Genomic DNA, 72,089 nt, shown 5'->3' with positions numbered 1-72,089 from the left:
TTATTTTAAATTAAAATTCATCTGTACTTTATAGTCTCTAAATGTACTGCTGCATACTGTTTGATTGTATAAGCAGCTCAAAATCGATAAATCATTGATAAAATGACATCAAAAATAGTGATTTCTTCTAACCTAAAATCGAGAATAGCAGCAAGTTAGGTATCACAGTACCACAAGGAGTAAGAACCTAAAAACAACATTTCCTAGGCATCTGATGGGGTCATTGATAATTGAAACAAAGGCATTTTCAGTGGTACAAAATTTGGGACAAAATTTGACTGAAGCAGGTTGAAATTTAGAAATCTAGCTGTGAAAGTGAGCAGAGATTAGGAGAGGCTGCTAGGAAAAAATATATAAATGTTAATGTATTATAAATTCTATAACAGATACTTATTCATTTACTTATGTATACTTATGTATAGTTCACAAAAACACTATATAAAACACATATACAGATGTTTATATATTATATAAAAACACAAAAATGTTACGTAAATATAAATACAAATAACTAAGATTTTTATATGCAACATTTCATCAGGCTTTTAGGACTTTATTATGCTTAGTGAAATGGGATAATGTTCTCTTGATTTATTAGTTTATCTGAGTACTCATTTTAAATGTACAACTTTTCCTCATACTTAATAACATTAAATAAAAAATTGAGCTCCTTTATATACTCTAAACATTTGGCTTCTGTGTTTTTTCCATGCTAAAAGTGACAAAGCTTTTAATACATGAGAGCTGCTTACTAAAAGCTTAGAAATGCTTGTACTAATTGAGAATTTGTCAGTATGTTACCCTTGGATGCATGTGGATAAGTCACACTGGTATTAGGAGAATAACAAAAATGCAAAGCAATAAGGCTTTACAGTCTTTTATTTTTTAACACAATTCATGGCTCATGGATACGCTACCTCTTAAAATGTGAATTTAGAAAATCCTGTTCTGAGCATAGTGGAAGCAGCTTCTTTTTTCCTATATTAGAATTTATATCTGCAGTACTATCTAAAATAATTCCATAGGTCTTCATTCAACCAACAGCACAAGAGCCTATGCTAAACATCAGAGATATGAGCATCAAGAAGACATGCCTTGGAGTAAGTTTTTCAAACCAGAGCTTGAGAACAATTAGAGTTTCATTAAATCAGTATATTGGGTTGCACCAATGTTTCTAAAGAATGGAATGGAATGGAAGATATCAGAGTATATTTCCCTCAGCAAATATAAATATTGTTTGAAGAAATTTTAATTTCGGTTTTATAGGTAACTCACATAAAAGGTATTTCTTATGATACCTGAAGGCAAAAAGATTTGAAAGCTATAGTTATAGACTATTTCATAATCCAGGGTGGTGGCTGAGGGAAAAGGAAGCTGTTTGATGATAAAATGTAAAGAGAGCGTTTCAATGTAATAATATAAGTGCTATGGTAAAATGATATTCAGAGCTGTATGGAAGCTGGAGAAAAGGCATTTATTTAATCTAGCCTATAAGGTAATAGGTATTTTTAAGAAAAAAATAAATGCATATGTCTACCAATTATACTATTCAACAACACAAGGCTTTTTGTTAAATAAAGTTCTAAACCTGTTACATAAAAACAATTTGAAGTACTACTCTTAGAAATACTGTCATGCCTTATAAAATGCTGTACGATACCGCTTAGGTATTAAGCTACAATAACATGTCTTTAAATGGACTTAGGGGGAAAAAAAGTTATATAACTTTTATCCATGAATTTTTAGAGCTTACTTTTGAAGTTACAGTTATATAATATATGTTAAAACAAACATGATATTATTCACATTTGGATACATTTCAAATTGATTTTTAGCTTCATATTAAAGAAAAAAAAGTACAGGTCAAGAATGCAACATACATATTTAAAACAGCCTCTGAGGAGTAGAGTGTTTCAGGTTTCAGGAACCCCTTACACAGTAACGAGTCACAATTCCACCCTCAGTTCCAGACCTGCGTCTTCCAGTATTGAGTATTGTGGGAATTCCGAATTCCCACAAATACCTCAAATTCAACATATCACATAAACTTTTATTCAAAAATAAGATCCCCGTCATGGTGCCTGGCAGGCTTGGTTGGTGGAGCATGGCACTGTTGATATTGGAGCCGTGAGCTTGAGCCCCACATCACGTGTAGAGCTTACATTAAAATAATAATAAGAAGAAGATTCTCTATGTGCCTGACCTGGTTAATGACATTGTCATCTAACGAGTTACTTGAGCTAGGAACCTAGTAGTTACCTTAAATTCCTTCCTCTCCATCAAATATCATTTCCAATTAGTTAATGAAATTGGTGGGTTTTCCAAACTTAATTTACCCCTCCCTTTTCTTTCACCACCACTGCTTTAATTCATCTCTTACGAAAGCTCAGTAGCCTTCATACCTCCCATCTTGCCTCCTCAAATCCAACCTCTTTTCTGCTGTCAGAGAGACATTTCTGTAAAAAAAATCAAATGATGTTTTCCTCTCCTTAAAACTCTATGACAGCACCTTATTCTTGTAAAATAAGATCTTTAGAATCCAAGAGTTTTCTACTAGCTTGACCTCAAAGACAGTAATCTTATTGGGCCATTATTACTTCTCACCCCTCACCAACCCATCAGCGTGTTTAATGTCAGATGTCTGCTACTGGCTGTTACCTCCTTTACGTCTGCAACTTCCGTCATCCTTCCACCTCATGTGCACATTATTTTCTTAGGAATACTAAGCCGCTTGTTGACCCTGAGGGCACAGTTCTGTCCGAAGCTATGATTTTTCACAACCAAACCCTTTTTCCTGCAGTTGTAACTTTCCTTTTACCATCAACGCTTCAAGACTCAACACAAATGTTCCCACATGGTTTCATGCTTATCTTTTTTTTTTTTTAAGATTTTATTTATTTATTTGACAGAGAGAGATCACAAGTAGGCAGAGAGGAAGGCAGAGAGAGAGGAGGAAGCAGACTCCCCGCTGAGCAGAGAGCCTGATGCAGGCCTCGATCCCAGGATGCTGAGACCATGACCTGAGCCGAAGGCAGCGGCTTAACCCACTGAGCCACCCAGGCGCCCCTCATGCTTATCTTTTTATCTGAACTTTTTGATATTTTCTTTTCTAAAATCCTGGAATTATTAGTAGAGGCAAAGTTAATTATTACCTCTTCTGTATTCCAATTGACTCTTGTTTTATTCTATTTATCATATAACAATTTTATTAATATATGAATTATTATATTATGATACAATATTTCATAATTTTTGTTTTTATCTCCACCTAGATCATGAAACTTCAAGGTTTGGGACTTTATTTACCATTGTATCCTGAACTTGTAACATGGTCTAAAACCTAGGAAATGGATTTAGTAATAACGATTGTTGAGTAAATAAGTCAACATAAGACAAAAGCACAAATATCATTTTGATTGTTATTTTAAATACTGCCTTTCCTCCAAAGAGTCCATGATAATAATATGTAATCATTAGGCTACATCCAAATTAAACTTGAAGATGATTATCATTGTCACATGCTTATATATATACAAAACCTTACAGTTACCACGTTATTTCTGTTTTTTTTCAGTATTAGAGGGACCAATTTCAACTTTGTCAGGATCCTTTTATATCACTATGCATTTTGCATCATGGGATATCCTTTTTCAGTATGGAAAAGCAAGTGAGGGGAACAAAAAAAAAGACTAATTGGGCATGCATTGTTCTTGGCACAAATATGATTTCTCTTCCTGACTTGGTTAACTGTTTCTTCAGTATTTTGCTCAAAATCCATATACTAGACTATAATTTATAAGATTCACATTTTCCAGCCCTGAAAACCTAAATTGTTTGTCTTTAGTTGCTTATTTTAAAAAAAAAGCAAAGTTCTGGGTGCCTGGGTGGCTCAGTAGGTTAGACATCTGCCTTTGGCTCAGGTCATGATTCTAGTGTCCTGAGATCAAGCTCCTCATCAGGCTCCCTGCTCCACAGAGAGCATGCCTCTCCCTCTCCCTCTGCTGGTATGTCTCTCAAATTGATAAACAAAATCTTTTTTTAAAAAAAATCAAAGTCGGGGTGCCTGGGTGGTTCAGTGGGTTAAAGTCTCTGCCTTCCTCTCAGGTCATGATCCCAGGGTCCTGGGATGGAGCTCCACATCAGGCTCTCTGCTCAGTGGGGAGCCTGCTTCTCCCCTCCCTCTCTGTCTGCTGCTCTCCCTGCCTGTGATCTCTGTCTATCAAGTAAATAAATAAAATCTTTTCTAAAAAACTCAAATTTGGGGCACCTGGGTGGCTCAGTGGGTTAGGCCGCTGCCTTTGGCTCAGGTCTTGATCTCAAGGTCCTAGGATGGAGTCCCGCATTGGGCTCTCTGCTCAGCGGGCATCTGCTTCCCTCTCTCTCTCTCTGCCTGCCTCTCTGCCTACTTGTGATCTTTCTCTGTCAAATAAATAGATAAAATCTTTGAAAAAAAATCAAATTTGCTTATCTAGGCTTTCGTAACTTCTCACATTCTTCAGCATTCCTCAAAAGTTTTGGACAGTTCTTTAATCACATGTAAGAAAAGAAAAATTCATGCATTTTTAAAAATATAAGTCAATCAGCCCCAAAGTATGAATTCATTGAAGTGACTATACTTTTAATTTATTACCAATTTTCAATTTCCTCTTAGTTATGTTTGCTTCTTAATTTGGAAGACTTTCCCTTTTAATATGGAAAACAGGAGCAAAATACAGATTGAGTACTTGCACTTTTTCCTAACCTCTGTAAATACTACACCAACAACTCCAAATGGCAAACCTGTCTTTACTTCATGTTCCTTCTCCTTCTTGCTTCAAAATATGCTTTAATTCCATATTTTAATTATTTGTAGGATATTTCAGAAAGCGAATTTATTATAAACTTAATCTTCCTCATTACCACTTTATAAACCCCTAACCACTCTTGGTATTCATTTTCTTCCCATCTTCTATACAAAGCCTTTAAGTCTCCTTGTGACATGTTATTCACATTGGTTTCTTCCGTTGCAGTTCCCTATTCATTATCTGTGGAACACATTGTAGATACATTCTGCATTTCCTTTCAAACTTCCCAAACATCTCAAGCCACATTTTCAGTTAAGTCTCCAACCATGGTTTCGTGCAAAATTTTTTTCTGCAATTTTTGAAATTTTCTTTTCTAAAATCCACTCTCTATACTGGACTATGCTTAGCATTTTTCTCAAGGTGCACATCTATTCCTCATCATCAATCAAATCTTTCTTATTTAGAATTAATCATAAGCAATTCCCCTTAGTCTCTTTTGACCTTTCCAGAGATGAGATTATGAGAAAATGTGGCAAGAATTTATCAGAAGATCAGCTGTTACAGAATTTGATTTCTTCAAGAAACAGAGATGGGGGTGACAGTGATACATTCATAATAACTCTGAATTAGTTTCAGAAGCTTTTAGACAACGCTCTACTACTTGTTATTTGTGTGACTTTAAGAAAGTTATTTATCTTTGATCCTGTTTTCTCATCTGTAAAATTTAGTTATAAATACTTTCTACAGTTGTTATGAAGATCAAATGAAATAATATGAATTTAATTAGCATACGGCAGACAACATAATATGGATAATATACACTATAAAATGTTATGTTGTTGCAAATGGCAGGATTTCTTTCTTTTTAAGACTGAATACTATTTTTTTATTCTTTATCCATCCATCTATCGATGACCACTTAGGTGGTATTCTAAGCCCAATAAAAACAATCTGTGCTTATAGGCAGAATTCTAAAATGGCCATCGAATTGTATGTTAACTGATTGGAATTTAAATAAAAACTTTTTTAAAAAGTTCGGTAGAACTCACCTGTGGAAAATTTTTAAAGTAAAAAATAAAAATAAATTAAAAATAAAAAATGGCGGGGCGCCTGGGTGGCTCAGTGGGTTAAGCCGCTGCCTTCGGCTCAGGTCATGATCCCAGGGTCCTGGGATCGAGCCCCGCGTCAGGCTCTCTGCTCGGCAGGGAGCCTGCTTCCTCCTCTCTCTCTCTGCCTGCCTCTCTGCCTACTTGTGATCTCTGTCTGTCAAATAAAAAAATAAAATCTTTAAAATAAATAAATAAATAAATAAATAAATAAATAAATAAAAAATGGCATCGAGATTCACAGACCATCATGTACACACATACCTTCTCTCAAAATTTTTTTTTAAATATTTTATTTACTTTTTTCTTTTTTTTCCTCTTTTTTAGAGAGAGAGATCACAAGCAGGGGGAGTGGTAGAGACAGGAGGAAGCAGGCTCCCCACTGAGCAGAGATCCCAATGTGGGGCTCGATCCCAGGACCCTGAGATCATGACCTGAGCCAAAGGCAGAGGCTTTACCCACTGAGCCACCCAAGTGCCCCATTTTATTTATTTATTTGACAGAGAGAGATCACAAGTAGGCAGAGAGGCAGGCAGAGAGAGAGAGAGAGAGGGAAGCAGGCTCCCTGCTGAGCAGAGAGTCTGACTCAGGACTCGATGCCAGGACCCTGAGATCATGACCTGAGCTGAAGGCAGTGGCTTAACCCACTGAGCCACCCAGGCACCCCCTTCTCTCAATTATTTAATGAAACACTAATCTAGATGTGATGACATTTTATAGATATAATTAGACCCCAAGTCAGTTGACCTAAAAATTAGGAAATTACCCTCACTGAGTTTGGCCTACACAGATAAGTTTTTTTTTTTTTTTTTTTTTTTAAGATATTATTTATTTATTTGAGATAGAGCGACAGTGAGAGTGAGAGCACAGCAGAAAGAGAAGCAGGCTCTTCACTGAGTAGAGCTCAGTCCCAGGACTCCGGGATGATGATCTGAGCTGAAGGCAGACACTCAATGGACTGAGCCACCCTTGCACCACAAATCAGGTAAGCTTTTAAAAGGCACCAGTTTCCTCCTGGCAAGAGATGCAGAGCATCAGAAGGATTTGTGTGAGAGAGATTCTCTTTCACTGGGTTTGAGTATAGAGAGCCACATAGCAAGGAATTTGGGTCACCTATGAGAGTTGAGAGAAGCCCCTGAGTGACCATCAACACAAAAATGGGGGTCTCAGTCTTACAAGCAAAAGAAACTGAATCTTGCCACATCCACATGAGCTCCAGATGAGAACACAGCTGAGCCAACATCTTGAACTGGAAAATGAGTTGAGTTATGCCCAGCCTTCTGATTTACAGAACTATGAGTTCATCAATGGGTGTTTTTTAAGTTATTTAGTTTAAGGAAATTTGTTGCAAAGCATTAAAAAACTAATGCACTGATGTAAAGTGTTCCTTATTTGAATTTTGCAATTCAGAAAAGCAAAGTTTCCTAGGCCCATCGTTGTAATTGATCAAAGACCCAAAACAAGACAATGCCTTTCTTGACTCTGTTAAAATCCCATAACAAAACAGCTTTATATTATAAAAAATAATGTATTTATAGGGTAAAATTGCCTCTTAAAACAAATACATAAACAAAATCTTCACTGTACTGATCTTTTTCTTGCTTCATAAAGAATCTTTCTTACCTACCATAAAAATGGGTTAATTTTATTTATGAATTTAACAAAAAAGGTATATATTATTCAAAAGAACTCAACTTTCAGTTCTGACATACTTTCTAAATGACATATTAATATTTCATGTGTTTAATTTTAATACTGCTGAAATAATCACTAATATTACAATTTATTCTTTTTTTACGATTTTATTTATTTGAGAGAGAGAGCAGAAGCGTGTGGAGGGTCAGAGGGAGAAGCAGACTCCTCGCTGAGTGGGGATCCCGATGTGAGGCTTGATCTCCGGACCCTGGGATCATGACCTGAGCTGAAGGCAGACACTTAACTGACTGAGCCATCCAGGTGCCCCTACAATTTATTCTTTAATCCTACTTCTTTACAGGAAATTTTAGATTAATATTCTGACAGAAACCACTGCTCTGTAGGCAGAACTTAAAAAAGGGAAAGAGAAATCTATTCAGTTTGCCTTGTAAAATATTCTGAGGAATCTCTTTTAAACCCACTTAAACAATGAGATATCCACATTTAGAATTTCAGCAGTTTTTATTCTTTTAATGATTGTTTCAGTGTTGATGTTACTAAAATAAAGAAAAAACATTAAAATTACCATGACAAACTAGTAACATTATTTACTTTACAAAAGATGTTGGCTGCCATCTTTTGGACTATCTGAGCATTGTGCTTTCAAAAAGAACAAACAAATTAGGCCTTCAGCCTTCAAATTGCTAAAATTTCTTCAAGAAAGAAATAAGACAAGTTGTAAAAAGATTTTTATTTACATAATTATTTTACTAAAAAGCTGGCTTATGAAACATTTATGTATGTGATTAAATTTTCCTGGATGTGTTTAAAAAGGTTTATCCAAACAGAAAGGAAAAATGTATATATATAAAACCTTAAACTTTATGCTTTTATTTAAATTATTACTTGAGGGACACTAGAGGGGGGGCAGTTGGTTAAGTGTCAGACTCGGTTTCGGTGCAGGACCTGATCTCAGTGCATTGAGATAAAGCTTGCGTTGAGCTCCACGCTCCGGTGGCGTCCAGTTGAGGTTCTCTCTCCTTCTCCCTCTGCTCCTCCTGCTCATGTTTTCTCTCTCTCAAATAAATAAATAACTCGAACAACTCCACGTAGTGACTCTTCTGTCTTGTTATATAGTTATGGCAACACCATTGGCCACTTTTATCCTTAATAATTTTGTTAGTAAGATGCCAAGTTTGATTCAGTTCTTTTGAAACTAGTTGATAATGTGAATCAAGAGATGAATAATTATTGCTTCTCTATATATATATAATTAGAATCAGGGTTATTTTTATATTATGGACATCATACATCTAAGACTAATAGGACAAAGAGAAAGCTTAATTATTAGAATAAAACTACAGTGCAGGTAAATAAATTCATTTAAAGAAGTTTATGATAAAACTCACAGGTTTATCTTTTTGATACTCATGATTGCTTCTGATCATCTTCATGATCATACATTCATGATTGCATCTGTTTATATTTTTTAATTTTTTAATATTAATTGTATTAATATTAATTACTATTTTCTGAAGGTTAAGGAGAAAGTATTTGAGATGTCTCAATCTCTAAATACATAGTTTTACCTAGAAAATGTTGAAAGAACAAGACTCTAAAAATTAGAATAATGGAACATAAAAACAAAGCCATTTATCTCTCATTTAAAAAGGAATCTTATAAAAACCTACAAATAACTAAATTTAAATTCTTAAGTGATTCTGCTTTTCAAAGTAATAAGTGTTAATAAACTCAGACATCAAAATCCTTTTGAGCTCACTATATGTGTGAAAAGTAGAAATCTTTGTTGGTAATTAGTAAATAGCAGTAATGGTATGAAAATAAAAGAACATTTTGTGACTCTTTAAAACCTTGGTTTTCTATTTTTAATGTGTTCTATTAGACAATTTGAGAAAGTAAAAAGAACACCATTTAATTGCTTCTGAGGTTGTGAAAATTGCTTGGGCATTTGAAATGAACTAACTTTGAAGTAATTGTTATTATCTTGTTAAGGATTGCATGTACATGTAATTCATAATTATTAACTCTTTCACGAGTCAGATCATCTAGGATAAGATTATAGAAAAAGTAAGGAATTCTGGGTCTCATACACAAATAATTTGAATTTGGGCTCATTATTCAAGTAGTAAAATCCATATTGTTTGATTTCTTAATTCTCTAGACAAAAACCTCAAGGGAAATTATAAATATGCAGGAAGCATAAAATATGTTAATACAAATAGAATTCCAACAATTGTCACCAAGAGAGAAGAAATTTGTTGGTGCCTCTGGCTGAGTTGTAAACTCCTTATGACACCTGGTGGTTACTGTTGAAAAGGCAAGTAATATCCTTGTGCTTCCAAGAGAGCAGATGCCAGCCACCTGTGGCTGTAAAGCACTTGAAATGTGGGTAGCCCAAATTGAGATGTGATATTCAAAGACTTAATATGAAAAAAATGTATAATATCTCATTAATAATGTTATAAATTGATTACATGTGGATAATATTCTGATTATATTGGTTAAATAATATTATTATTAAAATTAACTTCTCTTGTTTCTAGTTGCTTTTTCTTTATGTGGCTATGAAAAGTTTTAAATTTATCCATGTGGTCCACATTTATGGTTTGGATTATAATTATTAGTACTATGATAGCATCTAAACCTTAGATATTACTATAAAGGTATTATAAAATTTCTTAGCTCATTTGTGAAAATAGAAAAAAATATTTGTAATTTAGGATTGATAGATATGGTAGGGAGAATTTTTTATTTTTATTATTTTTTATTTAAATTCAGTTTGCCAACATATAGCAAGTACATCATTAGTTTTTGATCTAGTGTTCAATGATTCATTAGTTGCATATAACACCCAGCGTTCACTGCCAATGATCCACATCCTTGTGTAACCCCCTCCGTCATTAGTGTAGGGACTGTAAAAATGATGAGACATCATTCTTTTGATTAAGGACAGTAGATGGCAAAAATAAAGGGATTTTACAGATGTAATTAAGGTCCTTAATTAGTTGACCTTCAGTTAATCAAAACGGAGATTATTCTGGTGAGCCTGCCCTAATCAGAAGAACCCTTAAAAGAGACTCAAGGTATCAGTAGACCCTATTCTATTGGCCTAGAAATAAACTGGCATGTTATGGAGAGAGCCACGTGGCAGGGAATGGCAGGAGTCTCTAGGGACTGGAGAACTCAGATCCTCAGCTGTAAAAAAGAGTTCTGCCAACAACCAGTGAGCTTGGAAGAGGACCCAAACCTCAGATGAGCTGCAGCTCTATCTGACTGCATCCTCACAGTCTTCTGAGACTTTGAGACAGAGGACCCTAGCTAAGCTATTCCTGGACTCCCAACACACAGAAACTGCAAGATCATAAATATTGTTGTTTTAACTACAAAGTTTGTGATAATTTATTATACAACATTAGACAACTAATATATTATACCTCAAGCCATGTTTTTACTTTACTTTCTGTGTTATGATCATATGAATAATAGCAATATTAGTAATAACAGCTTTTTTTCCCCTGAAGACATGCTCATCATAAGAAGTCAAAACCTGCAATGAAAACTGTAACTTTACCATAGCACACACTAAATTGTAATTTTATTGTTGCATGCATTTTATCAGAGCATATAAGTGGAAATAGAAATACAAGAAAATTATATAAAGTCTAATATAAACCTCTCAACAGAGTTGTGCTATGATGCAAATTATAGTAGCCCCAACCCAGAGCTATTTTAAATTTAAAGCAGTGACACATTCTTTTTTCTTCATCATTTAGTGCTGTTTTGGCACTCAAGGTCACTAGACTTTCAAAGTTAAGGAGACAAATGTGTGCTGGTAAAGAGAAATCCAGGGTACGTGTAGAGGTAAAACTAGTCCTAAGGAGCTCATACCTAAGCTAGGACCTCTAAACAGAAGTTTTAATGATTTGGAAGTTTATCTAGTATCAGAGACCTTTCACTCTGCTGCCTTGAATTCCCCAAATTTATAGCATAGTCTTGACCCACATTTCCTCAAGTTGTAGATTAGCTCAAAGAGTAGTGGCACCACGAAGACCTCTGCCCTGTAGCCTTGCCAATGATTCTGTGACTCCAGCTTCTCCAATCAGCTTACTATTCATCAAGATCACCACATTTTTCCTATGTTCTCAAGCCTTTGTGCACACAATTTGCTTTTCCTGGAATGAATTTACCATTGCTTCCATGCCTGGAAAAGGTCATCTCTCCTGTGAAGATTTCCCATCACCTTGAGTTGACTTCCTGAATAGCTTCTGTTTTTTTCCAGTTAGTTTCTTTTATTCCAGGAGGCCAAGTAGCAGAACAAGTATGGCAACATTGGGTGGCAATTTTGTGATTTATTAGCTACACTGATTTCATCAGAGTCAGTGAGTAAAGACACAAGTTTGCAAAAAAGTTCTCAAGTACATAGGTTTAGATACACAAACTTATACAAAAAATAAAAACTCCTTCTCTGTTTCCTTCTTTCATCACTTCCCTTGAGATTACACTGGACCCACTCCTTGGTTTCTCCCATTTGCATCTTATTAAAATATAGGACATTATCTGTCCTTTCTTGTTTTATCTCCCTCATGTCTGCCAGTATCTGGCCAATGGGTCTATTTTCTCACTATCCTTGTATTTTGGCTTCTAATTTTTATAAGAGGTTTTCTTTCTTAAATTACTTTTTACTATGTCAACACATTTCCAAATACAGTAACATCTACTTTTATATCATATTACATTTCTTGTCACCTTAAGATAGAGTTAATTGTTCTTAGCATTATAGTTTCAGAACACTTTGTAGACTTCTATTACAGAATTACCATATGGTATAGTATCTTCCTCATGTCTATATTGTGGGGGCCAATGGCAGGCTGACTCAAGATGGGCCACTTTGGCACGAAGACTATTTAAAGAGTAATCAAAACCTAGCATATTCAGGGAAGGCTCTTTATCTCCCTTCAACGGCCTTAATCTCTAAAAAGCAACAAAACAAAATAAAATACACTATGTAACAGCTTAATTAAAGCATTTAAGACAAACGTGTTATCACTAATAGTAAATTTCTTTTTTTTAAGATTTTTATTTATTTATTTGACAGACAGAAACCACAAGTAGACAGAGGGGCAGGCAGAGAGAGAGGAGGAAGCAGGCTCCCCACTGAGTACAGAGCCCGTCATGGGGTTCCATCCCAGGACCCTGAGATCATGACCTGAGCTGAAGGCAGAGACTTTAACCCACTGAGCCACCCAGGCGCCCCTAATAGTAAACTTCTTATCCCTCTGCAGTAAGCTGATGTTTTAGATGGCTGACCCAGTGGGGATGGTGGAAGGAGAGGACTGGGCATGAGGAGGTTAAAACAATTTGTGTTACTCCCCCTCCAGCACCCATAGTGACTTAACCATTGTCATTAACTAAGATTTCAGAGTCAGAACTTCTTCAATGATTTTTTTAAAAACTGCAAAAAAAAAATGTGACTTTCCTTTAGGTGAAGTTGACCTTGTAGATTTTCAGAAAAAGAAGAAAGTAAGAGGAGGTAAAAGGAATATAGTTCATGGGGGGGGGGGGGGGACTAAAAATACACCCCCTTCCACACTGAAGGTCATAAGTACCCTTGAGGTGTTTTGGTTAGCTTCACTTCTCATTACTGGTGATATTTACTTTGATAATTATAGTATAGAAATGTTTTTAAAAGTGAACATTTTTCGACTCCTGTATTTATCTGAGTTATTATCTCTGTATGAGCTTAGCTATTGTTTGAGCCTGTCTCAACCAAGTTTATTGGCAATTGAAGTCTATTTGCCAACAACTTAAGGAGCACTCATTTTAAACTAAAGTACACCCCAATCCTTAGATGCAATCCTGCCTCACGGTTCATAAAGCCGAATCAATAGAATCATTCAAATCCAAGGTTAACTCTTATCTTGGAACCAAGCTCATTCCTATTGATTAAACTTTTTTGCCTTATTATAAAGAACAAAAGGACCTTGGGAGGGCTTCAGGAAGAAAAGCACCATAAATAATCTATTTATGACCCTTTGAAATACCAGTTAATTCATATAATTTTTACTTCTATCTTAATTCCAATATACTAAGGTGTCTTCTTATATATTAAGAATTATTTTTTCCTGGTTTATGAAGGACTTTTCAAATGCCAACTATTATTAGTATTTTCTAAAAATATTGTGGAAATGAGAAGAATGGGACTAAATCAGATTTACCACACATGAAGCAGTCACAGAAGTCTCTTTAAAATTGGGGAAGAAAAAATGTGTTTGTTGGTGCTTGTTTCTAAGAATTAATCTGTTTTTAAGGACTTCTAATTTACACTAAGCTTATAATTGGCTCTAGAAAAGTACCTGATATTTTTAATTTCTCTGCTTTTTCCTTAAGGACATTTCAAGAACCTTTTTATTTTGTCTATGATGACAAAAGCAAATACATAGGTAATTTTAAGGATAAAAAAGCTTTAGGAAGCAAAACTAAAGTTTCACAGAAGAGAAGGAATTTTTGGCTCAAGATGGTGAGTTTACAGGCTGCCCACCTGCCCTACAAATTTTAGGCAGGCTAGCTCCCAAAATCACATGAGCCAATTCCTTATAATAAATAAATATACAAACATTCTTCGTAGAACACTCACTGACATATACTGTATTTCCAACCATAAACACATTTGCAAGAAATGCCAAATTCCATTTTTCCTTATAAATCAAATTAATTCCATCTCCAACTTCCCATTCCATTAACAAGGAGAAAATTCTTCTGAGGTCCTTAAGAGTTCACAAGCATCGTCTCATCTTTCCTTAATATATTCTCCCGTGATGTCTTCCAAAGCCACTTGGTTCCTGAAGGCAAACAACTCTACTCATTTGTGTCAAACCTGAGCCCTAGAATCTTTATCAAAGCTATGAGTCCCCCTTTCTGTGGACCAGGTCTCTCTAGGAACAACACGTGGTGGATCTATTCAGATCTCTTGCCAGTTCCTGAGGATATTACTAGGTACTAGACTGTGGGTTATCACTATTCTTGAGGGGCATGAACCTCCATTCCTAGTCTTGAGGAATTTCTCTTCCTTTATTCACTTTCCTTGAAGGGATTCAACTTTCTTCTCTGCACTGACTAGTCTTTAGAAGCTCAGCTCTCTCCATAAAACAAAGGAAGAAAACAGCTCTTTGCAAGTAGTATCTCCATTCAGGTAATACAAATTCTTCTTGAGATGAAGAAGAATAAAGACCAAACTATTTGCTCCTAGTAGAGCGGAGATATAAATATAAGAGGAGAAAACTCAAATTAATATAATAAAAGATCATCATATTCATTGATATGTTGGCAAATGCTTATCAACCAGTTCTTTGTGGGGGGAGGTAGATAGGGGTAGAAGGGGGAGGGGAACACTGATTTGTAGGAATTGCCTAACTCCATATTGTAAATATTCCATTGTGGTTGATTTCAAGCTAATCACGTAACATGACTGAATATAGTAAGAAAGAGACGCACACTAGCATGTAATCATGTAATGTTGCCATTACAGATACAATAGATATCATCTCAAGAGTGTGGAGAATGCTGAATATTTATTATTTACTTATGGCCTAACATATCTATTATTTATTTGTAATACAACTGATTTACTTATAAGTATAAGTGTATTATATTTATACTTATCAGTATAATTTAATTTCTTAAAAATGGATTTTTAACAACTGTCATGCATAATTCCTAAAAACTTGCCAATCTACTTTTATGATATACTAATACCAGCTATAAGAAATGTCAAAGGTCCAAGAGCTGGCTGCAGCCCACCACTGATCCTACTGCACAGTAAAGACCTCAAGCCTGACACTGGAAACTCTGTGTGACAAAAATTGACTTAGACTCTGCAAGCAAGGACAACAGAGAAAAGTTCCTTTGCTCTCTGCAGTATAGAGAGAAACCTTATCTGTTCAACTTAGAAATCCAAGTATTCCATCATCTGTCTTACTGCACGTACAACAATTCTCAAATTTGTTGATCTCATGACCGCTTTGTTCTTAAAAATGATTGAGAAACCAAAGAGCTTTTGTTTATGAGGACTAATCACTGAATATTTACCATACTAGAAATTAATACTGAGAAGTTTGCTTAACACATAGTCATTCATTTTAAAGATTTTTATTTGTTTATTTGAGAGAAAGAGTGAGAGGAGGGAGGGACCAAGAAAGAAGGAGAGAGACAATTTCAAGTCGACTCTCCACTGAGTACAGAGCCTGACACAGGGCTCAGTCTCACAACCTTGAGATCAAGACCTGAGCTGAAATCAAAAGCAGGTCAATCAACCTACTGAGCCACTCACACATCCCATATTCATTCATTTTAAAGTAACAGTAGGGACGCCTAGGTGGCTCAGTGGTTTAAGTGGCTGACTCTTGGTTTCAGCACAGGTCATAATCTCAGGGTCCTGGGAGGGAGCTCCTGCACACCCTGTCAGGCACCACAGTCAGCGAGAAATCTGCTTGTGGATTCTCTCTCCCTCTTCTCCTCCCCCACTCATGTGCCTTCTCTCTCTGTCAAATAAATAAATAATCTTTTTAAATAAATAAACAAAATAAAGTAACAATAAACCTCTTACATGTTAACTATTTTTATGAAAAATAACAATATTGTCCAGAATAAAAACTTAATGGAAAGAGCAGTATTTTTGTAAACTCCTTTAATATCTATTAGTAGAAGGTGATTGGATATTCATACTTGCTTCCTGATTAAAAGAAGATGAAAATCCAGTCTCACACAGATAGACTGTTAGAAAATCGAAGGAGGGCCGCCTGGGTGGTTCAGTGGGTTAAGCCTCTGCCTTCGGCTCAGGTCATGATCTCAGGGTCCTGGGATCGAGCCCCACACTGGGCTCTCTGCTCAGCAGGGAGCCTGCTTTCTCCTCTCTCTCTCTGCCTGCCTCTCTGCCTACTTGTGATCTCTCTCTCTCTGTCATATAAATAAATAAAAATCTAAAAAAAAAAAAAGAAGAAAAGAGAAGGAACTTTACTATTTTTTAAAATAACTGTGAATAAAAAAATAATAATTGTGAATCTCATTATTTAATAATATACCATGACTCAAAAAATGGGTAGTTTTTTTAGAAAGTTTGGTTGTAATGTGGAGTCTGAAATTATGTCAATCAATTTTCCTACTCTGTTACATTAAAGTGACACATCTTCTACTTTTAATGTGTATTTTACCCACATATAATTTTGTTAATTCATGCAGTGGTCTTTTGAAATACATCAGTTAAACTACTTATGTAGATTTTCTGAATGTTAATTTTTTTTCATGTTGTATTTAAATTCCAGTTAGTTAACATACAGTGTAATATTAGTTTCAGATGTAGAATTTAGTAATTCATCACTTACATACAACATCGAGTGCTTATCACAAGTGCCCTCCTTAATGCCCATCACATTATTCAGTCCATCCCCCCACTCATCTCCCCTACAGCAACCTTCCATTTGTTCTCTATAGTAAGAGTAACTTTTGGTTTGCTTCCCTTCTGTTTTTATCTTATATTATTTTCCTTTCCCTTCCTCTACATTCATCTGTTTTGTTTCTTAAATTCTGCATAGGGTGAAATCATATGGTACTTGTCTTTCTCTGACTGATTTATCTTGCTTAGCATGGTATTCTAGCTCCATCCATGTCATGCACATGGCAAGATTTCATTCTTTTTATGGCTGAGTATTATTCCATTGTATACAGATACCACCTCTTCTTTATCCATTCGTCAGTCTATGGATATTTGGGCTCTTTCCATAATTTGGTTATTGATAATGCTGCAATAAACATTGGGGTACATGTATCTCTTTTAATCAGTACTTTTGTATCCTTTGGATAAATACCTACTAGTGCGATTGCTGTGTCAGAGGGTAGCTCTGTTTTTAATTTTTTGAGGAACCTCCATACTGTTTTCCAGAGTGGCTGCACCAGTTTGCATTCCCACCAACAGTGTAAGAGGATTCCCCTTTCTCTGAATCTTCGCCAATACCTGTTGTTTCCTGACTAGTTAATTTCAGTTATTCTGAAAGGTTTAAGGTGGTACCTCATTGTAGTTTTGATTGGTATTTCCCTGATGCTGAGTGATGTTGAGCATCTTTTCATATGTCTGTTACCCATCTCGATGTCTTTAGAAAAAAATGGTTATTCATGTCTTTTGCCCATCTTTTGACTGGGTTATTTGGTTTTGGGGTGTTGAGTTTGACACGTTCCTTACAGATTTTGGATACTGACCCTTCATAAGATATGTCATTTGCAAATATCTTCTCCCATTCCAAAGTTTGCCTTCAAGTTTTATTGTTTCCTTCACCATATAGAAGTTTTTAACGTGGTGAAGTCCCAATAATTTATTTTTGTTTTTTGTTTCTCTTGCCTCAGGAAACATATCTAGAATGAATTTGCTACAGCCGTATTAAAGAAGTTACTGCCTACCTTCTCCTGTAGGATTTTGGTGGTTACCTATCTCACATTTGGGTTTTTCACCGATTTTGAATTTAATTTTTGTGTGTGGTATAAGAAAGTGATCAAATTTCATTCTTTTGCATGCTGTTGTCCAGGTTTCCCAACACCATTTATTGACGAGACTGTCTTTTTTCCATGGGATAGTCTTTCCTGTTTTGTCAAAGATAAGTTAACCATATAGTTGTGGATCATTTCTGGGTTTTCTATTCTATTCTATTGATCTATGTGTCAGTTTTTGTGCCAGTACCATACTGTCTTGATGACTACAGTTTTGTAATATAACTTGACATCTGAAATTGATGATCACTCCAACTTTGCTTTTCTTTTTCAAGATTGTTTTGGCTATTCAGTGTCTTTTGTGGTTCCATACAAGTTTAGGATCACTTGTTTTAGCTCTGTGAATCATGCTGGTGCTATTTTGATAGTGACTGCATTAAATGTATAGATTTCTTTGGGTAGAATAGACATTTTAACAATATTTGTTCTTCCAATCCAAGAGCATGGTATGTTTTTCCAGTTCTTTGTGTCATCTTCAGTTTTTTTTCACCAGTGTTTTACAGTTTTCAGAGTGCAGATCTTTTACCTCTTTGTTAGGTTTGTTCCTAGGTATCATATGGGTTTTAGTGCAATTGTAAATGGGATCCATTCTTTGATTTCTCTTTCTGCTGCTTCATTATTGGTGTATAGAAATCTGATTTCTGTATATTGATTTATGTATCCTCTGACTTTACTAAATTCGTGTATCACTTCTAGAAATTTTTGGTGCAGTCTCCCAGGCTTTCTACATAGACTATTATGTCCTCTGCAAATAGTGAAAGTTCTTCTTTGCTAATTTGGATGCCTTGTTTTTCTTTTTGTTGTCTGATTGCTGAGGCCTGGATTCCAAGTACCATGTTAAATAACAATGGTGAGAATGGACATCCCTGTCTTGTTCCTGTCTTGTTCCTGATTTTTTTTCCCATTGAGGGTGGTATTGGCTGTGGGTCTTTTCTACACAGCCTATGCAGTTGAGGTATATTCCCTCTAACCCTACTTTATTGAGGGTTTTTATCAAGAATGTATTCTGTATTTTGTCAAATGCTTTTTCTGCATCTTTTGAGAGGATCATATGGTTCTTATCCTTTCTTTTATTATTGCAGTGTATCATGTTGATTGATTTGCAAATATTGAACCACCCTTGCAACCCAGGAATAAATCCCATGTGATCATGTGAATGATTCTTTTAATGTACTGTTGGATTTGATTTGCTGGTAGTTTGTTGAGAATTTTTGCATCCATGTTCATCAGGGTTATTGGCCTGTGGTTCTCCTTTTTAGTAGGGTCTTGTCCAATTTTGGAATCAAGGAAATGTTTGCCTTATAGGATGACTTTGGAAGTTTTCCTTCCTTTCCTATTTTTTGGAGCAGTTTGAAAAGAATCGGTACAAACCCTCCTTAAAAGTTTGGGGGAGAGATTATGCTGAGTGAAATAAGTCAAGTAGAGAGAGTCAATTATCATATGGTTTCACTTATTTGTGGAGCATAACAAATAACATGGAGGACATGGGGAGATGCAGAGGAGAAGGGAGTTGAGGGAAATTGGAGAGGGAGGTGAACCATAAGAGACTATGGACTCTGAAAAAAAAAAACTGAGGGTTTTGAAGGGGCGGGGGGTGGGAGGTTGGGGTAACCAGGTGGTGGGTATTAGGGAGGGCACATATTGCATGGAGCACTGGGTGTGGTGCAAAAACAATGAATACTGTTACGCTGAAAGGAAATTTAAAAAAAATTTTTTTAATTTAAGAAGAAAAAGTTTTAGAGAATTCTCCTATGAAGTCTTCTAGCCCTAGACATTTCTTTTTTGGGAGATTTTTGATTACTGATTCTCTTTGCCGATTTTGGGTCTGTTCAAGTTTTCTATTTCTTCCTATTTCAGTTTTGGTAATTTATGTTTCTAGGTATTTATCTATTTCTTCCAGCTTGCCCAATTTGTTGGCATATAATTTTTCATAATATTCTAATTGTTTGTATTTCTGTAGTGTTGACTGTGACTTCTCCTCTCTCATTTGTGATTTCATTTATCTAGGTCCATTCTCTTTTCTTTTTAATGAGTCTGGCAAAGCGTTTATCAGTTGTTTTTTTATTTATTTATTTTTTTTTTTTTTTGAAGAACCAGCTCCTGGTTTCATTGATCGATTTTTGTTTGTTTGTTTCCATATCATTTATTTCTGCTCTAATCTTTATTATTTCCCTCTTCTTCTGGGTTTAGGTTTTATTTGTTGTTCTCCTACTAGCTCGTTTAGGTGGAATATTAGGTTGTGTATTTGAGATTTTTCTTGCTGATTATTTCTTTCAATATTAGGGGATTTACTATCTGAAATCAGAAAAGTTGACTACAAAGCTAATGCAATACACAGAACAAGTATTTTGTAAGAAATTAAACTTTATGAAGAGAGATATATAGTTTTCTAAGTTAATGTGAAATCAGAAAATGAAAATTTGACCTATAATTTAATTATACCTTTGCTTAAGAATGCTTGGATCAACCAGGAGATCAAAGCAGAACTGAAATAATTCATGGAAACCAATGAGAATGAAGACACTTCGGTCCAAAACCTATGGGATACAGCAAAGGCGGTCCTAAGGGGGAAATACATAGCCATCCAAGTCTCCCTCAAAAAAATTGAAAAATCCAGAACACAGCAGCTTTCTCTACACCTTAAAGAACTGGAGAATCAACAACAAATCAAACCAACTCCACACATAAGAAGGGAAATCATCAAGATTAGAGCTGAGATCAATGAGGTAGAAACCAGAGATACAGTAGAACTTATCGGTGAAACTAGAAGTTGGTTTTTTGAAAGAATCAATAAGATCGATAAGCCACTGGCCACACTAATCCAAAAGAAAAGAGAGAAAGCCCAAATTCATAAAATTATGAATGAAAAGGGAAAGATCACAACTAACACCAAGGAAGCAGAAACAATCATCAGAAGTTATTATCAACAGTTATATGCCAATAAGCTTAGCAACCTTGATGAAATGGATGCATTCCTGGAAAACTATAAATTCCCAAAATTGAACCAGGAAGAAATCGACAACCTCAAGAGACCGATATCTAGTAACGAGATTGAAGCAGTGATCAAAAACCTCCCAGAAAAACAAGAGCCCAGGACCTGACAGATTCCCTGGGGAATTCTACCAAACTTTCAAAGAAGAAATAATACCTATTCTCCTGAAGCTGTTTCAAAAAATTGAAGCAGAAGGAAAACTTCCAGACTCTTTCTATGAAGCCAGCATTACCCTGATCCCCAAACCAGGCAAAGACCCTACCAAAAAAGGAGAATTTCAGACCAATATCACTGATGAATATGGATGCTAAGATTCTCAACAAGATCTTAGCAAACAGGATCCAACAGCACATTAAAAAGATTATCCACCATGACCAGGTGGGATTCATCCCTGGGCTACAAGGATGGTTCAACATTCGCAAATCAATCAATGTGATAGAACAAATTAATATGAGAAGAAAGAAGAACCACATGGTCCTCTCAATTGATGCAGAAAAAGCATTTGACAAAATCCAGTATCCGTTCCTGATTAAAACGCTTCAAAGTATAGGGATAGAGGGAACATTCCTGAACTTCATCAAATCTATCTATGAAAGACCCACAGCAAATATCATCCTCAATGGGAAAAAGCTTGCAGCCTTCCCGTTGAGATCAGGAACAAGACAAGGATGCCCACTTTCACCACTCTTGTTCAACATAGTATTAGAAGTCCCAGCAACAGCAATCAGACAACAAAGAGAAATAAAATGTATCCAAATTGGCAATGAAGAAGTCAAACTCTCTCTTCACAAATGACATGATTCTTTATATGGAAAACCCAAAAGACTCCACCCCCAAACTACTAGAACTCATACAGCAATTTCAGCAACGTGGCAGGATACAAAGTCAATGTACAGAAATCAATGGCTTTCTTATACACTAACAATGAAAATACAGAAAGGGAAATTAGAGAATCGATTCCATTTACTATAGCACCAAGAACCATAAGATAACTGGGAATAAACCTAACCAAAGAGGTAAAGGATCTATACTTGAGAAACTACAGAACACTCATGAAGGAAATTGAAGAAGACACAAAAAGATGGAAGACCATTCCATGCTCTTGGATCGGAAGAATAAACATTGTTAAAATGTCTATACTGCCTAGAGCAATCTATACTTTTAATGCCATTCCGATCAAAAATCCACCAGTATTCTTCAAAGAGCTGGAGCAAATAATCCAGAAATTTGTATGGAATCAGAAGAGACCCCGAATCGCTAAAGAAATGTTGAAAAACAAAAATAAAACTGGGGGCATCACGTTACCTGATTTCAAGCTTTATTACAAAGCTGTGGTCACCAAGATAGCATGGTACTGGCATAAAAACAGACACATAGACCAGTGGAACAGAGTAGAGAGCCCAGATATGGACCCTCAACTCTATGATCAATTAATCTTCGACAAAACAGGAAAAAATATACAGTGGGAAAAAGAGAGTCTCCTCAATAAATGGTGCTGGGAAAACTGGACAGCTATATGTAGAAGAATGAAACTCGACCATTCTCTTACACCGTACACAAAGATAAACTCAAAATTGATAAAAGACCTCAACGTGAGACAGGAATCCATCAGAATCCTAGAGGAGAACATAGGCAGTAATCTCTTCAATATCAGCCACAGCAACTTCTTTCAAGATATGTCTCCAAAGGCAAAGGAAACAAAAGCGAAAATAAACTTTTAGGACTTCATCAAAACCAAAAGCTTCTGCACAGCAAAGGAAACAGTCAAAAAAAAAAAAAAACAAAAAGGCAACCCACGGAATGGGAGAAGATATTTGCAAATGACAGTACAGACAAAAGGTTGATATCCAGGATCTATAATGAACTCCTCAAACTCAACACACACAAAACAGGCAATCATATAAAAAAAAAAAAAAAAATGGGCAGAAGATATGAACAGACACTTCTCCAGTGAAGACATACAAATAGCTATCAGACACATGAAAAAATGTTCATCATCACTAGCCCTCAGGGAGATTCAAATTAAAACCCATTGAGATATCACCTTACACCAGTTAGAATGGCCAAAATTAACAAGACAGGAAACAACATGTGTTGGAGGGGATGTGGAGAAAGGGGAACCCTCTTACACTCTTAGTGGGAATGCAGGTTGGTGCAGCCTCTTTGGAGAACAGTGTGGAGATTCCTCAAGAAATTAAAAATAGAACTTCCTTATGACCCTGTGATTGCAATCCTGGGTATTTACCCCAAAGATACAGATGTAGTGAAAAGAAGGGCCATCTGTACCCCAATGTTTATAGCAGTAATGGCCATGGTCGCCAAACTATGGAAAGAACCAAGATGCCCTTCAACGGACGAATGGATAAGGAAGATGTGGTCCATATACACTATGGAATATTATGCCTCCATCAGAAAGGACGAATACCCAACTTTTGTAGCAACATGGACGGGACTGGAAGAGATTATGCTGAGTGAAGTAAGTCAAGCAGAGAGAGTCAATTATCATATGGTTTCACTTATTTGTGGAGCATAACAAATAGCATGGAGGACATGGAGAGTTAGAGACGAGAAGGGAGTTGAGGAAATTGGAAGGGGAGGTGAACCATGAGAGACTATAGACTCTGAAAAACAATCTGAGGGGTTTGAAGTGGCGGGGGGGTGGGAGGTCAGGGTACCTGGCGGTGGGTATTATAGAGGTCACGGATTGCATGGAGCACTGGGTGTGGTGAAAAAATAATGAATACTGTTATGCTGAAAATAAATAAATTTAATTAAAAAAATATAATAAATAAATAAATAAATAATCACCAGGGGCTTAAAAAGAAAACAATTTCACCAAGCACAGTACCAAAAGTATGTGGTTCTCAATAAATACTGGTTGAACTGAAAACCGAACACCAGTAAAATCCGTGCTGCCTAATTACTTAAAAGCCTTGACTTTGAAGAAGAGAGTTCCTGTCTCTTCAACTTAAATGAGTCTAGGAAACTAACGGGTTTTATATAAGCCTAAATTTTCTTACTTGAAAACTGGAAGTTATTATAACTCTACCTTTAGAAATCGATTTTATTTATTAGCTCATATAGGTGATGTAAGTGAAAGCATTCTGCAAATGTTTAGGTCACTATACAATTCTTACAGCTATTCAATCAGAGCTATCAGATCATAAGCCCTAAAACTTAGACTACAGCAACTTAAAAACCTATTTTCTATTTAACTGGCAAAAAAGCATATTTTGATTTTTAGCCTTGACATATGGCAATGAAACATGAATTACACACTGGATTCACACGTAAATGTCAGAAAATTTCCGTATTTTTTTATATGAAAGTTATTCCATTTGGAGAATCCGTTGCATTTTCATAAGAAATTAATAACTTGATCAAAGCCATCAAATAAAGTTTGCTGCATATATTGTGCTTCTTTCACATAATGGTGTTTTCAGATCTGTTTGTGCTACCAACCTTTGCCTCACAATACATAAAGGAGACCGTTTACTAAAGAAGACTGTTTGCTCTGTGTATCTTTGAGTTTTGTTTGCACTTGACATTTGAATTAATATGTCCCAATTCTCCCTCCAATTTACTCGAGAGTTTATTGTAGTTGGTTAAAAAAAAAAAATACTGGGGCGCCTGGGTGGCTCAGTAGGTGAAAGCCTCTGCCTTCGGCTCAGGTCATGATCTCAGGGTCCTGGGATCGAGCCCCGTGTTGGGCTCTCTGCTTGGCGGGGAGCCTGCTTCTCTTCCTCTCTCTCTTCCTGCTTCTCTGACTACTTGTGATTGCTCTCTGTCAAATGAATAAATAAAGTAAAAAAAAAAAAAAAATACTGCAAGTCAGACGATAAACTGTGATAAGCCATTAATCCTCAGTAACAAGAAGGAGTCAGAAAGCTGCATAGACAACTGGGCTATAGCCTTCAATAAGACAACTGATAGTGAATCAGCATGTCACTTCCTATATCCTATTCTGTAGGCCTCAACAAAGTAGCTGCCATTTTCTTCCTCTATTGGAAGTTATATAACATACTCCATTTAAAGAAAAACCCTTACCTCATAAGAACATACAGGAGAGAATATATTTTAAACACATTAGAAATACCAATCAGCATGATTTCCTTTAGCAGTGTTCAATAGTAGATGAACTGGAGGGAAAATGTCCATTGTGGAGAGAGATCAAGGAAGGAGAGACTGATCTGGTACAGGTACAGAATGCTTCCCAGTGAGGTCCAAAGTTACCTGCCTACCCACCTTGCTCTCCTTACCTTTAGTCAGTGGTTTTTCTTTTAAGTGGACTACTGGGGAAAAAATTTCATTTGTTTTTACCTTTACCTCAAAATACCTTTATTTATGCCTCATATTCCATTTCCTCTTATTTCATAGAGACTGGCATTTCCCTAACCTATCCAGAGAAAACATTTCTTCCTATGTTTTCCATGCAATCATATTCAGCCTCCTTGAATTTGACTAATTCACCCATCATGGCTAAAGCTAGTGGTGCCTGGGTGGCTCAGTGGGTTAAGCATCTTCGTCTCAGGTCATGATCTCAGGGTGGTAGGATCAAGTCCCTTGTCAGGCTCCCTGTTCAGTGGAGAGTCTGTTAGTACCTCCCCCTCAGTCCTTCCCCCTGCTTGTACTCTCTCTCAAATAAAGTCTTTAAAAAATAAAATAAAATAATTGCTACATCTAGGCTGTCTTTGACCTCACAACCTATAAACACATTCATTCTTCCCCACTACCTTGGACAGATATTTCCTTATTTTTGTCATTCCCTCAATCAAATTTTTTCCCTCTTATTTCCAGTATCCTTAAGATGTCATTTATACTTATTGTTCCCACTTTCTAATTGATTTTTCTTTTTTTTTTAAGATTTTATATATTTATTTGACAGACAGAAATCACAAGTAGGCAGAGAGGCCAGCAGAGAGAGAGGAGGAAGCAGGCTCCCCGCTGAGCAGAGAGCCCGATGCGGGCCTCGATCCCAGGACCCCGGGATCATGACCTGAGCTGAAGGCAGAGGCCTCAACCCACTGAGCCACCCAGGCGCCCCTCTAATTGATTTTTCTATATGGCTTTTATTACCATAAACTCTAGTTAAACTTAGATCACCACGGCCCTCCTAACCAGAACCAAAGGTCTTTTCCAAGTGTAGTACTTTCACCTATTGCATTTGACATAACTCCTCCTCCTAAAAACTCTCCTCTTCTGGTTTTTTCAGCACTGTTCTTTATTTTTCTCCCACATCTCTGACAACCCCCCCTTTTTTTTTCCTTCAGTGTCCTTGTATTAGTTATCTATTCCTGTGTAACAAATCACCCTAAAACTTAGAGGCTCAAAGCAACAAATGTTAATTCACACCAAGTGTCTGTTGGTCAGGAATTCACTCTGGCTCAGGTCTCTGATGAGGTGCAGTTATGACATTGCCTGGGGCGATAGTCACCTAAAGGTTGGAATGGGACTGGAGGGTCATCTTTCAAGAGCTTCCTCCATGTGGCTATTGGCAGAAGTCCTCAGTTCCTCTCCAGCTTATTACAGGTGTTCCAGTTCCCCACAGTTCCCCACTTCGACCTCAATTGCTAGAAATCTTGGTTCCTCATTCCATGGGTCCTTCTACATATAGGCTGTCTGATTGTCTTCATGACGTGGCATATGACTTCCCCCAAATTAAGCAAAGAGGTAGATAGACAGGAAGACAGACAGACAGAAAACTGCAATACCTTTCATGCTCTAGTATTTAAAGTTGTACACTGCCACTTTTACTTGAATTCTATTTGTTGGAAGTAAGCCACTAAACCCAGTCCAACACTCAAGAAGAGAGGAATTAGATTCTACCTCTTGAGAAGTATCAGTTAATATGTGGACATATTTTTATATTACCACCAACTTCTATGTTGCATTCTTTGAACTTTACTGTTCCTGAGGAGTCTTATCACAGCCCTCTTACCTTCTCACTTTATTCTCTTCCTCAGTGATCTCAACTACTCCAAAGGTTCCAAATGTCAGCTATATTGTTTAATATATTCTCCTATGTTTAGTCTCAAATCATTATTTGAGAGATACATTATTCTAGTTCTGACCTGTCTTCCAAATTTCCAAATATTTGTATTGTCAACTTCCTGTCATATGTCACCAGAAAGCCAACTCAGCTTAACCAGAACCAAATTCTTGTTTTCCTTTCTCTTTGCTCCCAGTTCAGCTAGTTCTTCTAGATCTTCAACCCAGTTTCCAAGACAGAAAACATAAAATTGTCCTCAATTCCTATTTCTCCTCACTTCTCAGGACTTTGATATAGATTTACCCTCATTGTTTATACCTCCTAAATAACAATTTATTTCCTCTCTTCATCATCACTATCTCTGCAAAACTGTCATCATTTCTCTCTAAGACTACTACAGTAGCCTAATAATTGATCTCTGTCTAGTCTCTCCTCTAATTTATCTTTTGTCAGATTTATCTTGGCTAAAATATATATCTGAGATCATATATCTCTATAAAAACCCTGAATGGCTCACTAATAACTTCAGTTTAAAGTCCAAGTCCTGGGACGCCTGGGTGGCTCAGTTGGTTAAGCAGCTGCCTTCAGCTCAGGTCATGATCCCAGCGTCCTGGGATCGAGTCCCACATCGGGCTCCTTGCTCCGCAGGGAGCCTGCTTCTCCCTCTGACTCTGCCTTCCACTCTGTCTGCCTGTGCTCGCTTTCGCTCACGCTCTCTCTCTGACAAATAAATAAAATCTTAAAAAAATAAAAAAAAAACTTTAAAGTCCAAGTCCTTTAAAATGATATATAAGGCCCTTTAAAATCTAATCCTAAAATGTTTTTAACTTCATCCCTTGTCACTGTCCTAACACATCTTCACCAAATCACTGGCATTCCCCAAAAATGTCATGTACTTTCACACAGTCATATATTTGCACATGCTATCTTTTGTCTGAAATACCCACCACTCTCCACTCTGCTTGGTAAACTCCTATATTCAGAGTTCAAACAGCACCTCCTCTAAGCTCCTCTCTCTGACTTCCCTAGGTGAGAAGTCATTTTTATCACACCATCACATATCCTGTTGGCATATCTTTGTCACCCATATGTCATGAATGTTTTTTAGGACTGCTTCAATTTCAGATGTTCTGTCTTTATTTCCTCATGAGAACATGAATAAATTTGTCAGATTATGTTTCCCACTTCTTAATTCGGAAAATGTGATTGCTAGTGACACTACTTGTCTCCTCCAGGAACTGCAGGAACTATTGCAGAAAGACACCTTCTCTTGCAGAAATTTTGGAATGTAGTTAAATTTTATGTTGCGAACACTCATCATTAAAGAAGACAAAGAGTCATTTCAAGACCACAGCACAAGTAAATATTTTAATAACGTTTACATCCTTCTCCACATTGCCCATTCCCCATCCCCCCCACCCCAACACACCATTAAAAATCCACATTTCATAATAAGAAGCTGTGTCATCAAGAGAACTGGAAGAAAGGAAGCCTACAAATGCGTCTCTACACCTAATTAAAGATGTTTATCCTCAGAAACCTCACCTATTAAATGTTGTCCTTTTCTTGTGGAATCTTGGCATTTGGTGACATATAGCACATCCCCATAATTACTGGAAAATTCCTCAGATGGAGGTTGATGCTCAAAACATCTTGGCCCAGAGGCTTTTTATCAAATTCATTTTCCATAGATAAGATAAATGCCAAAACTAAATATACTTTTGCAGAGCAAATGGGAAGGAACTCTCAGCTATCACCTCAGTCCTTAATCACCATTTACTTAAAACACACACACACACACACACACACACACACACACACACACACACACAAATATTCATTGAGTTCATTCTAAGAGACAGGTTGTATTAGATGCTATAAATGTAGTGGTAAATAAGACACTTAGGATCCCTGCTCCCATGAAGTCTACATTCTGGGGCAAGTGACATCTGATTAAGAAATAAAGAAACAGGGGTGCCTGGGTGGCTCAGCAGGTTAAAGTCTCTGCCCTCAGTTCAGGTCCTGGGATCAAGCCCCGCATCGGGCTCTCTGCTCAGTGGAGAGCCTGCTTCCCTTCCTCTCTCTCTGCCTGCCTCTCTGCCTACTTTTGATCTCTGTCCGTCAAATAAATAAATAAAATCCTTTAAAAAAAGAAATAAAGAATCAAAAGCACAAAGTAATTACAAACTGTGGTAAATGCTATTAAAGAAATGATGAGTGATGAGATGGAGATCACCTGGGAATTGGGTGATGGAAGTCATTTAGATATAATGGTCATAGGTAGGCATTTGGAGGAACTGGCATTTGAGCTGAGACCGCTGAGATGAAAATGAGCCAGTTATGTGGAGATCTGGCAGAAGAATATACCCCAAAGAAGGACTAAGAGCAACCATATCCTAAATACAGTACCCTAATCACAAAATGCAGGTTACCAGCAAATAACAGTATCTATATACACATGGAAAGAAATGAGGCCAAGACAGTTTGAAATATCTACAAACACTGGAACTTTATGTCTTACATTGGATGCTCAGTACAATTATCCTAATTCTAAATGAGGTACATTTTTAAACCAACTCCAGAGTCAAAATTACCGTTGACAATCTCCTACCTGAAAGGTTCATCTCAGTAAGCATCCCTGTCACAGTTGCTTCTTCTCACTTTCCTCCCTGAGCTGCTTTTCCTATGTTTGCCTTTTAAATGCTGTTCCCCTATATTCCTACTGTTTTTGCTCTGTATAATCTCCCTCAACATCATCCATTCCCATTGACATTCATATGTTCCAAAGTCTCTCCTGAGTTTTCAATATGCCATATGTCAAATATCCATATGCCATTTCTCCACATGATGTCCCACTAGCACCACCCTATATGCAACTGAGCCAAAACTGGATGCATTACCTTCTATCCCCTACTCTCTGTACATTACTGATATAACCCACCTAACATCATCACTGATCATTTGGCCACACTTGACACAAGGAAATCCTCTCCTTACTTCTTGGCTTCTTCTGCCTCAGCTCCCACACCTAGTCACCCAATCTCCCATTTATACTCTCCTAATATTTCTTGGAGTAAGTTGCTTTAGAAATTAATGAGTCAGCACTAAACTATTTACTTCTTTATACTATGACCTGGATTATATGGTAATCTAAACTAATTTTGTGCTTACCATGTGTCATATACTCTGATGCATTATGTCATTTCATCCTTCCAATAGCTTTGTAACCTATGAAGAGTATAATTATTTCTCTTTTATATATGAGAAAACCAAAGCTTAGAGGTGTTCAGGAATTTGCCTAAAATCACGGAAGTGGAAAGGATGAGATTTAACCCATATAGTTATGACTTTAAAATTTGATCTTCTAAACACTGTATCATAGAAAAGAAGTAGAAGTTAGTTTTCTTAACAAAAAAAAAAAAATGAAGCATTTAACTTGATAGTTCTTTCCAGGAACAAACTTAAAAACCACTTCAAAGATTTTAGCATTCTGGGATAACTGCTAAATCCAGATACATAGGTGACATGGTGTTTGATTAAATCAGTTATTCTAAAATGTATTCAGATAGCAGACATCTGGAAGTTGTGGTGTTATTTGAGCAATAACAAAATATATATATACACTTAATTTCACAAAAACCTACATATGTTTCAAACAGAAAATAAGACTCATTTTATGTAATATCCTCAGATTATTTGAAATGTATATAAAACATGAAGCCACATGAAGTATTTTATCTATGACTGCTTGTTTCTTCTTTGTTCATTTGTTTGATGATATGCTAACTAAAAATGCTAGCAATCTACTTTTTAAGAACATATATGAACAATAAATATTGAAAATGAGAATATGAGTTTTTTGCAATAGTTCAAGAGATATGCCCTGGGAATAAAATAGTGAGGTAGGAAGGGCATAATCTGAAAAATATTTAAAAGGTAGAGTCATTAGGGGGCACCTGGGTAGCACAGTAGGTAGAGCATCCCACTCTTGGTTTTGGCTCAGGTTATGATCTGAGGGTCACGGGATCAAGCCCCACATCAGGCTCCTCTGCTCATTGTGGAGTCTGCTTGAGCCTTCCTCTCCGTCTTCCTCTGCCCCTCCTGTCCCCTTCCCCGTTCACACTCTTGCTTTCTTTCTCTTTAAAAAAAATAAAGAATAATTAGGACTTGACTGGATTTGGAAGCTGAAGGAGGAATCAAAGATAACTCATCAGTTTCTATTTATGGTACCTAAATAAAAGGTAGGCAGTTTCTGTTATATACACAGGACTATTTATGAAAAATTCAAGAGTGTGGAGTCCAGTATGTAGGGTACAGAGGGGAGAGGAAAGTTGTCCTAAAATGAAGAGTATAAACTGAAATAATCAGATAAAAAGTAATCATTATTGGGCTGAGGAAAGTATAGAATCCTTAGTATTGAATTCAAAGGGGCATAGGAAGCCATCAGAAAACTATTGCTAGGGCAATGACATGATTGATGGGAACTGGTTTTAACTTCAATGAAACAAAAAACATTTGGAAATTGTACATCTTGATATCTTGACAAATGCCATAATAACTATTATCAGAATTGCACCAAGAAATATTTCAAATAGCAACAGATAAGTCACCCACATAAGTTACCCATTTAAGAAAATTTTATGTCAGTGTAGGTTGAAGTGAAGGTTTACAGAATTTAAACTCATACTGACAAGTGAAAAGAGGTTTTACATGCTCTATTGAAACAATGGCAAATCTTTTGTAATAGTTTATTACTTTGGAGAGGAAAAAAAATGTCTTAAAGGAGACTGCCTACATGTCAGAAGCATTTTGAAGAGCCCAATATGATATATAAATCAAAATACTTTCTACTATGCACTGCCTCAACTCATAAAATGCATCAGTGACTTATAAGAACAGATTGATCTTATTTCTATGACAAGAATTTATTTAGATAAGCTAGCAGTCTTGCCTCTGCTCACCATAATAGCAACATCTACAGAAGAGACTGCTCCTTTACCAGTCAGGGCTGTAGTACTTTGCTAGAGCTGCCATGACAAAATACCACAGATGGGTGGCTTACCCAACAGAAATTTATATCCATATGATACTGGAGGCTAGCAATCCGAGATCAAGGTGGTGGTTTCTTCTGAGGCCTCTCTCCTTGGCTTACAGATGGTGGCTTTCCTGCTCTGTCCTCGTCTGGTATTTCCGCTGAGTGCAGCCATTTCTAATGTCTCTTTGTATGTCCAAATTTCCTTATCTTATTAGAAGACCGGTTCGATTCCTTTAGAGCCAATCCTAATCACCTCATTTCAACTTAATCAACTCCAGAAAAGCCCTATCTCCAAACACAGTGACAATTTCACATTTGGAGGTACTAAGATTGGTGCTTTCATATATAAATAAAGGGGGAACACAATTCACTACACTACAGAGTCCTTGGTTGCAAACAACTAAAATCAACACTAACTTAAGTAAAAAGCAAATTTATTGGAAATATTTCTCACAGAATTTAAGGAATCCTGGAAATCTTAGTAAAGAATCTTAGGGAGCCTAGAAAATCAGGCTAGGAAAACAAAGCAGCAAGAGAGAATACCAAAGAATATAATTAGAAAGTCTAGTGCAGATGTTGCCACTGGCCTAGCACCACTGGATCTGTAATCCCTAAAATGCGCTTAAGAACTCCAGAACTCTTCCTGAGTCTTGTCTCCTTCCTTTGAGTACAAAGCCTTAGGCGTAGGTGGGAGAGAAAGAAGAATCTTCCGGCTCCTCCCTAGATTATGAATTGAGGATCTGGTTGTGTGAGGTAAGGGAAAAAGAGAAACTTGCCCCCATTTAGCTTGTAAAGTGGGAATTATAACATAATGGGTAATTCTCTTTCACACACACAGGGAGGACCTTTGTTTGCTTTGTCTTTTTTTGTTTTTTTAAGATTTTACTTATTTATTTGTCAGAGAGAGCGAGCACAGGCAGACAGAGAGGCAGGCAGAGGCAGAGGGAGAAGCAGGCTCCCTGCTGAGCAAGGAGCCCAACGTGGGACTCCATCCCAGGATGCTGGGATCATGACCTGAGCCAAAGGTAGCCGCTTAACCAGCTGAGCTACCCAGGCGTCCCTGTTCTTACATCTTGGATCTCTACCCCGTTCTCTTTCTTCCCTCCATTTTTATTGATATATAAGTAACATATAACACTATGTTAAGTTTAAGGTATACATGATTTGATATATGTATGTATTACAAAATAATACTGTGATAAAGTTAGTTAACACATCCATCATGTCACATAGTTACTTTAGTTTTGTGTGAAAGAACTTTTAAAATCTATTCTCTTAGGAATTTTCAACTATACGATATAGTATTATTAACCATGGTCAGGAAGGACCTTTGGATGTTGGGTAACAACAGTAATAAAAAATCTACTTCCATTCCAAATCTACACCCTAGCGACTCAGGTTCAAAAAATATATTCTGATATCTTCTAAAGATGTAAAGTTTTGGAAATGGTATCCAAGGCAGTAAATTCACAGCCTGACCATCAAATCAGCCAGGCAGGTATGGCTTTCTCTCTCTCTCTCTTTCTCTCTCTCTTTAATGGTGTGCATTTACCTGAGGCTTGGCCGTGGTCCCACCATTCCCTAATGTATTTCACTCATCTTGACACCCAAATGTATATCCCTGCCTTTTGGGCATTTGAATTTGGTAACCCCTGACTACAACTTTAAACTTTGTTTTGTGGGAGTTTAGCTTGAATTATGAAGAAGTGGAGTAGCAGGTATAGAATTCCTTCTCTTGTTGCAGTTTTCTATCAGAGATTGCAAACCAGCAATTACCTTATTTCAGAAAACAGTGAGTTCAATTAGTCAGATTTCTGACTGATGAAGAAATGACTGTGAGAGAGAGCTATCAGAGAAGACACCATATTTAGAAATGTTTATTTTTTCAGTTGAGGCCAGGCAGGATCTTTTTCCTCTAAAAAAGTCACAACTTCACTGCAGAAACAAAAGCAAATGTGAAAGGCAGAAGGTAGTTAAAAATTATGGACCCAGCACTACTATTATAATTTATGAGATTCTAGATTCTTTGTATTTTCCCCCATATTTGTTACTTATTAATTGATCAGATTCATAAGAACAATTGCCAGTAAAGTTCTTCCAAAAACAAAGGGCCCAAAGTATATTTTTGAAAGCACTAAAAAGTAACAATTAAGACAACTACATTCTACTTCTCTTAAAGGAGAGAATCCCCAAAGAATCAAATCAATTATAAAACTGAGTAAAGAGGAAAGAAGGCTGGGTCCCTCTGTGCTCTAACGAGAACAACCACAAAAATAACAAAAGATAAACAAGGAAATAAATAAGGGAGTAAATAAAGAAGTAAAAGATAGGATGGTCCATCACCCTGGGACAGGAGCCCAGAGGAATTTCATGATTGTATATACAGCCAGTACCCAACTTATGAAGGTTTGACTTAAATTTTTTTTACTTTTAATGACACAAACATGATATGCATTCAGTAGAAACCATATTTCAAATTTTGAATTTTTATCTTTTCCCAAGCTACTCATATGTGGTAAGATACACTCCCAATGCTGGGCAGAAGCAGCAGTGACAGCTCCTAGTCAGCCACGTGATCACAAGGGTAAACAACCAACAGACCCATAACCATTCTTGACCCATAGTGCCATTCTGTTTTTTTGTTTTGTTTTCTTTCATTTTGTTTTAAGATTTTATTTATATATTTATTTACTTTGACAGAGAGACAGTGAGAGAGGGAATAAACCAGGGAGAGTGAGAGAGGAAGAAGCAGGCCTCCTGCTGAGCAGGGAGCCTGATACAGGGCTTATTGCGGGCTTGATCATGACCTGAGCTGAAGGCAGACACTTAATGACTGAGCCACCCAGGCACCCCTGCCATTCTTTTTTTTTTTTTTTTTTTTTTGCTTTCAGTACAACGTTCAATAAATTGCACGAGCTATTAAATACTTCATTATAAAATAGGCTTTGCATTAGATGATTGTGCCCAACTGTAAGCTAATGTGAGTGCTCTGAGCATGTTTAAGGTAGGCTAGGCTAAGCTATGATGGTCAGTGGATTAAATATATTAATTGCACTTTGATTTAATATTTTCAACTCACCATGGTTTTATCAGGACATAACCCCATCATAAGTTTAGAAAGTTCTTTATATACACAAACACATATACACAAGCACACACACCCATACTTGGGATTTTTTGGCATTATCTAGCTTATGTTGAAAGCTACTACTCAAATAATCAATTGCACTAATTAAAGGAACTCTTAGTTCTCTCCATATGGAAATTAATGAAAAAGATTTAAAACCTTTATCTATAAAGATGACTCTAGGCCCTATAGTACTTTTCTAACAGAAACATTAAATGATAATCATGGAACAAAAGTAACAGCCAAGCATTATATTAAAACACACACACACACCAGTATTTTGGTCTGTAGAAATATTAACAGACGCCAGCCATTCATTCACGTACTTTTTCAAACAGGACCATTTTTGCAATATTAGTGATAGAAATCTAGACTTTTGTAATTTTAGTGATAGGAATGAAACTGTCAAAGTTGAAATCCGTGGCTCAGCCTTTAACATAACCTTGGGCATGTTTCTTTCTTTCTGTGCTTCATCTATAAAACACAAATAGTAACAATTCCTACCTCAAACAAAGTCCTTGTGATAACTAAATGAAATAACGTGTGTAATGTGCCAAGTAGTTTCCAGCCTCTCAAGAACTTAATGAAAGTTGTTGAGATGTGCTCTCCACCCCCAAACTAGGTTTGGTTTTCACATTAAAAATGGGTTTTTAGGAATCATCTAGACACTTTCCTGAACTCTGAAAACGACTTGATAAGTACAGTACATCAGAAGAGTTCAAATTCCCCCTTCTCTGGGCTGCCACTCCTGGTTCCCTTCAAATGAAACTTTTTCCATGCCTTAATAAGGCTTTGCAGGAACCCGAAGCATGCTGTATTCGCCGGCCCTGTTCCATCTGTGCCTAACAAAGTCCTGAGTACCGTGGCCTCCGAGCAGCGCTGAGTTGCGGCGACTGCTCGGTGATCACTCAGGATGATAATAATAATAAGGGCAATTATTAACCTAGCAGGTAGGAAAAAAGAATCGCCCATCCTCAACAACAACGAACCTGAAGGGAGGACCAAAGCGCAGCGGGCGCCAACCAACTCGCCTCATTGATCCTAAGGCCTGACACAACCTAGAAAGGACCAGGTGGATGAACGACATCACAAGTGATGCCAAGTCATTTCCCCACGTCCCTTCCCTGCCCCCTCCTGGCCGGCCGCGGCAGAAGCGCACGCGCAGCTCCGTTTCCGGGCGCCCTCCTCGCGACCCACAATGCTCTGCGGCACCGACCTGTCGCAAAGGCCGCATTTCGGCGGCGAGTGAGCGCCTTGCTTTCCGTGCGGTGCGGCGGCGAAGGAGGCCCGTGTCCTCTTCCTCCTGCCGCGGGGCCAGCTCCCCTGACGGTGTCCAGCTGCGCTTAAGTCTGGCCGGTGCCACCTGTCTCCGCAATGCCCCCCAAGAAACAGGCTCAGGCCGGGGGCAGCAAAAAGGCGGAGCAGAAAAAGAAGGAGAAGATTATTGAAGTGAGTACCCACCCCCTCCCCCACTCATGCTGTGAGACCTCAGGGAAGCAGCCTCCTGGTTCCCCGCTCCACGGCTTCTGCTCGTGTCTTCCGGGACGACGTGTCCCCCCTCTGGCTCTGTGGCCCACTGCCCCTTCCCCAGCCCCGTGATGACGCTCCCTACCTCTCATCGCTATAGTGACGCTGCTGGCGCCCCCGCACCCAGCCTCTGCTTCTCCGCCCACGCCCCCGCCTTCACCGACCCAGGTCCGAAAGGGCACCCCTCTCCCCTACCCATTTCAGGGTTTTGACCTTCGCTAGTCCTTAAAATTGAAGACGTTTCTAGCCTGGTGTTTTTGGAAAGTGCGCTGAATGGGCTTGGGTCAGACTTTTTCTGGGGGGTCGGCTCGTGAGGATCCTTTGTGTTCCAATTTTACCCATCACTTAGGAGGGGTAGTTGTTTCGAGCTAACAAATTACCACTTCGTGGCTTTTTCGATCCATTACAAGTTTCATAGAGTGATGGTTTCTTTAAGGTCGCAGCTCACCGTTTTGTACGTGGCTCTGTATATATACGTTGTGAATTAATCCGCTCTGCTTTAAAAGAGATTGTTTCAGTGTCACTAGCTGTATTAAGTGCCGTATTTGAATTTGTTATGTATTCACAGATATGTAGATGCGCGTATATATGTGTGTATACACACACATTTATTCAGTTAGTGCCCTGAGTCTACAGCTCTTTGTGGCCGAGGAACATTATTGACGTTCTTGAATGTTTTGTATTTGCCTTCTAATGACTACCAGTGAGTTTCCTGAGAGGGAACCATCAGTGACTTTTAAAAGGTTCTTCGTGTTCTTTGGATATAATTGGAAAAACCTATGACCATTTTCCTGCTTATGGTATACCTGAATAATGGACACCAAAATGTATGTTGGTTGTTTTGAAATGAGTTTATTTATAAATGATTACTGGTTTTGTTTATTTGTTTTTCAAAGGTTTTATTTATTTGTCAGAGAACACTCAAGCAAGAGGAGCGGCAGACAGAGGGAGAAGCAGGTTCCCCACTGAGCAAGTAGCCCATGGGGGACTCAATCCCAGCACTCTGGGATCATGACCTGAGTGGAAGACAAACGCTTAACCAACTGAGCCACCCAGGCATACCTAAATGATTACTGTTTTTAATATTTGGTAGTTATAGCCTTGAAAAACATCAGTGAAAACCCTCAAGGCTTCATAGTATAAACCTAATTGGAACTTGTCTTTGTCAATTTTTACATAATTTTTAAAGTCTGCTGGTTTAACATGCTTATAAAGAATTCTAGTAATCATTGCTGAGTTCCAGCTCTGAAGCAGAACCTGTATTCTTTTTTTCTTTTTTTTTTTTCTATCTTTTTTTTTTTTTTAAGTGGGCTCGAATTCATAACCCTGTAATCATGGCCTGAGCTGATGTCAAGAGTTGGAGGCTGAATTGACTGAGCCACTCAGGTGCACTCTCCCAACCTGTATTCTTATTGCTAATTTGTTCTATTTAGAACTGTGATGAAGCAGATAGCCAGAACTTTAAAAGCAAATAACTGTCTTCTTCACACATGTGTCTCCTGTCACCTTTTTGAACAATCTGGACACTGGCATTTGAGTAGATCTCTGGGAATGGTGATCTCATAGCACTCACTGCTATGTAAACAAGGGACATTTTAGGGATCACATTATACTTGTCAGTTTCCTGTACTAAGATTGAATTAACATGATACAAAGTGAAATTTCCTTATAGACGTGAAATTAAATGTTACCTGACAAAGTATACCTCCTACATTATTGAACTTTAACTGTATGCAGTGATTTTTATTTTAAATTGGCAGGAGTAGTATTTTTGTTTTAAGGAGTTTTACATGAAAGTTATGTACTGTTTCTCAACTCAAAGTGTAGGTATATAATGGGTTCATTCATCTTGTACACAGTTATTCTTAAGGTAAAGAGAAAGCAACCTTAGTTTCATTAATGAAAACTTAGCCAAAGAAAAATACAAAATAAGACAGCTGCGTTTTTTAACCAAAAATACCCGAACAGTGATGATATTAGCCTGCCCCTCCCCCCCATTTATCATATATGGTGGGCATCCCCCCCCCCTTAATGGTAGTAAGGTTTTGTAGACTCAAGTGTACTGCATGGATATTTGCTACCAGTGGAGAGGTACAAAAATACCCCCTAGTGAATTTAGTGTTAAGTTTATCATTTGTTGTGAAATGAGATTTATGTAGAAAATTCTATTACTCAGCCTGGTTAGGAAACAATATATTTCTCTTTGTTAAATATTATAGATGACTTTTTTTTTTTTTTAACTTACCCCAAACCCTAGCATATCCTGATGGCTAGTGTATGGGGTTAAGGATGAAAATTGATTGAGGAGCTGGGAGCGAAGACTGATGTACTTCTTATCAGCAAAATGGAACTAATTCCTATATTATAGAGCTGTGGGTTAAATGAAATGATGTTTGTAAAATAATTGACATATAGATAATAAATGGCGGCTACTATTATTTACTATTTAAAAAAGAACTAGTAAGTGAAAATAATCAGACTGGCCTGTGCAGTCTATAAAGGGTTTACTTTCTGTCATCTGAAATAATTTCCTTCTGTTGCCTATATTTTTTTCTTTCTCTCTTTAACCTTTCCAAAATGTATTAATTGATTTGTATTAATAGGTATTTTCTTTCTGAAATGAGTATATAAAAATATGTTATGGTTCTGTTAGAAATTTATGCAGTTATCTCAAATGGCTTATACTATTTGCTTTCTTATAGCTGACATTTAATAAACTGAAGTCAACTTTGAGAAGTGGATTTGAAAATGGAAAGAGAAAGGATCCTTGGGTTGTAGGGCATGCAAATAAATTGTCCAGCTAAGGACTTGTAGCAGCAAGAAAGTGGTAGTAAGACACCTAAAGAGATGGTATCCAGATATGTAAAGGATGGAGAAAGAGAAATGATTGGTTGCCAATGGAAAAACTTTAGTCAAGGTCAGTTGTTGATTATTTGAAGTTAGATTAACCAGCTGTAGAATATCCATTTCATGAATGGAGAACAAAAATACATTAGACAGTGCGTGTGGCGGGTGAGGGAGGTAGACAATGACTAACGAAATAAAACAGTGCTTGCTTCTGCTTACCCTATTTTCCCAAAAGGTAGTCTCTAGTTGTCTTAGAGTACTATTCAGTATTGTCCTGCTCTCCCAACCCTTTCCCCTTGTTTTCACACATCTTATTTAAGGAGTGGAGGCTAGGCTGGCTGTAAAAGAAGCATGATTACTTAATGGGATGGCAGGGGGAAGAAGAAAGGGTCAGTTTTAAGGAAGTCTGGAGTTCATTGAATGCTAAGGCTCTGGAGCTTCAGGGAGCCATCCTTTAAAAAAAAAAAAACTGTTTTCTGAACTGCTTTGTATTCAGTTTTGCATATCTGAAACATACACTGTTCCTTCCTTATAACCTAAACTTTGGGACCATATTGATCCAATGAGGACTACTATTTCCAAGTTTATTTTTTATTTTTTTTAAATAAAAGATTTTTTTTTTTTTAAGATTTTATTTCTTTGAGAGAGAGAGAGAAAGCACGGGAAGTGGAGGGTCAAAGGGAAAAGCAGGCCCCCTACTCAGTGGGGAGCCCAATGTGGTACTCCAGGATCCTGACCCGAGCACAAGGCAGTTGCTTAACCAACTGAGGCACCCAGGTGCCCCTCCCAGTTTTATTTTAAGCACGATTTGGGTTCAATTGTAACCTCCAGTCTTCCTGTCTCATACTCCCCACCTGCAAAAAATCCAGGTTAATCTTCACATACATGTCCTAAATTCAAGAAAAAGGGAGAAAGCCCTTTTGAAGTATTCCAAATTATAAACCATCCTATTTTCAATAGGCGGTGTTAGTATCCCACATCAGCAATGTGGTATTCAGAAAGCTTTTTGTGTACCAACCTGCACAGTAACCTAACTAGGTTTCTCTGGAAAATAGTTTTTCATGGTGGAAAGAACAAAGACTTTGCTTGGAGTCCAATATACCTTGGTTCAAATATCATCTGTGTCACTTAATAGTTAACACTTAGTGAGCCAGACACAATTATCAATGTGTTGGAGAGAGAAGACAAGCCACATACAAGTGATAAATTTATGCAGCTTTTTTAATTCTCTCAGTGAGATAAGTTTTATCACCCTTTTTGTAATTGAGGAAACAGGTACAGGGATTAAATAACTTGCCCAAGGTTACTAAATTGGCCATTGGGAGAACCACCATTCACACCCAGAAGTGTGGCTGCAGGCCTCCTACTGTTAACCAGTGTGCTCCACTACTTTGTAGTAAATCTTTTAACTTCCACAACAGTCCTAAAAGGTTAGAGTGAGACCCACTTTACAAATAAGAAAACTGTGGCAAAGAAGGTAATTTGCTCAGTTTTGTTTGAGCTTAGAACTTTTGCAGCCTGGCTCGAGCTTATACTCTTAAATCATTCCACTATACAGTCTGACTTCAGAATTGTTGAACAGTTCTCAGCTTCAATATAACATAAGATTGTTAAGAGGATTCAATAAAATATATGTTGACTTTAGGTTTCATGAGTGCCGAATAGATGTGTCCCCTGTCTCTGAAAAAAATAATGATTTCTGAGCCCTACCCTAATTAAAGACTTTAAAATCACAACTCATTCATTATCTCTTTTAGGCTGGTTAATTATGTGCTAAAGCGGTGTAATTAAACCTGAAAAACTGTTTTTCTTCTGGGATCTGGAGCTTATATACTTCTATCAGAAACTGTTGTCATGAGTATTTTTTTCTAACTAGGCAAGTCCCCTTAGAGCACTTTTTTCTTTCCTAAATCTTCATATGTTAGTATCTGTCTTGCTATTTGTTATCTGTCTTGCTTGTTTATTCAATAGTTTTGTGGTTAACTTATGGGGCATGGTTTGAACCCTAGTTATGCTCTTCTCTGGCAGGCCTTATGTAGATGTACTTGCACTTTGATCTTGAAATTTTTATCTAGGATTTTTCCATCTCCCCTACCTCCCACGAGAACTCAATTTTGTAAAAGGAAAGTGTCATTTCATACCCAGTTGCTGCATGTGCTCATTTCTTTTCATTATATCACATACTTGACCATCTTTTCTTCTTACTGGATTGAATGTTGAACTCTCTTACCTATAAAAACAAGGGACACCAAGGGCACCTTGGTGGCTCAGTGGCTTAAGCCTCTGCCTTCAGCTCGGGTCATGATCTCAGGGTCCTGGGATCAAGTCCCACATCCGGCTCCTGCCCAGCGGGGAGCCTGTTTTCCCCCTTTCTGCCAGCCCCTCTGCCTAATTGTGATCCCTCTCTCTGTCAAATAAACATATTTTTTTTTAAAGTGGGGAGGGGACACTGGCCCTAAAAAAAACTCTTCAGCATGTTTGTATGTCCTATTTTTTTTTACATGCGTAAATTACAGAGTAATTGTAGAGTTTTGAAATATGGGATATTAAAACGAGAGAAATTTAAGTAGGGGAAAGTGAAATTTTGGTATATGGTTGGATGTAGATGTGAATGAATAAAAAGATACTTCTTAATGAGAACCTTCTAGAGCTGAACTGTCTTCAACTTTGCAAATGTTAAGAAAACTGAAAGATCTGTTTTACTGATTTTGAGATTCTGTAAAGTTACATCATGCTGAATGTTCTCAAATACTAATCGTATCAGTACTGTTTTTCATTTCCAACGTGTCCACATAGGTATTCTGCAGCTGTAATACTTCCTATTACTTTGTCCCTTCCCTCAGAATAATACCAAAATGAAGGCTTTAAAATCGTCAGTTTATTTCAGACTGATTATTTTTAGAGGGTCTCAACGTTTCTTTCAATAGTATAGACCTTTTTGCCGCTTCATCCTTTCTCAGATCTACCCACAAACAAGAGAATGAAAAAGATGCAAACTCCCATTTTAAAATTAAACATCTAGGGTCAGCTAGTGGATTCAGTTGGTAGAGCATGCAACTTTTTTTTTTTTTTTCCAGATTTTATTTGTCAGAGAGAACAAGCAGACAAACAGGGGAAGCAGTAGGCAGAGGTCCTGAGCAAGGACCCCCCCCCCCCAATATGGGACTTGATTCCAGAACCCTAGTATTCATGACCAGAGCCAAAGGCCGATGCTTAACCAGCTGAGCCTCCCAGGTTCCCTGAGCATGGATGGAACTCTTGATCAGGAGCTCATGAGTTCAACCCGCATATTGGGCATGAAGCTTACTTCGTGATAAAGTGAAACATCTGTTTGAACCTCAGTCTACAAAGATTGATAGTGTATGGGTAAATTGGTAACTGGCTCAGTAGAAGAACTAAGCCACTCAAGCACCCATATAAATAAATCTTTAAAAAAAATTTTTTTAATTGTTTTGAGAAGATAATTCTCTTACAAAAAACAAACAAAACCAGTGGAGTACATAATATTTATGCAGTATTCCTAAAATGTGTTCGGTAGTACATAATCCCTTAGGGTACTCTGAGAAGAATGCATTTTGAAGTAAAAAAAAGATTCAGAATTGCTACATACTGCATCCCTTCTGGTAAAAGCTCTAAGATATCTTACATTTAAGCATTAAAAACACTGTTAGGCAAGCATTTTCCTAAACTTTCTTGACTGTAGGTCATCTTGTCCTGTATTCCAACCCTGCACATCCTGTAGAATTTATACTCTGAAACACACTTTGGAAAAAGCATCTTAGAGTAACAGGTTTAATAACGATAGTTTTAAGGTTTTAAGTATATATTGAATTGTAAAGAATTCTGGGTCAACTTGATGTTTTAGTGTTTCACATGTTTATGTAGCATACTAAAGAAAAGTTTTCTTTTGCATAAATGAAAGAGTGATTTTTAGATATCACTGAAAAAAATAGATGAGAAATTAATATAAATTGTTAAGATATTTCTGTACTCTTTTTCATTCAGGACAAAACTTTTGGTCTAAAGAATAAGAAAGGAGCAAAGCAACAGAAGTTTATTAAGGCTGTCACTCATCAGGTTAAGTTTGGCCAACAAAATCCACGTCAGGTAAATAACTTAAAATTTCTGCATTTTTTTCATATGGATGTAATAAGGCATTTGTTACAGATAGACGTATTTGGAATGGTAATTGTATTTTAAAATGGAATCCTACTCTAAAACTTTTCTGTATCTTGCCTCTGTTACTCAGCAGTATGTCTTAGATATTTCTCTAAGTCATTTTGATACAGCTCTAATTTCTTCTAATGGCTTCATACTATTCTACAATATGGGTGTACTGTAAACATCCATTTCACTATAAGGGATCACTTTGTTTCTAGCTTTTTGACATTAGAATAATTCTATGAGAAATGTCTGTGTACGTGTGTTCTTAACAGGCATTTTTGCTTTTTTGTGACACATTTCTAGATCAAGGGAAATGGACTTCTTTTTTTTATTTGTTTGTTTTTTTAAAGAGAGAGAGTGTGAGAGTGCCAGCTGGGTGGGGAGGGGAGAATCCCAATTAGCTCCAAGCTAACGCAGGTCTTGATCTCTTGACTCTGAGATCATTATATGAGTGGAAATCAAGAATCTGATGGTTAACCAACTGACCCATCCAGGTGCCCCAGATATCTAATTTTAATAGATTAGATTAGTTTCTGTGGCGATTGTAATCCTTCGCATTTTCATTTGCAGTGCATGAGTTATAGGTACTAACGTTCTTTTTAATGTTTTCCAATCTGGTAAGTATAAATTGAGACCTCATTCTTTGCTTTGTTTCCCTCACTACAAGTGAGTTTGAGGTTTTTTTGTTTGTTTGTTTGTTTTGTTTTGTTTTTTGGTTATTCTATTTTGAGTACCTTTTCAAATGGTTGTTGCCTGTCTGGGTTTATACTTCTCTGACTTGTGTACTCATATCCTTTGCTTTTCTGGTTGTCTTTTTCTTGTCAATTTATGAGAGACACCTTTGCCTGCATTACAGATAATTTGTGATGTTTCTGTTTCATTTGCTGTACAATAATTTTTATTTTTTGTACTGTCAGGTATGTCTAGCTTTTTAAAAATACAGTTAAAAAGTCTCTTGCACCACTGGATTATGTGTGTTTTTCCTAGATTTCTATTTTATTTTTAAAGTCTATAATCTGTCATAAATTTATTTTATATGTCAGTAAGTTAATATTCTTTCAAATAAATGGCCATTTACACCAGCATCATTTATCCTACCAAATTGAAATACCATTGTTGACATATAGTAAAGTCTCAAATGTATTAGGATCTATTCCTGGATTTTCTTTTCTGTTCTGTTTATTGTCTGTCCCTAAACCAGTATCCCATTGATTTTTATTATAGTGCCTTAGTAACATGTTCTGTTAGCTGTTTTGTTTTTTTTTTTTAAGATTATATTTATTTATTTGACAGACAGAGATCACAAGTAGGCGGGGGGAGGGAAGCAGGCTCCCCGCCAAGCAGAGCCTGATGCGGGGCTCAATCCCAGGACCCTGAGATCATGACCTGAGCCGAAGGCGGAGGCTTAACTCACTCAGCCACCTGGTTGCCCCTGTTCTGTTAGCTCTTAAAGGAATCCTTTCCCCCAAATGTTACTTATTTTTATATTTTTCTTGGCTATTCTTAGGCATTTTGTCTTCCATATGAATTTTGAAATCATTTTATCTTTTGACAACACGTTCAAAAAAGGTAGCTCCTTTTCTTCATGTTCTTTAGATCTTTCACTTTCTTGAGTTTAAGATTTTACAGACCTGCATCTTTATTTTAAAAAGTATTCTTTTTGCCACTCTGTCCTTTTGGAAATACATTTTTTCATCTGAGAATATCAGAATATATGTTTGTGACTGTAATCTGAAACAAATTTCTCTCACATATATTGTCAGCAGATTAGTGCCTCGAGCATTTTTCTTTTCTTATGCCCAGCTTGATTGTAGAGCCAAAAACTATTGATCTTCCATGCTGCTAATTTAGTAGCCTGGTTTAATAAAAATGTATGCTTAGATCTTGGAGTCATCTTATTTGTTACATGAACTTAAATTTTAGTGACAATTATCTGTACAGTGGAAGGATAATTACCCTTGTAAGGTACCTGTGGTGGTTAAATTAGAAGATAATGTGGATCTTCTGGGGAATATGGGTGTGTGAAAAGAATTTACTTTTCTTCCCTTATTCCTTTTTTCAATCCTGTTCTCCTCTTCCTATTTTTTCTTCTAGTGGGAAGGATATTGACAGATAATTTTATATTTTATAGACCCGAGAAAGCCTGAAATTTTCAGTGGTGGGTGGTGGTGGTTAGGATTGATAGTACCTTCAGTATTATAATTTTTGATAATTTCTTGGGTACTTGGGCTTTTATCTGCAAAATGAGCAGCAGTCCCGCTGTTAGAGCCAGGCAGTAGGTACCCCACTGTAGGCCCTGTACTGTAGAGGATGACCCTACTCTTTGTCTCCTCTAGACATAGCTCTCCCACAGGCAAGGAGTCAGTGGGTTAAGGGAGTTTATACCATCCCTCTCCACAATACTTCAGGGCCTACAAAGGTCATGTTGCCTGTACTTAGGGTATACTGTACTGCCAGTATGCCTGAAGTACTCAAAAGGAAGGTTGTGTGTTCACTTCAGCAGCACATACACAAAAAAAGAAGGGTATGTGCTGGGAGTATGGACAGATCTGAATCCATACCATGTCTTTCCCCACACCTTCCACCTTCATGCACACACATGGTGGGATGAAACTCAGGGTGGGAAGAGGAAGAGCCAGAAGTTGATTCTTGTTTTACTGCTGTGCTCCAGCGTAGAACTCCATGGAACCTGGGCATTTTAAATTTGAACCCATCCTTCCAGGTTGTAAGGTATATTGGTTAAGTAGGGGTACAAACCATATTTTATTTAGCATTAGTTTGATTTCTAACTTACAAATATTCACAGAAATGGTTTGTGGGCTTCCAGTGTATCCTTACTCTGGGTCCATAAATGTTTGAGATGAACCTCATGAGCAAACGATAGTTTTATTATAGATAAAATGCTTAAATTTTTCTTTTTAAAAAATGTTCTCCAGTTTTTCCATTTGAACACATCTACCGTCTGATCAAAGTTGGGATTTGGGATATCTTTAACCTTATAGCATTTGGCCATTGCCTTCCTAAAATTTCTCCTTCCTTAAGTACTTTTTTTGTGCTGGATTTCCACCTGTTTCTTTGATGTTTCTTGGACCCTTTTATGGGCTTTTTAAAGTTGTGTTGTTGGCTCATTTAATATTGGTTTTCTTCAGGGAACTGTCCTCTGCTCTTATCACTTTTTTTTTAATCACTTCTTTATGCTGTTCTTGAATAATCTCTTATACACTCAAAGTTTTAATCAATTATTATCGGTAAACTGTTTCTAAAATCTTTATTTCAAATCAGACTCTCTCCCCAGGTATCAAGATCCTTGTCCACTTGCCTTCTAAGTAGCTCTATTCAGTTGCTCTGTAAGCATCTCATACTCAGGATGTCTAAAACTGAGTTCATCTCCACCTTCTGCCCTGAAACCTGTTACTCCTGTATACCCTGTCTTGTTTAACAGCACTAACCATACATGTGATAGTCCTAGACCCCACCCTCTCTTTTCTACTTCATGTCTAGTCAGTCACTTTGTACTGTCAGTTCTACCTCCTTAAGAGTTCTCACCTCTTTTCTCCAACCTTGCTACTAATGCCTACTTTAAGCTCTTGTTTTCTTGCCTACAGCAGTTGCATTAGCCTCTTCATTTTCCTTGCTGTTCTTGGGCTTCTTCTAGTCCACTTTTCACACAGTTGCCGTTGTGGTCTTTATAAAATACAGTCTGATTGTGTCATTGACTTGCTTTAAGCCACGGAGTTTTACCTGTCACCTACTGATGCAGTCCAAACTTTTCATTGATGTTTCTCATACTGTGTTCCTTCTCGTGCCTGTATCTTTGCATTGGCTGGCTCTCTGCATTCCTTTTCTTACCCATCAGAAAAATTCATCCATAAAGTGTTAGCTCAGTCTAGTTTTCATAGGCATATAGGCGTTCCTTGTTCCCAGAGAACCATGTATTATATTACAGTTGTTGACATGTCTGTCTTCCCACTAGAGTCTGAGCTTCTTTAAATAAGCATCTTTATCTTTTCATCTTTGTATTCCCTGTCATCTAACATAGGACCTGACATATAAATGTCTGGATGAATCCTCTAATCATATTAGGTATGTAAATCGTGTGCCTGGAACTATGTCATATGTCATATTTGTTTTGTTTTATCTCCCACATTGACCTAGCTCAGTGTTTTTCCACAAGGGGAATAGGTATTTTGGGTGGTACAGTTCTTTATTGTCTGGGACTGCGCATTTCCGGATGTTTGCATTTCTGATCTTCAAAAGGCACCCTCATGTTTCTGGGAAGTGGGTGGTTGTCATAAGAAGAAAATCCCAGGTGAGAACCATTTACTAAAAGTGCTGGGCATGTAGCAAATGCTTAATAAATGCTTATTGCTGTAAGCTTTTGAATATGCTTTTTACTTGGCATGGTACCATTTATAAATTATTTTAAGTCAACTGATATCGCAGTTTCATTTAATAGTTTAACCATACGATTTAATATATACTTAAAGGCCATTGTAACACTGATACTAAGAGGTATGGATACATAAATGTGCAAATGTTTTGTTAGTGATGCTCTATGTACTATTGTATAATGAGAACAGTTTTCTTATATGAAACCAAATTTTCATATTATTCCTGGGAATATTTTAGGTAGCACAAAGTGAGGCTGAAAAGAAATTGAAGAAAGATGACAAGAAGAAAGAATTGCAGGAACTAAATGAGCTATTCAAACCCGTAGTTGCTGCTCAAAAAATAAGTAAAGGTAAATTTTAAATGTCGGAAGTATTTTTATCAAATATTCATATTTTAAAACCTCTTGATTTGTTTTATGAATACACACACACAAAAGGCAAAAACCCATAAATACAGAGAATAAACTGATGCTTTGCCAGAGGGGAGGAGGTTGGAGGCCTGGGATGGGCAAAAGGATGAAGGGGAGTGGGATGTATAGGCTTCCAGTTACAGAGTGAAGAAGTCATGAGTATAAAAGGTACAGCAGAGGGAGTATAGTCAGTGGTATTGTAATAGCATTGCATGGTGACAGATGGCAGCTACATTTGTGGTGAGGGTGGCATATAGGCTTGTCAAATCTCTAAGTTGTATTCCTGAAACTAATGTAACATTGTGGATCAACTACAATTTAAAAAACCTTTAATTTGTTTTGATGTATATTTTCTTCATATAAGCCAGTGTGTCTGCTATGGAAATGATATTCCCTTTGTCAAAATTAAACTATATCAATGACTTTCTTATAATTCCTCTATATATGTGCATAGCTATGTGATTGTACAACTACAAATCCAGCCACTAGCCCCCCACTTAAGATAAAATTAAGGATTTAGATAGTCTGCTAGTTGATTTATAATATCTGTTCTTTGGTAGACAACCTGTGGTTCTATAAATTATAAGTTCCAGACTCTTGGTAGTATATCTCCATGTATGTTTATATTTCTCTTTTACCTCTGCCTCATTGACTCAAACTAGACAAGTGACTATGGAATAACCTCTGAGTTTGTTTGGTTTCCCACCCCTGGGCATAAGAGTAAGAATGGAAGGAATAATGGTAAGAATAAAAGAAACAAAAATAGGTAAAAAATGGTGTAGAATGAGCTTTAAAGAAATGTCTTAATAATCACCTATAAGTGGTATTTTCCTCTCACATCAGTGAATGGAAAATAACAAGTTCACCAGTAGTAATTATATCTCAGAAGCTATACTTTGTGATCTGGCAGATTATAATACAAATACCATGTGCTATTTGACGTAGGTGCAGATCCCAAATCCGTGGTGTGTGCATTCTTTAAGCAAGGACAGTGTACTAAAGGAGATAAGTGTAAGTTCTCTCATGACTTGACTCTGGAGAGAAAGTGTGAAAAGCGAAGTGTTTACATTGATGCAAGAGATGAAGAACTTGAAAAAGGTATTTTTTTAAGACATTTTCTTAAAAATATCTTTTGGTTTTACTAAGATATTTAAGAACTTGAAGAATATTTTGCTCTTAGGAAGGCTGTGTTGGTTAAAAAAAAAAAAAAAAATTCTTTTCCACAAAATCTGAGTTGACAGCATTATGTCCTTTAGTTAAAAAAATGAGGATGTATAAAAAGCAGTTATTTCTTTTGGATTAGTCTCACACTTTCTTCCAGTACTACCTTCTCATTTGCCTAAACTGCTTGGGATTTTGGTGAATAATTTCATAGCACTGTTTATTCCTATCTTTGGTGTCATTTAAAGAAAATGTGTCAGGTTATAAGTCTTATATCCAGCTTTCCTGTCTAAGGAGATATGCAGTTTGTTTTGGGAATAGATAAAATTACAGTATTTAGTTTTCATATCTCTTTTTATTTAGATACTATGGATAATTGGGATGAGAAAAAGCTGGAAGAAGTAGTGAACAAGAAGCACGGTGAGGCGGAAAAGAAAAAACCAAAAACTCAAATAGTATGTCCTTTTCTTGAATTGAGTTGCTGTGATATTTATCATTAGGGAGAATTATGTGGCAAGGTATTTGCTGCTATTTTTTACTGGATTATTTTTTAAATTATTGGAGCTGTTTATAAAATGCACTTTATAAGATGAACACTTGATTGCAAGTGTTAAGTCATACAAAATAAGATTCTTTTTTCAAAAGTAGCCTTTGAAAAGCATGTGACTAAAGTCCCCAAGTGTCATTTTCTGAGGTGATTTTACTTTCTCTCAGATATGGATTAACACGATCACATATTCAGACAAGAATTCTTTCCTTATGCAAAGTGAATGGAGGGACAGTTGATAAACACCTACACTAATGATGAGATTTTTAAATCAAGAAGGTGAAAATGAAATTTGGATAGGTAATGGCTCTAGTATTCCAGGAAATGCACTTTTAAAAATTTATACCTTTTTTCTCGGACCCAGCATTTATGCCCACATATTTACTTATAGTGCAGTTATAGTGAAAAACCTTGATAGCTAGAAAATTTCAAACACTAGTTTTATTTATATCTGCTCTATTTTTTTTGAGGAAAAGAATATTGTTTATTAGTTAATTTTCACTTCTTTCTTTTAAAGTTTATTACCTGAGGCTTCAATACAATTGTATTCTGCAGCAAAGGTCACTGTCCTTTGGTTCCTTTTGTACCTTGCTTGCTTTCTCCCTTCTTAGATGTGAGAAATTGCCTATAATTTCAGGTAATTCAAGTAGTATTTGTATCACTATTGCATGTGATGAGTTTTTAGGAAAGATCAAAACAAAATCATTGGTTATAGTTTTTTATAACCACATTTTTTTTCATTTATTTAAAAATCAGGGTTGGATTACATTTACAAAGGTTAAAACTGAGGCATGTCCTTTGTGTAATTCAGAATTTGTAGCAGTGTTGAAAATAGAAATATTGTATAGATCTTCTCTAAAGGGAATTTACCATTGTATTAAGTATTTTAAGGTTGATTTACGTGTACGTTTCTGTGCCAAGGGTGTTCTGAAAAGTGAATAGCCTAAGGATGTGAATAAGAATGTACTTGTTCCATATATTTAAGCATTTACCTTGTAAATGGACTTCACTGAGCCACTACTGTGAATAATATTGTCTCTACAGGTGTGCAAGCATTTCCTCGAAGCTATTGAAAACAACAAGTATGGCTGGTTTTGGGTATGCCCTGGAGGTGGTGATATTTGCATGTATCGTCATGCACTTCCTCCTGGATTTGTATTGAAAAAAGATAAAAAAAAAGAAGAGAAAGAAGATGAAATTTCATTAGAAGATCTTATTGAAAGAGAGGTAACTAGAATTTTTTCCTACTATAAAACTAAAGTAATATTTATCGTGAAATTATAATATTTACCACTTGGGGGCAATAACATGTTATTATGGAAGGGGAAAAAAATAGAACCTTTTCCCAAAGTTGCCTTATTTTTTTCTTTAGTTATTTTATGTCTAGAATATAAACCTAACCATAATCATTAGTCCATCATGACATTAATTTTAGGATTATGAAACAATTTTTTATGCCACTGGTTTATCAAATTCTATAAGATTGTTGTACTAGTATATTCATTAAAATGAAATTCTGATTGAACTTGAAGTTTTAGATGTTTCCCCTATGTCTTATTTTTTAGCCATTTTACTAATCAATAATACGTATTGAAGGAAACAACTCCTGCAGTTTTCCAGTTGTATATTTTATCATCCCTGGGGTCAAAACTCCCACTGTGTCAGTAGAGGGGAATATGTCTCATTGAAGAAAATCTTCTGCTCCTCATTTCTAGTTCAGCCCAAAAGAGGTTTACTCCATGAGATAGCAGATGGGGCCACTGAGTTAGTAGATATGGCTCCTGGGAGTGACAAGAAAATGTTGAGATTATTGGAAATACTAGGTTTAGGATTGTATATTTCAAATTATATCCATTTTGTCTTTGGATTGTCTAACTATGTAAGTGTCTAAGGTTGGGATTATATACATTTGTTCTTAAATGGACATATTGTTTAGTGTCTCATATAAGGCACTATGCTATAATAGAAAATACAGACTTTGGAGTCTGGTATATTTGGGATTGTTTGTATCCTACTTCTGCCAAGTACTAGCTATTAACCTCGGTAAATTTCCCATATCTTTCTGTTTGCTTATTTGTGGAGATCAGCGTGTTAGCGTATGTGTAGAAAACATTTAATACTGATAGCTGGCAGATGTTCAGGAAGTATTATTTTTCCATATATTTATTACTTGATTATTGGCTCTGAGGAGCAGATGGTGTTTTTGCCTAGTTTTTTCCCTCTTTTCCTAAGGAACACAAATGATACTTGGATATTTTCATGGTACTTTTGATATTTTTTTGTTTTCAGCAGTTGACTTATTTTAAAACCATTTCTCATATGACAGGTTTTACTCATTTTCGGTATTGAAAAGAAATGCAGCTCAGAATAATATATTTTACTGTGTTTACAAATGTTTGTATCTCTGGACACTCATTTTACTCATTGCCATATAAAATGAAAATAAATCTGTTTATTCTAAATTTGATGTCTTAATAGTCACAGGCAAGAACTTAATTGCATTAAGAGAAAATTATTAAATATTGTTATAGGTGATTTGTGGGAAAATAAACAACTCTTTTGTCTTTGCAGCGTTCTGCCCTAGGTCCAAATGTTACCAAAATCACTCTAGAATCTTTTCTTGCATGGAAGAAAAGAAAAAGACAAGAAAAGATTGATAAACTTGAGCAAGATATGGAAAGAAGAAAAGCAGACTTCAAGGCAGGGAAGGCTTTAGTGGTATGTCCCAAACTCACCTGAAGAGATTCGTTATTTTTTCTTTCATTTTATAATTTCTGTGTCATGCAAGAATTTATTTTAATTTAATCATGTTTATGTCCGAAATCCATGACCATGAAATGTTTGAATTTTACCATGAGTTGATATATTTGTGTATCTGAATAGATTAGCGGTCGTGAGGTGTTTGAATTTCGTCCTGAACTGGTTGATGATGATGATGAGGAAGCAGATGATACCCGTTACACCCAAGGAACAGGTGGTGATGAGGTAAGAAGCAGCTTTGGCACCTCATCTCCTCATGTTGATGGAGAGAAACAGTGGAGTATAACAATAGAATTGCATGGTTAAGAGAATCAACTCTAGGGCCTCAGTTCAAATCCTGACTCTAATCTGGGAAATCATTTATACTGTAGGTCTTTACCTTGATCTGTAATAAAGTCATAATGATAATTCCTACATGCAGACTACTTGTGAGAGTTAAATGAGTTAATAAAATTATATTATAGTTCTTTATACAGAAAGTAGAATAGTGACTGGGGTAGAGTTAAATGCTTGTATGTGTTAGCTAAAAAGTGTGTGCTTTATTTTCCTAAAAGAAAAATGATATTTTTGTTTGTTTATTTAATATTTTATACTGGAAAAAAAACGGGACAGAGACTAAAAGGAACAGAGTAAGGGGAAAATTGAGTAGGGAGCAAGAGACAACAGCAAAATCACTCAGTTACAGGCAAACATAGCTGATGATTATTCATTTTTCATATAGTATAAAATTTTAACCTCTGTCTTTGAGTTGAAAATAAAAATGTCATATTCTGCATGTGAGAGGAAGAAAGTTGAAATATGACATTGCTACTTTTTTTCCCAAGAAGTTTCGGAAAAGGAGTGAATTTTGGCAATTGTCAGTTATTGTTTTCACTTGGCATTAGTAATAATTTTGTTTCACTAAGATAAATGTCAGAGGTAAAAGGTAAGTAATTTATGAAAGCTGTTCTCATAAGTAACAACTTTATTTTTTTATGTTTTTAAAGGTTGATGATTCTGTGAGTGTAAATGACATAGATTTAAGCCTGTATATCCCAAGAGATGTAGATGAGACAGGTATTACTGTAGCCAGTCTTGAAAGATTCAGCACATACACTTCAGAAAAGGATGGTAAGTATGCTAACTTTTGTATTCCAAGATCCCAAGAACTAGGATGCTATCTAAAGATAGCAGGGGTGGACAGTTAGATCAGACTGGCAAACTTTGATGACTGCAGGTACCAGGCTGGTAACATAAATATGTATGGTTTGGCTATATATAGAAATAGTGAGTCGTGGAAGCTGTACAATTGGTGGCTAGGTGGATCCTGAAGCCATTAACTGGAAGTAGAAGGGGACAAAAATGAATTTGGAGATGTAGCTGATCAGTTTGGAACCTCCTAATTTTGAGATATTTTAATTATCAAACGTGACACTGTCAACAGGAGGAAAACTTTTGAAAATCATTTTCTTTGGTAGCTCAGAGTGAATGAACGTGATCACCCAGGCACAATACTTAATGTGAGAACTTTGTAGAATATACTGCAAACATCAGTTAGAGTACTCAAAAGAGGGAAAGCTTGAGAAGTACAAAGGAAAAGAAAGAAGAATTTCAGAAAAATTAAGTAGGATTTAGACTGGAAGTCTTTAGTTGTAGTAAGAAAGGAGTTGTAGGAATTAGGGTGCCAGTTCTCATCAGGACTGCAATGATAAGAGGAAGGAGGAGAAAAATAAGTGCAGATCACTCTTACAAATTTTGTTTGAGGGGGAGACATGGTCATGGGAAGAGCTTATATACCAGGGGAAAAAGATCTGGGAGAAGAAGAAAAATGGAAGATGAAAGGGTGTTAGTTACAGAAACAAGATCTGGAAATGGAAGTAATAAGTTCAGTTAAGAGTGAGAATGGGGGGGCGCCTGGGTGGCTCAGTTGGTTGGACGACTGCCTTCAGCTCAGGTCATGATCCTGGAGTCCCGGGATCGAGTCCCACATCGGGCTCCCAGCTCCATGGGGAGTCTGCTTCTCCCTCTGACCTTCTCCTCGCTCATGTTCTCTCTCACTGTCTCTCTTTCAAATAAATAAATAAAATCTTTAAAAAAAAAAAAAAAGAGTGAGAATGGGGGGGCGCCTGGGTGGCTCAGTGGGTTAAGCCGCTGCCTTCGGCTCAGGTCATGATCTCAGGGTCCTGGGATCGAGTCCCGCATTGGGCTCCCTGCTCAGCAGGGAGCCTGCTTCCTCCTCTCTCTCTCTCTGCCTGCCTCTCTGCCTACTTGTGATCTCTCTCTGTCAAATAAATAAATAAAATCTTAAAAAAAAAAGAGTGAGAATGGGGGAAGGACTGGGTGGTAAGGCTTGTTGATAAAATTTATGTCTAATGGTGCCTTGACTGAGGAGTTGAAAGAAAAGGGAACGTTTGGCATGGTTAGTATGAGAGGAAAACGTAGAATACTAATCAAGGCAGAGGTTGAGAGAGCAAAAACTAACCTTATTTTTACAATAAAGGAATGCAAGTTATAACTTGAAAAACTGGCTTGCCCTCCTGAGGTCTGAGTGCTGTCAGCCTATTGTCTTAATGCCAATCTGAAGACTGGATTTGCTCCTTTTAGAAGTAGGGCTGGTAACAGTAGGGAAAATTGCAAGTACTTCAGAGTTTATAATCCCCCAAGACTTGACATCAAAGATGTTTAAAATAGCTAAAATCTAAGTAAGGCTATTAAAAATTGTCTTTGTGTAAATATTGGTGTCTTTGAACATTAAAAGACAGCATTTTTGTTGTCTCAGTATTTCCTAGCCTATAAAGTAGCTACATAACCCTAGGTTCTTTTTTTCACAATTTGATAGGTTGAAATGTTTTTGGATTCACATCTCTTTGCAGCATTACAACTAGTGTGATTTAACTGCTGTCCCCCAAATCAAAAGCTAAGTAGCTGCTAATAAACATTTTTTGATTCCATGGTCATTTATTCAAAATACTATGTGGAAGTTGACTTTCTAAAAACCTAATTGCTGGGTCATATAGGAAACACTAAATTATATAAGATAAATCTTGCTTTCAAATGTATACCATTAAGCAATCAAATGTCTATAGTGCACAACATACCTGCACTACGTATATAGCTTAAGCTTTCTTAGGCTTAGAAAAAGATCATTTCTTGGGACGCCTGGGTGGCTTGGTTGGTTGAGCAGCTGCCTTCGGCTCAGGTCATGATCCCGGCGTCCTGGGATCGAGTCCCACATCGGGCTCCTTGCTCAGCGGGGAGCCTGCTTCTCCCTCTGCCTCTGCCTGCCATTCTGTCTGCCTGTGCTCGCTCTCTCCCTCTCTCTCTCTCTGATAAATAAATAAAAAATCTTTAAAAAAAAAAAAAAAAGAAAAGAAAAAGATCATTTCTTGTTGGAGTAATCTTAGGAAAGGCTTTCATTGAAAAAGGAAAAAAAATGTAGTATGTCTGTGACTCTCAGTTGCTAATGGAATAGTGTTTGTTTCTTGGCCTTACTGATTTCAATGTTTACTTTTAGAAAACAAATTAAGTGAAGCTTCTGGAGGTAGGGCTGAAAATGGTGAAAGAAGTGATTTGGAAGAGGACAACGAAGGGGAGGGACAGGAAAATGGAGCCATCGATGCTGTTCCTGTTGATGAAAATCTTTTTACTGGGGAAGATTTGGATGAACTAGAAGAAGAATTAAACACACTTGATTTGGAAGAATGACACCAGACAAGTCTGAAAAAATTAGGCCAGCTCAGCATGAGTTGAAATTGACTACAGTAATTTTTTTCCACCTAGAATTCTTCAACAGGATGTTTATTTCCCATGCTGATTCTGGAGGGCTTACTCTCCTCCAAAAAAGGAATATTCTCCCTACGTCTTGTCTTCTGACTTTGGCTACATCTCATAGTAAGTTCAGAGTAGTTCATGATAAATTGAAAATATAATGGTCATTGCAGAAAATGATTGTTGTAACTGTCCATTCAAGTAGGAAGTGTGACTGCTTTTCCAGCTTTTTGTTTTCATTGGGCATGTATTATAAGAACAACATAAATATCAATTTAAATTTAAAATACCCTTCATTTAACACAGTTTTTAATGAGTGTTTTTCTTTGTATTTATGTGTTTCAAAGACTGCCTAAAATATGAGCACTGTATTTCATAAAGGAAACTGCATATGCAGATTCAGTATTGTATATCTTTGGACGATTAGATGGACATTTAAAAAGAAACTTCCTTAACCTGACAGAATCAGCTGCAATGCCCTGTGTTAAACTGTTTTAAATGTTTCCCCTCTTCTTTTTTGCCAATAAAGTTGTAAATAAAGACCATCATACATTAAAATCCTAATATAGTCCTTTTTTTCTTTAAGTTTTTATATGAATATTTTCTTAGAATTTATAGTTTGGATTATATATAGTTCGGATTATATAGTTAGCACAGAAGGTATACACAGTTAATGGATTCTCTTAAGTGGTTATGGGACTACTGTAGAATACTGACAGTACTACTATGAATTCAGTAAACTATGAATTTGGCTTTAAAGAGACTATAGATAAAACTATAGGAAAGAGTAATTCCCTAATTGATAGATATCAGCCTAATTAAATATCACCTACAGAACTAATTACTACTTAGCCATTTTTGTGGAGGCCAATGGTATTAACAATATTACATGCTGAAATTTGATTACAATGAAAGAGTGTAAACAAATTCACCAGAAAACTGAGCTGAGGGTCTTTGTCATTGAGTTCCCTGAAAAATTACGATGATACAGTTAAATGGACATAATTTACAAATGGAAAATTGTGCCAGCAGCTTTTTGTCATTTTATTTTCAAATATTTGTGCTGTGTTTCTTTTGTTATCTGCAAATAAAAATGGATTCTAAAGCATTAGACTAAGATAATAGTATGAGCATATCTGGTGATGGCCCCAATTTCATTTCTGCCTCAGATAAATTGTTTGATTTTTAAATCTGAAACTTAGTTTCTTCATCTGGGTATAGCAGTTAAAGTGCTTCTCAGTTATAAAACCTAAGAAAACATGATTGTAAATTTTGTCAAATGATAATATCAAAGTTTATAATGACTTTTATTGTAATTGACACTTTTAAAATGTAGAACATGAACCAAGTTTATTTCCCATATGCAATGAAAGTATACTGTGTATATAAAAAGACTGCTTGAGTTTTAAAATTTTGATCTATGAAAGATCGTTCATTTCTTTATGAAAAATTTTAAATGTTACCAATAATAATATTTAATAATGAAATATTTTCAAAATAATGTAGAGTTTAAATCTTTCTAAAGCTATAAACCAAGCAATTTTCTTTTTCACTTTTGAAACCATCTAAAACTTTTGCAAATAATTGTATTACTTAAGAGCTTACCTTTAGTCCTTTTACTTTAGGCCCTAAATTGTGTGTGTGTTTAAATGTATGTGGAAGGCCTTTTTAAACAAAAGTATGCTGAAGACTTTTAGTTCTTGAATTTGAAGTAATACTACCTTACAGCAAATATGTGATTTTGAAAACCCAGATTTTCTTTAGTAAGTCAGTCAAAGGGAAATGCTATCATGGAGGTAATTTTTGATACCAACAATTTTTTTTTTTAAGATTTTATTTATTTGTGGGGCGCCTGGGTGGCTCCGTGGGTTAAGCCACTGCCTTCGGCTCAGGTCTTGATCCCAGGGTCCTGGGATTGAGCCCCGCATGTGGCTCTCTGCTCAGCAGGGAGCTTGCTTCCTCCTCTCTCTCTGCCAGTCTCTCTTCCTGCTTGTGATCTCTCTCTGTCAAATAAATAAATAAAATCTTTTAAAAAAAAAAAAGATTTTATTTATTTGTCAGAGAGAGAGTTTGAGAGCACAAGTAGGCAGAGTGGCGGGCAGAGGCAGAGAGAGAAGCAGGCTCCCTGCCAAGCAAGGAGCCCAATGCGGGACTTGATCCCAGGACCCTGGTATCATGACCTGAGCCTAAGGCAGCAGCTTAACTGACTGAGCCATCCATGCGTCCGGATACCTACAAATCTTTAAGATGGCCTTCACCTATCTTGCCCTTAGGTTTCTTCCATTATAAATACAATCAATATATGCTCAGAGAATACAAAATATTTTAATATGAGAAAATTAAAATGTAAAATTAAATCTAAAATAACAGTATATTTCAGAGGCCAATCAATACAGTTTTGTATTATTAACAGTACAGTTATGGTATATTCGTACAGTAAATCTGAAATTAGCTCCTTTTTTCAAACCTATTTACACATAACTACATAGTTTTTTCCTACAAATTGTTCTTTTTTCTCATTCCCATTGTTAACATAGTATATCTCTGTAATCTAATTTCAGTTATGTGACTTAGCTTCATTTTAAAAGGCTTGTGATTTAGACATTCAGAAACTTACAGTATAAGCCTTCCATAGTTTTGCACTTATTTCCTTATAGTCTGTAAAATGAGATTATTTTCCCAAATGTAAGAACTTTTAGTTTTCTCCTCAATACCCAGATTTCATCAGCCCATGTTCTTTTTATCCTATTAACCACTTTTTGGGTAATCTCCAGGTTGTACCAATGTCTCAGAAGAACATACATCAGTTTTTTTGTTTGTTTGTTTGAACTATTTTATTTATTATTTTTATTTTATTTTTTATTTTTTCAGTGTAACAGTATTCATTATTTTTGCACCACACCCAGTGCTCCATGCAATCCGTGCATACATCAGTTTTATTCTACATGTGCATCTGTTTCTACCTGTGAATCCTTGAACTATTTTTATCTTAGTCTTAAGGTTCTGTGTATATCAGTGACAAAGGTCATCAATACCACTTTGACCACACTACATATTTTAAGAATTTTGTGATGGTGTTTATTTAATATTTATTTTGAGTAATCCTGTTTATGGCATATAAAGTAAGAATGTGTAATTGAAAGTACTTGAGTTAATAGAAACCCCTCAATTTAAAAGTACAGTGTATAATACACTAATTGTGTGGATCAGTTCGTAATTGTGCATGTTATTTTATATGTTGTATGTATTGCGCTTAGAAAAGTTCAACGTAGGGTAGTAGAATCCACTGCAGTAAGTTATGTAATGTTCATCCTTGAATTTAGTTACTAAATCCTTTTGATGATTTTGTGAATTAACATGTGATTGAGAAGCCAGTTAATTTGTGGAGATAATGCATAACTATACCAGCTGTTATCCATTCAGTTATAGTCAAGCTAATTAACTAACTACATTAGTAGTTCACTCCATGGATTATTTTCTTCTTATATGCTAAGAATTATTAGGTAGTCCAATACCTCTTGCACTGATTACCCACCACGGAGGAAAAGTAAATAATTAATATCTTTTATACTCCAGAACTATCTTCCACTCCTGTAGGGGGGTGGGGATTAATTGCTAATAGTTTTAGCCTATTTGTCTTCAGGCAGGACTAAAAAGAATTACGATACCATCTAGTTTGAGCTAATCATTGCCGTTTTTTAATTATTTGATTGGTCTTTTTAATTTTTTCCCCCAGTGTAGTCTTTTAATGGGAGGGGTAAAGACTCAGCTAACTAATATGCATGCAGCCTTCAAGGACACTTAGATGTGTGAAATGGCTTATATATAGGAGACCCCATTCATCCTTGACACCCATGGCCACACCTCCCCTCTCCTGAGATTTTTGACAGAAATGAGCTTGATCATCCAATATTAGAGATAAAAAAAAATTTATATATATTCTTTATTTAAAACAGTAAGAATCACTATTAGAAGTGACAATTATCAGCACAGGTGAGTTGTCTGTAAGAAAACAGTGTTCGGAAGGCTGGGAAGGCATTCACTGAAACAGTAGTTTCATGCTAATCATAGAACCCTGCGTCCATACACAGCATGCTACTGTACAAACATGTAATACTCCTTAAAAACATAGGAATGTAAGAACAAGTGAAACGGTTTAGGATCAATTTTCCTGATAATTCATTTGCATAAAATCAAAAAGTTTCATCTGGGCAAGAACATAAATCTCTTCATCCTTTACATGTGTCATGTATATATAAAAGGAAGAAAGGAAAAAATTTCTTATTTTCTTAAATTCTTTATTTGGCAGGGGTGGGGGGTGGGGTTGCAGAGGGAGACAGAACCCCAGACAGACTCCCTACGCAGCACAGAACGTGACCACAGGACAGGATCTCAGGACCCTGAGATCATGACCTGAGCCTAAATCAAGAGCCAGACTCAACTAACTGAGCCACCCAGGTGCCCTTATCATTTAATACAACCTTTAAATGCTGCTTAGAACTCTGCCAGTTTATTTGAAGTCAAATGAAAATAAGTACAGATTCTTTTTTAAGTTTCAGTAAGATTCTTAAATGATAATGCATATCACTCACTGCATTCTTCCTGAACAGAGTTGAATGGTGCTAACAGTTTTCAAAAGCCTGTCCATCTTTTTCATTTTCTCTTCTCTTTGATAGTTGAAGATCAGAAGACCAAGTGCAAAACTGACTGTCAGAACTTGTCCAGAGGCAAACATTAAAAGCATAGGAAAAAATTAAAAGTGAGCCAATAATATTTCAGAGGCTTTGACAACAAACTTAAGCTGCTAACAGGTTTATTCTTGTACTTATGTTTTTGTATCTGATCTAATTTCATACAAAAGAATCATCATACTTGTCTGTAGAACCGGGAATAAGTTTTTCTATGAGAAGTACATAACACATTGGAATTTGCTGTGCAATGGCCTTCACATGGAGATTTTTGCCACAGTTTTAAATGAAATTTATTTTTCAAAATGTGACCTTATATGGTGAGTTACTAACATTTGAAGGCGTAAAATAGGCAAATTTCAGAGGTAAATTGATAGAAATATCTGAATTAATTCCTCTGATAAAACCAAGTGGCTTTTCAGAGTACCTGGGAGGCTCAGTTGGTTAAACATCTGTCTTCGGCTCAGGTCATGATCCCAGGGTCCTGGGATCGGGTCACACATCAGGCTCCCTGTTCCTTGGGGAGTCTGCTTTTCCCTATGCCTCTCCCTCCACTCTTTCTCTCTCTCTCTCTCAATATCTTTTTTTTTTTTTTTAAGATTTTATTTATTTATTTGACAGACAGAGATCACAAGTAGGCAGAGAGGCAGGCAGAGAGAGACGAGGAAGCAGGCTCCCTGCTGAGCAAAGAGCCCGATGCGGGACTCGATCCCAGGACCCTGCGATCATGACCTGAGCCGAAGGCAGTGGCTTAACCCACTGAGCCACCCAGGTGCCCCAATCTCAATATCTTTTTTAAAAAACCAAATAGCTTTTCATTAAACAGATTTACTGAGGTATATTGACACAAACTATGCATATCTGAAGTAAACAGTTTTGTTTGACAAATGTATATACCTGTAAAATCATAATCACAGTTAAGATGTGTTGTACATAATCAGCCACACCAGAATATTCCTCTTGCCTTTGGTAGTCCTTCCATCTTCAAGCAAGCACTTATCACCATAGTTTCATTTGCATTTTCTTTAACTTTATGTAAATAGAATCCTATGTATTTTTTTTTAACTTGGCATAATTATTGGAGATATATCCATTATGTTGGAGGTATCAACGGTGCATTCTTTTTTGTTGCTAAGTAGTATTTTCTTGTATGGATAAAATAACTTCTTTATCTGTTAGTCTGTTGGTACATTTTAGGGTTTTTTCCAGTTTGGGGTTATTATAAAATTACCATGAATATTCACATACAAGTCTTTGTATGAACATACAGTTTCACTTCATTTGGATAAATACATAAAAATGGAATGTCTAGTTCATATTTCTTTTTTTAAAAGATTTTATTTATTTGACAGACAGGAAACCACAAGCAGGGGGAGTGTGAGAGGGAGAAGCAGGCTTCCTGCTGAGCAGGAATTCTGATTTGCGACTGGATTCCAGCACTCTGGGATCAAGACCCGAGCCCAAGGCAGCCACTTAACTGACCAAGTCACCCAGGTGTCCCATCTAGTTCATAATATTAGCTTTTAAGAAATTTCTATGATGTTTTCAAAGTGGTTGTACTGTTCTGTACACCAGCAGTTTATAAGAGTTCTGTTTGCTCTACATACTCACTAACACTTGTTGTAATCGGTTTTAATTTAGGTCTGTTATCCATTTAGGGTTAATTTTTAATCTGGTCCAAAGTATGGATATAAGTTAATATATTTGTGCATAGTGAACAACCTGATAATTCCAGCACCATTTATTGGTAGACTGTTCTACACTGAATTGCCTTTGTATCTTTGTTGAAAATCAACTGACCATCAATTGACAATTCAACTGTTGTGGTTTTTTTAACTATTTTGATTCATTAATCTCTTTGGCTACACATTGATATCATGCTTTCTTCATGACTGTAGCTTTATACTAATAGAGTCTTGAAATCAGAATAATTTCTCCAACTTTGTTAATCTTTTACAAAGTTGCTTTGGCCTTTCTAGATTCTGTGCATTTCCATGTGCATTTTAGAATAATGAGCTTGCCAATTTTTACCAAAAACAAAACAAAACAAAACAAAAAACTGCTAGAATTTTGATCAGACTTACATTAAATTTGTAGATCAGGTTTGCAAGGAATTGACATTTCAGTATTGAAACTTCTGATCCATGAGTATGATACATGTGTCCATTTTATTTAGGTCTTTGAATTTCAGTGTTTTGTATTTTTCAGTATGCTGTTCTTACACATGTTTTGTCATATTTATCCTTAAACATTTCATATTTTTTATGTTACTGTAAATGGTATTTTTAAAATTTCAGTTTACAGTTATTGGTGGTTAATATACAGAAACATGATTTTGCGTTTTGATTGTATTCTGCAACATTGCTAAACTCACTTAATTCTACTAGATCCTTTTGTAGATTTCAGTCTTCCACATAGATGATCATCTGAGAGTCACATGTGAATAAAGAGGGTTTTCTTTCTTTCCAGTCTGGATATGTTTTGTTTCTTTTTCTTCCATAATTGCATTATTGTGCATGAATCAGCAAGCTTGTTTTTGTAAATGAAGTTTTATTGAAATACATTTGTTTATGTATATTATCTTCCCTTCTTTCATGCTATAATGATAGGTTAGTGGTGACTACAAAGATGAAATGGCCTCACAAAGCCTGACTTATTTACTACTTGAACCTTTATTTAAAAAAAATTTTTTTAATATTTTTTAAGAAGGCTAGAACCTTTAGTAAGGTATTGAATAGAAGTGGTAAAGCAAACATTTTTACTTTGTTCATGATCTTAGGTGAAAAGCATTCAGTCTTTTCACCAGTAAGTAATGTTAGCTCTAGATTTTTTATAGATTCCTTATATAAGACTGAGCAAGTTCCCTTCTTTGCCAAACTTACTGAGAGTTGGAGGGGTTTGGTTTTGTTTTAGTCAAGAATAGATGTTGGTTTTTGAATCCTCTGAAGTGATCATATAATTTTTTTAATTTGTAACATGTTAATATGGTGAAGCCAATTTTTAATTTCTGAGATAAACTCTACTTGATCGTAATGTATTTTTTAATACATTGTTAAATTTGATAAAATTATATTTAGAGTATTTATGGTTATGTGTATAATTGATGAGTTAGTTTGTAGTTTTCTTGAAATGTCTTTCATTTTGGGATCAAGGTAGTACTGTTCTTATAGAATGAACTGGGAAATATTTCATCTCCTTGATTTTCTGGAAGGTGCTATATACTAGATCTTCCCTGAATATATGGTAGAATTTACCAGTGAAACCACCTTTGTAGAAAGGTTTTCAAATATAAATTCAGTATCTTTTAATAGATAGAGGGGTGTTTAGATTATGTCTTCTTGTTTAGGCTTTGTTAGTTTGTGTCTCTGAAGGAATTTGGCTATTTCATATGTTTTCAATGTATTAGCATACATTTACTTATATCCCTCAATTACTGCTTTGGCTGTATCTCATAAGTTTTGATACGTTATATCCCATAAATTTGCATTTTAATTCAGATCAAAATACTTCCTAATTTCACTTGACCAGTGAGATATTTAGAAATGTGTTTTTTCACAAATATTTGGAAATTTTCCAAGAATCATCTGTTACTGATTCCTGATTCTGTTTTGAATGGAGAACATATTTTTTTTTATTTGGATCCTTTTAAAATCATTGAAATTTATTTTATGATCCAGCGTATGGTTAATCTTGGTGAATGTCCCATGTGTATTTCTGCTGTTGTTGGTTGTTATGTTCTATAAATGTTTATTAGGTCAAGTTGGTCAGTAGTTTTTTTTAGTCCTTTTATATCATTACTGGTAAGTGCTAGCATGGCTTATCTTTTCTGTCCTTTTACATTTATCCTATTTATGTCTTTATATTTAAAGTGGGTTTCTTTTAGACAACATGTAGTTAGGTCTTGGGTTTTTTTAATCTAATCTAATAATCTGCCTTTTAATTGGGGTTCTTAGACCATTTACATGTAATATGATTGCACATCTGATTGGGTTAAAGTCTACCATCTTGCTCTTATTTCTGTTTGTTCTTTTTCCTTTTACTACCTTGTTTTTAGATTGACTGTATGATTTCATTTTATTTCTTTTCACTTATTAACTGTAATCTGTGTTAATTTTGATTGGTTTTCTTCTCATTATGGGTTATATTTTTGTGCTGCTTTCACCTGATAATTTTCAATTGAATGATTAAATATTTTGAACTATTCTTTGTTGAGTGCTGGATATTTTTGTATTTCTGTAAATATTACTTGAGTTTTATATGTAGTTAAGTTGCTTAGGAACATATTTAGTCTAGGTGTAATTTTCCTCACAAGTGAGGCAAAACCTTTCTGAGTACTGTGCCAGATGCCCCATGAATTAGGATATCTTCCTCTCTGATTGGTGAGAGCAGGAATTGTTCTGGCTCGGTCTGAGCTTTGAGTATTATTCTCTCTAAAACTTTTAAGTGGTTTTTTCCTCCAGCCTTGTATACTTTACTGAAATGCATGGACATGTCATTAGTACTCAGTTGAGAACATCTTCTAAATATCTCTAGAGTGGCCTTGTGTATGGCTTTCTTCTCTCTGGTACTCTTGTCTTACAAATTGTAGTGCTTTGGCCTTCCTAGACTCCATATCCTCCTGGGATTTGCCTTCCTGCTCTGTGGCCTGGAAACTCCAGATAGTTAGCTGGGAGCAATCATGGGGCTCACCTTTGTTTTCCATCTGTTAGGGATCACTTCCTATTGTCTTGTTATTCAGTGCCTTGAAAACCATTTTTCAAGCAGGAGATAAATCTGATTCATTGTGACATCTTGGCCAAAAAGTGGAAGTGAAGTCTAAATTTAGATTTGCACTACTTCTTTGTTGCAGGAAAGATTTGGCCTAAACTTCAAAATCTTGCAGAAGTGTGGGGGTTCACAAAGTTACCACCCCCCCCCCATTAATTCTTCACCACAGATCCTTATTGTTTACCCAGGTATCTTGTGTTCTTAGTCAGTACTATTTGTGAAATTACTTGACAGAAATAGCTTTGTAAATATTTAGAATGTTCATACTCAAGAAAGAACAATTTGCTTTATTTTGTTAAGATTTTTTTTATGGTTAAACATTTGAGTAGAAATTCTCTGTGTGATTATAGTATGAAATATTAAAATCTCATGAGAACAACTCAGATATAAGTAAATGTAAAGAACTTCAGTGGAAATTGATAAAGAGGTCTACTGAGTGGCTGAAAGAATGATCTTATTATTGCACATACTTCTTTTGAATTCACTATTAAAAAGATGTGTCTGTATTTAAATGATTATGTGAAACAAAAAAATTTTTCCCAAATTACTGCTTTCAAATCTTTCCTAAGACTTTTTATGTAAAAGCCACAATAACTAACAAATTCTTTAAAACTATATAAATTTATAGAAGCTTAAATATTCAGTGGATTACCTTCTCAGAAGATATAGATGTATCTTTTTGCTTTGTTTTTATTTCCATATGTTTAGGTTAAAAGCTGTTGCTTTAAATTGCATCTCAAGAACTATTTTGACACATTTGACCACTTCTGGTTTCTTGGTTCATTTACTTGCCTGTATGTTAATGATGAAGACCAAAGTTAACACCATCCTAAAAATGGGGAAAACATTTGAAGTGATAATAACAAACTGTTCAAGCTCTCCACTTTAAAATTGGAAATTCAGGGAACATACAAGACCACAATTTATTTTGCCTCATCCTCTGAACCTATCATGGAAATAGTTTAGCTCCTGGGAAAGAAAAATTCTCAGCCTCTATAGGCTATTTACTAAACCTATCAACCCAAAAAGTGTTTACAGATTTTTTTTCTTGATATGAATATAGTAGTCCTTTAAAAAAAAAAAAAGATGAAGCCATTAACAATGTCAAATGGCATAGTGTCTAGCTAGATTCTAGCCATTAATTGACTTTACAACTTAATAATGAATGTGTTTTACCATCAGGCACAAGTTTCCCATGATGACTATATATTTTTTTTAAAGATTTTATTCATTTATTTGACAGAGATCACAAGTAGGCAGAGAGGCAGGCAGAGAGAGGAGGAAGCAGGCTCCCTGGTAAGCAGAAAGCTTGATGTGGGTCTCGATCCCAGGACCCTGGGATCATGATCTGAGCCGAAGGCAGAGGCTTTAACCCGCTGAGCCACCTAGGCGCACCCCCATGATGACTGTATTAAAAATTTTCAGTTTTACATGTGAAAGTCCTAATACCAACCTGGAAAAATTGGTTGCATTGATGAGCAATGAACTCTGCAAATTGCGGATTACCATACCACCTGAATTCATCTTACAATATTGGCAAAGTATCTGAGTTCTTAACTGGACACACACATTTTTTTTACCCCCCAAGCAGGTATTAAAAACACATTGCTTTTCAGAGAGTCTTAGCAGAGTTGCTGCACTGTCTTTTTGACAGTAGGTTAAGGTTTGGAATGTATTGAAATTGCTTGGAAAGATTCATTATAATCCTCTGTTTTCTTCCTCATAAATTAACTCCAGTTGACTGTGCCATTTGTTTTCAGATATATGGAAAAATATGTGGTTTACTTTAAAACTGTTTCTACTCCAAAAAGTGAATTTTGTTAAATGAAAGAAGAGATCGTAGCAGTTGCAAAGTCTCTGTTTTCAGTTAGACTTGTAGTTAATTATAAATGTTGTTGGTACTGAAACATCAAATTTGGTTTTGTTTTGTTTTGTTTTGTTTTGTTTTGTTTTAAGAGACAAGCTAAAAACCATGGGGGTACTCATGTTTAATTTCAACTTCCAGCACAGTACATGAAGTTTTGCATTTAAAGTGCTTTCCTATGGCTTTGTTTTAAGGGAAAAAAGAATATGAATTTGCTCTATAAAATATAAACATTTTTAAGGCACCCTTTTCTCAATTGTCAAAGTAGCCTTAAATTCAGATCTCTTTTTTTTTTAATATATTTATCAATTCCATGTAGTAATTTTAAGATGTATCTGGTCTTTCCTGGATGAAATTTACATCTCTAGATATAAATCAAACAATAAATCATGGGCTTTTACATATGAATGCTTGATAATTTGCCAATGTACCCTGTAGTTCTGAAGGCACTGATAATACAGAGATGAATTCTATTCTTTAGTCATGTACAGGGAAGTGAGCGACAGAATGTAGACTCTTAAGTGGCCCACATCACCTACTGCAATATTTACCTTCTTATATCTGAAGGCTCACAAAATATGCCACTTAGGGATTTTGATTATTTTGAATTAAAGTACTTAAGAAATAGCCAGTGTAAAAAGGACACTCTGAATGCAGGAAATAAACCTCCCATGTGAATTTATCCTTTCTATACCAAGTAGGGAGAAAGCATCATTATTGCCAGAGATAGGGAATTCAAGGCCAAGAAGGCTGGATAAGCAAACTTTGTTACTTCTTCATTAATTTGTTACCTTAAGCCCAAATCTCTTTGCTTTGTCAAATCTTCACAGATACTGTTTCTTTGTATGAAAGCTATAAAAGCTGCCTGCTTTGGTCACTTTTTTTGAAGTCTCTTATCTTTGGGGCTCCCATGAGTATGAAATTAAATTTGTTTTTCTCCTGTTTGTTTTATGCCAATTTAATTATGAGACGAGCCAAGGAACCTAGAAGGGACGAAGGGAAACCTTTTCTTCACCTGCATATTAATCACTCTAGTCCTGGACTAAGAATATGTGTTATGGTTATAACATAATACTTGGGAGGAATTCACATTCGCAAGGAAAATGTTAACGCAAATTTCACCAAGTGTTAACAAGCAGGAAAGTTTGTGAAGTTGCCCTTTGGTTTCTTGACCAGCTACTTTCAAACTCATCCTTCCCCGTGGGCGGTTGTTGGCTGGGCTGGACATGCTTTAGTAATTGTAGAATTATCTATTAACTCCATTAACTTCATTTAGTATTTACAGTTTCAGAATTTTTCTAAATAGACTTTCCTTGAAGTCCTCTAGCCCTCTTTGCCATCTTTAATTATTCCCTATTCTTTGGCAATCTCATTCACTTCCATGATTTCAATAATCACTTCCATATGAACTCCAGCCTCGTATTTCCAATAAGCTACCTCATGGCTCAACATGAATATCCTGCCACCGCATCAGATTCCAGGTTAAAGTCATCATTTTCTCTCCTAAATCGTTTCTTCTTTTTCTTTTTTCTCTCTTTAATCGTCCTTGTTACTGAGATTTTACTATCGATCAACTTGAACTAAAAAATGCAAATTGATTATTCTAACAACACCAAGATTCTCTCACATCCATCCTCCTTTCTATTTAACTATCCTCCATTACTATTCTGTATTACTCGGGCTCTCAACTGCCTTCATAATTATTTATCTTCCAAACTGGGATATTTTTGAGTGTGAAAAAGACATTGTGAAGTGAAGCGAAGAAACTCTTTCAATACTTATACTAGTACAACTGACACACATTGAAACTGCCCCTTTCAAACCTGCGCATTTGGTCACTGTGCTCTAATTAATCTAACTTATTTCCTTTCCTTCCTATAACTAATCATCCAAAGCACTACCAGATTTAGCTTCTTAAAGCATTGCTTTAATCATGAGGTCTCCATCTTCCTAATTCTTCAATGGCTCTAAATTGTCTAAAACAAACAAACAAAAAAAAAAATCTAAATATCCGGGCATTATCTTCCAAGTCTACTTTGGTCTGGTGCCATCTTCCCTTACATTATCACTTCTTTTTCCCCCCAGTTTTATTGGGGTATAACTCAATACATACAGCACTGTACAAGTTTAAGGTTTACGGCATAATGACTTCACTTAAGTATATTGTGAAATTATCACCACAATAAGTTAACATCCATCAACTTATATAAATACCCAAATTTTTTTAAGATTTTATTTATTTATTTATTTGACAGAGAGAGAGAGAGCAGGAACACCAGCAGGGAGAGTGAGAGAGGGAGAAGCAGGCTTCTTGCTAAGCAGGGAGCCCAATGTGGTGCTCAATCCCAGGACCCTGGGATCATGATCTGAGCTGAAGGCAGAGGCTTAACAACTGAGCTACCCAGGTGCCCCAATACCCAAAATATTTTAATGTTTTTTCCCTGTAATGAGAACTCTTAGGATCTACTCTCTTAACTCTCTTTTTAATGTTTTTATTCAAATTCCAGTAGTTAGCATACAGTAGCATGTACATTATAGTGATTAGTTTCAGGTGTACATTATAGTGATTCAAACACTTCCATACAACAGCTGGTGCTCATCACAAGAGCACTGCTTAATACCAATCACCCACTTAACCTACACCCCCCCCCCCACCTCCCCTTTGGTAACCCTCAGCTGGTTCTCTATAGTTAAGTGTCTGTTTCTTGGTTTGTCTCTGTTTGTATGTCTGCCTCTCTTTTTCTCTCTTTTCCTTTGCTCATTTGTTTAGTGTCTTAAGTTACATGTATGGAGGCACCTGGATGGCTCAGTTAAGCATCTGCCTTCGGCTCCGGTCATGATCCCAGGGTCCTGGGATTGAACCCCACATTGAGCTCCCTGCTCAGTGGAGAGCCTCCTTCTCTCTCTCCTTCTGCTCTTCCCCCTTCTCATCCTCTCTCTCTCTCTCTCTCTCTCTCTCTCTCTCTCACTTTCAAATAAAATCTTTGAGTAAAGAAAAAAGTTCCATCTATGAATGAAATCATATGATATTTATCTTCCTCTGATTTATTTCATTTACTGTAATACTCTCTAGCTCTATCCATGTCATTGCAAATGGCAAGATTTCATTATTTTTTAATGACTGGGTAATTTGTGAGTGTGTGTGTGTGTGTGTGTGTGTGTGTGTCTCATTTTTTAAAAAAGATTTTATTTATTTGACACTGGGGGGGGGGGGGGGGGCTGGCAATGGGAGAGGGAGAAGCAGGCTCCCTGCTCAGTGGGGAGCCTGATGTGGAGCTCAATCCCAAGACCCTGGGATCATGACCTGAGCCAAAGGCAAACACTTACCCATCTGAGCCATCTAAGTGCCCCTGTATCTCACTTCTTTATCCATTCATCATTCAAGGGACATTTGGGCCCTTTCTGTGATTTGGCTGTTGGTGATAATGCTGCTATAAACATTGGGGTGCATGTATTCCTTCAAATTAGTATTTTTGTATTCTTTGGGTAAATACCTAGTAGTACAATTGCTGGATCATAGGATAGATCTGTTTTTAACTTTTTGAGAAACCTCCATACTATTTTCCAGAGTGGCTGCACCAGTTTGTGTTTCCACCAAGAATGCAAGAGGGTTCCTTTTTCTCCACACCCTCAGCAAGACCTGTTGTTTCCTGTGTTGTTGATTTTAACCATTCTGACAGGTGTAAGGTGTTATCTCATTATAGTTTTGATTTGTATTTCCCCACATGATTAGTAATGTTGAGCATCTTTTCATGTGTCTATTAGCCATCTGTATGTCTTCTTTGGAGAAATGTCTAGACACATCTTCTGCCCATTTTTTAAGTGGATTATTCATTTTTGGGATGTTCAGTTTTATAAGGTCTTTCTAGATTTTTGGATACTAACCCTTTATCAGATATGTCATTTGCAAATATTTTCTCTCATTCTGTAGGTTGCCTTTTAGTTTTGTTGATTGTTTCCTTCACTGTGCAGAAGCTTTTTTATTTTACTGTGG

The 72,089-nt window shown here is 36.3% G+C and overlaps 1 protein-coding gene and 2 long non-coding RNA genes across 4 annotated transcripts; 2 read left to right on the top strand and 1 right to left on the bottom strand.

The window, feature by feature from the left end:
* Positions 1–24,645: 24,645 nt before the first annotated feature.
* Positions 24,646–36,487, bottom strand: LOC309844312. Of its 2 annotated transcripts, none has more exons than XR_014300601.1 (3): positions 36,439–36,487; positions 36,212–36,280; positions 24,646–24,855 (listed from the first exon to the last, which is right to left on the bottom strand). It is a non-coding gene; the product is annotated as an uncharacterized lncRNA (long non-coding RNA). The 2 variants fall into 2 exon arrangements; XR_014300602.1 differs by lacking the exon at positions 24,646–24,855 and adding an exon at positions 35,541–35,696.
* Positions 36,423–57,340, top strand: ZC3H15 (zinc finger CCCH-type containing 15). The gene is made up of 10 exons (XM_082690910.1): positions 36,423–36,671; positions 43,602–43,703; positions 48,390–48,501; positions 49,507–49,659; positions 50,086–50,177; positions 51,314–51,496; positions 52,841–52,987; positions 53,153–53,254; positions 54,016–54,139; positions 56,523–57,340. The coding sequence occupies exons 1-10, from the start codon at positions 36,597–36,599 to the stop codon at positions 56,711–56,713; spliced, it is 1,281 nt and encodes a 426-aa protein (XP_082547036.1). The 5' UTR covers positions 36,423–36,596; the 3' UTR covers positions 56,714–57,340.
* Positions 36,682–40,544, top strand: LOC309844309. Its single transcript, XR_014300598.1, has 3 exons — positions 36,682–37,013; positions 37,454–37,576; positions 39,452–40,544. It is a non-coding gene; the product is annotated as an uncharacterized lncRNA (long non-coding RNA).
* Positions 57,341–72,089: the final 14,749 nt, after the last annotated feature.

The sequence above is a fragment of the Mustela nivalis genome, assembly GCF_964662115.1.
Source record: "Mustela nivalis genome assembly, chromosome: 11".
In the NCBI taxonomy this organism is placed as follows: domain Eukaryota; kingdom Metazoa; phylum Chordata; class Mammalia; order Carnivora; family Mustelidae; genus Mustela; species Mustela nivalis.
The sequence above is the reverse complement of the archived record's forward strand: the minus strand, read 5'-3'. Positions and strand labels throughout refer to the sequence as shown.

Bases quoted from the DNA above. Each gene is read 5' to 3' on its own strand.
- ZC3H15 (XM_082690910.1), top strand. From the start codon at position 36,597: ATGCCCCCCAAGAAACAGGCTCAGGCCGGGGGCAGCAAAAAGGCGGAG. The intron at 49,660-50,085 runs GTATTTTTTTAA...CTTTTTATTTAG, and splicing joins AGATGAAGAACTTGAAAAAG to ATACTATGGATAATTGGGAT. The intron at 51,497-52,840 runs GTAACTAGAATT...TTGTCTTTGCAG, and splicing joins AAGATCTTATTGAAAGAGAG to CGTTCTGCCCTAGGTCCAAA.